Here is a 72,089-nt window from a genome sequence, read left to right as displayed (position 1 = left end):
CCCCCAGACCGGTTTCAGGAAATCCTTGGAACACCATCCTCCCTTTCCTTCTGGCTTCAGATCAGTGATCCATACAATCTCCTTTCTCACCTCGGGGCACATATGTGATGGCTAGAATGGAGATTCCCAGCAGGAACATAAAAATCATCCGGCTCACTCGGCCCAGGCAATTCATTGCCAAAAATCCAGTACAGTTGCCTGGAAGGTTGGCAAAGCCAAAGAGAATCTGGAACAGGAAAATAATGTCCCCCCACATGCTAGAGGTGGAGAGTCAGGCCGTAAGCGAGTATGAGAGTTGTGAGTCTGTGGTGAACAAAAGAGGAAAGACAGATGTCATAAGGTTTAGATTCTCTGTCCTAAAAATGATTATTTGAGCTAGGAAGCCAGGGTTGGTGTTAAAATACAAAGGCATGGTCTGATTTGTAGAATATTCGTGTTGACTATATCTTATTTTCTGTATTTTGGAAACTCTGGCATTTTGGGCCTTGATCCTGGAGAGACTGCCTCCCCCAGGGGTAGCTAATTCATAGAGAGAGCAAATGACTCCCCTGTAAGTCCACCTTTGATACACAAACCACCAACCCAGAGCCCATGCTCCAATCATCTCCTTTATCAAGCTCACACATCATGCCAATATTCCCTCTCCCCTAAACCACCCCAGGGCCAGGTTCTGGACAACTAGGGGCCACCGCTATGGCCCAGAGCCCACCAGAATTATTCAAACCATCCAATCCTAACCTTACTTGGGGACCTACCCTCTCCTGTTCCCACCAAAACTGCAATAAAGGTGCTAGGCCATGCTTTCTCCTCTCTGCCTCCTGAATGACCCTGGTGCTCTCCACATGGCCCTGTCTGGCATGTCATGCCTTCTTTTTCTAGGGACCTGTGAGCATAAGCTTCCTTCATGATAATCATTTCCAAGGGTGCATGTCTTGCCATACCTGATTAAAACATAATCTCTGGGTACATTTTAAACACAGTTTCTTCGCAAAGTAATGATTTAAAAGTTATCATAAAATAACGGTATGATCATGGAGGCTATAATTGTTAAGTTTATTGGGGGGGGTGGGGAGTTTTGTTGTGGAGGATACATAGTGGGACCTTCTAGAGTTTTAGAGTTTTTTCCTAAACTTTATCTGGGTGATGGTTATATATTCACATATAGAAATATTAATTGAGCCGCACTTTACTGTTTATAATTTTACCTCAGTTGAAATGAAAACAAATAAGTAAAGGAACTTAAAGCAAGTTCTGTCCATGATTGAAGATCTCAGTATCATCTCCAGTGATGAGCCTCGTAGGGCCATATGATAAAACCCCTCACTGTACAATTTGTTTTGTGTTGGTCTTTTCATAACCTGTTTGCTACCTCCCAACAACAATTATCTTTGTGGCTTCCTCAGATTTTATTTCAAATCTGTCTCTAGAGCGTGTTGTATCCTCTGAAATAAGAAACAGAAAAATATCTCCAATATTTTAACATTCCCCATGTACTGTGCGAAGCCTACCTCACAAAGGACAGGGCACAGATCCCTTTAGGCAGGTTGGGTATGTGGACCGAGTCACACACAGAAGGTTTTATCTGTCTTGCCTCCGGCTCCTCTTGCATCTCACAACCTTCAACAACAATAGCAAGAAATCGCTCAGTTTTCACAAAATGTAGGCATCGTGAGGTCCATAATGGAGGACAAGATAGATGGCTTATTTTTCTGTATACTGGAAAATACAGCCATTAAAGATGCATTGATAATGTAAAAGTGCTATGAAAGGTGAATTGGAGGGTTAGAGGGGACTGAGGGAAATTATGTAGTGACAATGACATTTTAATGCGAGACTCGATTGGGCCGCAGGGCCTCAGAAGGGGTGTGTTGGCTAGAGATTTAGATTAGGATGGGGACTAAATGAAGAGTAACTAGGATTATAGTCCAATGCTTCATTATATCAGATGGGCATGACAGTTCTGGCAACCGAGCTTGGTCCTCAGTCGGCTGCTCTTAGTTAAAAAAAATAAATAAATAGTTTATTTCAGGAAGGAGGATAATTTCCTGAGAGTCTATATTTTGGTTCTTGGGTTTACCTGTTTCAGAGAAATCTTGGCATGCTGTGCTCCACAAATGAGATGGCTAGAATTAAATCTGAGAATGAGATCAGGGGAGAGCTTGGTGTAGTATGATTTACACCCAGATTTTATAACCTGGCCTTATACAACGGCTCTGCAACATGCTAGGTATATACCTTGAGGAAAGTAACAGGACATCTCTAAGCCTCAACTTCCTCATCACTAAAAATATGAATAAGAAGGGATGCAAGAATGGTTTCATATCCCCAAATCAATCAGCGTGATACATCACTTTAACAAAGTGAAGGATAAAAACCATATGATCATCTCAGTAGATGCAGAAAAGGCATTTGACAAAATTCAACATTCATTCATGATAAAAACTCTCAGCAAACAAATCCACAGCTAACATCTGTTGCATTTCTGTATACTAATAATGAAGTAGCAGAAAGAGATATTTAAAAAACAATCCATTTACAATTGCACAAAAAGAATAAAATACCTTGGAACAAATTTAACAAAGGAAGTGAAAAACCTATACTCTGAAATCTATAGGACACTGATGAAAGAAATTGAGGAAGACACAAATGGAAAGATGTACCATGCTCATGGATTGGAAGAATTAATATTGTTAAAATGTCCATACTACCCAAAGCAATCTACAGATTCAATGCAATCCCTGTAAAAATACCAACCATTTTTCACAGAACTAGAACAAATAATCCTAAAATCTGTATGGAACCACAAAAGGCCTCGAATAGCCAAAGCAATCTTGAGAAAGAAGAACAAAACTGGAGGTAACACAATCTCAGATTTTAAGATATATTACAAAGATGTAGTAATCAAAACAGTATAGCACAAAAATAGACACATAGATCAAAAGAACAGAATAGAGAGCTAGAAATAAACCCATGCTTGTCTGGTGAATTAATCTATGACAGATGAAGCAAGAATATACAGTGGGGAAAAGAGTCTTTTCAATAAATGGTGTTGGGAAAATATATAAAGAACTCATACAACTTAACAAAAAAGCCCCCAAATAATCCAATTAAAAATGGACAGAAGACATGAACAGACATTTCTCCAAAGAAGACATCCAGATGGCCAACAGACACATGACAAGATGCTCAACACCACTCATCACCAGGGAAATGCAAATCAAAATCACAGTGAGATATCAGCTCACACCATTCAGAATGGCTAGTATCAAAAAGATAAGAAATAACAAGTGTTGGCGAGGCTGTAGAGAAAACAGAACCCCATGCAATCTCGATGGGAATGTAAATTGGTGTAACCACTGTGGGGGACAGTGTGTAGTTTCCTCAAAAAACTAAAAATAGAAATACTATATGATCCAGTAATTCCACTGCTGGGTATTTATCCAAAGAAAGCAAAAACACTAATTTGAAAAAATATATGCACTCCTATGCTCATTGAAGCATTATTTACTACAAGCAAGATATGGAAGCAGCCCAAGTGTCCATTGATACATGAATGGATAAAGAAGATGTGGTATATATGAATAATGGAATATTACATATTTCCAGAGATAGAACAAAACCTGCCACAGGTAGACACTCATTACATATACCATAAATGAAAGTGTGTGGATGAATGAACAAACAGGAAACCTCCTTGTGCTCTCTTCTACGCGGTCACTAATTCTTCCTTCTACTGGCTTTACTGTTCTGAAAAATGGCCGCCATAACATTAGTTGGAAAGGCATGGATTAGTTTTTATTACTTTTCCTTACACAGAGTGAGACCAATATATACTCTTTTTTTTTTTTTTAAGATTTTATTTATTTATTTGACAGAGAGATAGAGAGCACAAGTAGGCAGAGTGGCAGGCAAAGGGAGAGGGAGAAGCAGGCTTTCTGCTGAGCAGGGAGTCCGATGTGGGGCCGATCCCAGGACCCCAGGATCACGACCTGAGCCAAAAGCAGCCGCTTAAGCAACTGAGCCACCCAGGCGCCCGACCAATATATACTCTTTAGAACTGTTAATACTCAGTGCTTCCTGCCTCCATTGAGCAAAATATGTGTTCAATGCTTTTAGCAACAGCGTATTCCCTTCTAATGTTAACCCAAACAATGTTGATACCCTTTGAGAACCAGGAAAGTGAGCTCGGAAGACCTGTGATCTTACCTTCCATTCCCCTTATGGATACTAACTAATATAGATGTCAGGTTATGTCTTCCCCATATCCCTATCCAGCTCCCTTCCTCCTCACGCCATGGCATTCTTTCTTCCATTCCTGTGTGCAGCTTTCCTAAGTTTCTTTAAGCCCCCCTCAGGTTGGTTGGTGATAATCAGCCACCGAGCAGACTCTGTCACCCACCTGATCAAAGAAGACAGAGGTGCAGCCAATTCTCATGTGCCCATTTTTCACGTAGTCTTTGTCTTGAGATGTGGAGGTGCTCAGAACATACCACCCCAAATATACTGCTCTGGCCTACTGATTATTTTGAGCTGAAGGCACGTGAGAAACAGCAGATGCAGGAAGAGCTCCAACCTCCGTCTTTCTACCTGAAAGTAGGTCATGAAATTTCCCATGACAAAGATGTCCTTTCTGTGCCAGGAAGAGAAGAGATTCTTATCAGTAGAGACTGGGAGTTGATGCCAAAAAGGACCTGTACAAACTTAATGAAATAACTCGTAATAAAATAACTTTTCCCCTTAGTTTTCCCATATATTTTCTACTCACTGTCTCACAAATTACTGCCCCCAGGTCCAGCCCCTTTGTTTGTTTGGTTTTTTTTACTTTTTAAAAAAGATTTTATTTATTTGAGAGAGAGAGCGCCCGTATGCGTGTGTAGGAGGTAGTGGTGGGAGGGGCAAGGAGGAGAGAGAATGTCAAGGAGAGTGTCCGCTGAGCAAAGAGCTTGACACAGGGCTCGATCCCACGACCCCACGATCCCACGATCATGACCTGAGCTAAAATCGAGTTGGATGCTCAACCAACTGAGCCACCCAGGCACCCCACAAACTTACCATTTTGCATATGCACTTCTGGGGTGAATAGAAGAGTATGTGGCAGGTCAACAGTATTGCTAAAAACAACAAGACAAGTTAGGAAAAATACAAAAGGCAAGAGAACAATGGAAGCAACCAGAAACAGGGAGGCTGGGACTCTGGAGGGTAGAGATGGCAGGTAAGCTAAGGATTTGCAGCCACTTTGCCCCTGTGGGCATTTGCTGATTCTTGGGTTTGTGCAAGAAGTTGCTAAATCCAGGCTTCGCAACCAGGCGCCAAGAAACCAAGAGCCTGACCACCTCTGTGCACGAAGCTCACTTCCTTTCAAGTCGAAGGGGAAAAGAGTGAGCCTAGGATTTTGCCCAGTGACCAGCACACAGTGGGTCTTCAACTAGAGTTTGAATCCATGCCTCCCGGATGTGTTTGCAAAAGAGAGCCCCCCTCCCTACCCCCCATTTCTTTTAGTTCCTCTCAGTTCTAAACTTTGTAGCTTTTTCTGGAACAAGTACCGCATAATTTGGTTTTCTTCTCCCTCCCTCATTTTCTTCCTTCCTTCCTTCCTTTTTTTTCTTTTTTTCTTTTTTGGTTAAGTTAAAATGAATTAAAGATTCATGTTGTATAGAGGAGTATTTTGAGAATTTCACAACATCCCCAGGAGATAATTGGTGTCTCCCCAGGGAATCACCAGGCGCAGGCTGGGAATGATGGTGTAAATCACTTGAGTGCCAACAACAGCTTTAATTAAGTTTTTCCAGAATCAGATGCTTATTTCACTGAAAAGTGCTGGGCTTTGTTGACAAGTGACACATAACATTTCATTCTCCAGGGATTTTTTTTAACTTTTTTATTTTTTATTTTACTTTTTTGAATTTTATTATGTTATGTTAGTCACCATACAATACATCATTGGTTTTTGATGTGGTGATCCACGATCCATTGTTTTCGTATAACACCCAGTGCTCCATGCAGTACGTGCCCTCCTTAATACCCATCACCCGGCTAACCAATCCCTCCTCCCCCCTCCCCTCTAAAATCCTGTTTGTTTCTCAGGTCCATAGTCTCTCATGGTTCATCTCTCCCTCCAATCCCCCCCCCATTTTTCCCTTCCTTCTCCTAATGTCCTCCATGCTATTCCTTATGTTCCACAAATAAGTGAAACCATATGATAATTGACTTTCTCTGCTTGACTTATTTCGCTTAGCATAATCTCCTCCAGTCCCATCCATGTTCATGTAAAAGTTGGGTATTCATCCTTTCTGATGGCTGAGTAATATTCCATTGTATATATGGACCACATCCTCTTTATCCATTCATCTGTTGAAGGTCATCTCGGCTCTTTCCACAGTTTGGCTATTGCGGACATTGATGCTATGAACATTAGGGTGCATATGGCCCTTCTTTTCACTACATCTGTGTCTTTGGGGTAAATACCCAGGAATGCAATTGCTGGGTCATAGGGTAGCTCTATTTTTAAATTTTTGAGGAACCTCCACACTGTTTTCCAAAGTGGCTGTACCAACTTGCATTCCCACCAACAGTGTAAGAGGGCTCCCCTTTCTCCACAACCTCTCCAACATTTGTTGTTTCTTTCCCTGTCCATTTTTGCCATTCTAACTGGTGTAAGGTGGTATCTCAGTGTGGTTTTGATTTGGATTTCCCTGATGGCTAATGACGATGAACATTTTTTCATGTGTCTGTTAGCCATTTGTATGTCTTCTTCAGAGAAGTGTCTTTTCATATCTTCTGCCCACTTTTTGACTTGATTATTTGTTTTTTGGGTGTTGAGTTTGAGAAGTTCTTTATAGATCTTGGATACCAGCCCTTTATCTGTAGTGTCATTTGCAAATATCTTCTCCCATTCTGTGGGTTGTCTCTTTGTTTTGTTGACTGTTTCCTTTGCTGTGCGGAAGCTTTTTATCTTGATCACGTCCCAAAAGTTCATTTTTGCTTTTGTTTCACTAGCTTTTGGAGATGTATCTTGAAAGAAGTTGCTGTGGGCAATGTCAAAGAGGTTACTGCCTATGTTCTCTTCTAGGATTTTGATGGATTCCTGTCTCACATTGAGGTCTTTCATCCACTTTGAGTTTATCTTTGTGAATGATGTTAGAGAATGGTCGAGTTTCATTCTTCTGCATGTGGCTGTCCAATTTTCCCAGCACCATTTATTGAAGAGACTGTCTTTTTTCCATTGCATGTTTTTTCCTGCTTTGTCAAAGATTATTTGACCATCGAGTTGAGGGTCCATATCTGGGTTCTCTATTCTGTTCCATTGGTCTATATGTCTGCTTTTGCACCAGTACCATGCTGTCTTGGTGATCACAGCTTTGTAATATAGCTTGAAATCGGGCAACGTGATGCCCCCAGCTTTGTTTTTCTTTTTCAACATTTCCTTGGCGATTCAGGGTCTTTTCTGATTCCATACAAATTTTAGGATTCTTTGTTCCAGCACTTTGAAAAATGTCATTGGAATTTTGATCAGGATCAGCCCCTTTGTTTTGTCTCATCGCCACAATTTACTGTGTGTTTGTATGTGTGAGTGTGTAGTCAAAAGGTATATAAGCCTTTAGACCTATTGGCTTTTTTGAATCTTCATTTTCCTTTGTTTTTTCTTTCCTTTTTTCCTTTTCTCTTCTTCCTTTTTTTCTTTCTTGTTTTTCCCATTTTCCTTCTGAAGACTCCCGTGTACCTGTAAAAATATTACATAAATTTGTATGTATTTCTCCTGCTAATCTCTCTTATGTCAGTTTAATTCTCAGGCCATCCATGGAACCTAAAAGTGTAGAAGGAAGTTTTCTTCCCCAGCAGATAGATGCCTTTCCTCTCCCATCTAATAACCACCACTGTTCAGTTATACCGGAAAATATTTAATCTACTTCTTGTACCATAAGTAGGAAAATATGAGGATGATCCCTCCGTGCAGTGCATCTTCACTGCTTGGAATACAGACTTGGAGTTATATTGGCTCCCCTTTTCTTCAGAGGAGGTGCCAATTTTAGCAAAAATAAGTACAGTGTGCCTAGTTAAATTGTATTCAAATGAACAGTGAATAATTTTAGTTAAACTATGTTCTATGCAATACTTTGGGCATACTTATACTAAAATATTATTTGTTATATATCAGAAATTTGAATTTTTAATGGGACATCTTGTATTTTATCCAGGTAGCACATAAAAATACAGAACCTCAAACAAGTAGAAATGTCACACAAGCAAAGAAAATTTTTCAGAGTAACTATGTGCCATGAAACATTTGAGATATAATTATTATAAAAAAATTCATTGTTTGTCTGAAATTCAAATTTAATTTAGTGTCCAAAGATACTACCTGGCAACTCTGTCTGTTCAGCTTTTCAAATCACACAGATTAGTAAAGCACATGCTCAAGGCTTGACCAAGAACCAAACAGAATCCACATACCCTGATCCCATGCACTTTTCATTCCAAAATCCTCTAAGACTAAGAGAGAGCTTATTCCACATTTGCAACGACGTGGATGGAACTGGAGGGTATTATGCTGAGCGAAATAAGTCAAACAGAGAAAGACATGTATCATATGACCTTACTGATATGAGGAATTCTTAATCTCAGGAAACAAACTGAGGTTTGCTGGAGTGGTGTGGGGGTGGGAGGGATGGGGTGACTGGTTTTACCAGAACACTGGGGAGGGTATGTGTTCTGGTAAGCGCTGTGAATTGTGCAAGACTGTTGAATCTCAGATCTGTACCTCTGAAACAAATAATGCAATATATGTTAAGAAAGAAAAAAAGAAGAAGAAGAATGTAGCAGGAGGGGAAGAATGAAGGGGGGGAAATTGGAGGGGGAGAAGAACCATGAGAGACAATGGACTCTGAAAAACAAACTGAGAGTTCTAGAGGGGAGGGGGTTGGGAGGATGGGTTAGCCTGGTGATGGGTATTGAGGAGGGCACGTTCTGCATGGAGCACTGGGTGTTATGCACAAACAATGAATCATGGAACACTATATCTAAAACTAATGATGTAATGTATGGGGATTAACATAACAATAAAAAAATTTTAAAAAAAAAGAGAGAGCTTATTCCTTAAAGACAGAAAGATGACAAATAATGACACAGAAACAACCAGCTGGAAAGTACACCAGCCTCGAATGACAAAAGCCAGACCTCGTAAGATTAAATGTCTGAAAATACTGATACAGATTACCAGAGTCATTCCCAGGGCTTGGAATCGGGGCACTGTCCATTCTACAACTGAAATAAAACACAAACAGGATTTGAAGTTCAAACAAAGGCGGGATGTCAAAGTCAGAGTCAAGGCTTGGAAAGTGTACAAGGCCAAAAGTGTTGACTTACCGAGCATAACACTGTTTGCAAAGACGGTCATGATAGAAAGTCTAGCCAAGAACTGCAGTGAGCAGGAAATGAGGAAGGCAAGCTGGTGGAAACACTTGTTTTGTGTCCTAACATGTGATCTATGCTGGAGAGCATTCCATCTGTGCTTGAGAAGAATGTGTTTTCTGCTGCTGTTGTTGAGATGTTCTCCATATGTCTATAGAACACTTAGGTCCATTTAGTATAAAGTATACTCTAAGTTTATTATTTCCTTATTCATTTTCTATCTGGATGATCAATCCATTGTTGAAAATGGGGTATATAAGGGGTACCTGCGTGGCTCAGTCATTAAGCGTCTGCCTTTGGCTCAGGTCATGATCCCAGGGTCCTGGGATCGATCCTCACATCGGGCTCCCTGCTCAGCGGGGAAACCTGCTTCTCCCTCTCCCACTCCCCCTGCTTGCGTTCCCTCTCTTGCTGTGTCTCTCTCTGTCAAACAAATAAATAAAATCTTAAAAAAAAAAGAAAATGAGTGTATTTAAATCCCCTACTATTATTATATTGTTGTCTACTTCTCCCTTTATATCTGTTAGTATTTGCTTAAGATATTTAAGTACTATGATGATTGGTGCATATTTTTTTCCTAGTTTTATTGAGATATAATTGACATACAGCACTGTATAAGTTTAAGGTATATAGCTAAAGACTTGAATTACAAATATTGTGAAATGATTACCACAAAAATTTATTTAACAGCAATCATTTCATACAGATACAAAAAGAAAAAAAAAATTTTTCTTGTGATGAGAACTTTTAGGATCTATTTTCTTAGCAACTTTCAAATATATCATATAGCAATGTTAACCATAGTCATCCTGTTGTACATATTTATTCCTCAGTACTTATTTATCCTATAACTGGAAATTGTTTCGTTTGACCACCTCCATCCAATCCCTCTCACTGCTCCTCATCTGGTAACCACAAATTTGATTTCTTTTTCTATGAGTGTCTTTTTTTGTTTTGTTTTGTTTTGTTTAGCACCCACATTATGTGATATCATACAGTATTTGTCTTTCCCTGTCTGACTTATTTCACTCAACATAATGCTCTCAACGTCCATTTATGTTGTTACAAATGGCAGGGTTTCCTTCTTTTTTCTGGCTGAATGGTATTCCATTCAACTTGTTTAACCATTCATCCATCAATAGACACTTAGGTTGTTTCCATGTTTTGACTATTGTAAATAATGCTGCAATAAACATGGGGGTACAGATACCTCTTCAACATAGTGGTTTTGTTTCCTTCAGATATATACCCAGAAGTAGAATTTTTGGATCATGTGGTAGTTTTATTTTTAATTTTTTGAGGAATCTCTTTTGCCTCTCCATATAAACTTTAGAATTATTTGATATTTACAAAATAATTTGGATAGATTTTGATTTTGATGCATTGGATCTATAGATCAAGTTGGGAAGACTGACATCTTGAGAGTCCTTTTAAAATTGTGTAGGAATAGGGAAGGGCTTTTGTTACAGATATTATGCAGTCTCCAGTAAACAGTTTTTAGTCTGTGACAGTGAGCATGGCTCATTATTTCCTTCTCTTTACCCAATTATTTATTGTTTCTATGATCCTAAAGGAGTTTGGCAGATAATAATCTGGATGACATTGTATATGACTCAAGGTCAGTGTCTCAGATTAGGGTTCATAATAAAATTTTTAATCATCATCAAAAGGCTTGAATGCATTGCCAATGATTTCCTTTCTCCAAACTCTGATATGTAGCCTCTTTCCAGTCAAGAATATGTAGAGTGACCATAAAGTTTTCATCCTCAGTGGGATACTTTTGACATCAAAAGAGGGTGTTATTAATTATTAGGCAAATAATTAGGCAAATAGGATTACTGGTCACTCGGGAATAAAGGAATTTGGACTATTGCACTAGATATGCAGAGAAAGGATTCAAGGAACCGATGCTGAGTAGGTTTGTCTAGGCTCAGACTAGTGTTTAATTGGCACAAAACTGTGATCACTAAGGTAGTTGTCTGAGTCCCAGAAGCCCATGTCCACAGCCTGAGTCACCCTCACCAGTGTGTTTTAAAACTTGTTTCTACAAGGGCACCAGCATGGGTCTTGTCCCAGCAATGGAGTGAAGGTGGGGTCTGGCTTGTTTGAGAGATTTAAACCATGAAATTTTTAATTGCTTTGTTTATATCTAAACATTTAGATATTCAATAATTTAAAGAAATGAGAAAAGTATGAGACTGCACATCTTTCAATGTTGGATGAAAGGGATGTATTCTGCTGCTGTTGAGTGGCATGTTCTAGTCTACCAAGTCCATTTGTTGTAGAGTGTGGTTCAATTCCAATATTTTCTTGTTGATTTTCTGTCTGGCTGATCTATCCATTGCTGATAGTGGGTTATTGAAATCTTCTGTAGTTATTGTATTGTTGTCTGTTTCTCCCTTAAGATCTGTTATTAATTGCTTAATATATTTCAATGCTTAGGTGTTGAAGCATATATATTTATGATTATTATATCTTCTTGATGTATTGATCCCTTTGATATCATATAATAATTTTTTTTAGTCTTTTTTTACCTTTTTGGCTTGAAGTCTATTTTGTCTGATGTAAGTGTGGCTACACATGTCTTCTCATTTCCACTTGCTCGGAATATCATCTTCCACACTTTCATTCTCCTGCAGGCAGTATATATTAGGGTATTATTTTTTTAATCCATTCAGCCACTCTGTGCCTTTTGATTTGTGAGTTCAATCCATTTCATCTAGGGTAATTATCAATAGTTAAGAATTTACTATTGCCATTTCATCTTTTCCTTTCTGGTTATTTTGTTTCTCCCTTGTTTCTTTTTCTTGTTTTTGTCTACTTTAGTAAGTTGGTGGTTTTCCATGGTGATTTGCTCAGTCTCCCCTTCTATTTATGTTTTGTGTCTCTGCTCTAGATTTTTGCTTTGTGGTTACCACGAGGTCTACATAAAACATCTCATAAAATAATCCTTTTTCTGCTGATAGCAATTTATCTTCATTCACTTATCAAGTTTCCTTCCTTTTTTATATTTTTGATATCATGATCATGTCTTTTTTTTTTGAGGGGGTGAGGGGCAGAGGGAGAAAGGGAATCTTAAGCAGGTTCCATGCCCATCACGGAGCCCAACGCTGGGTTCAGTCTCATGACCCTAAGATCACCAACAGAGCCGAAACCAAGAGTCTGATGCTTAACCAACTGAGCCACCCAGGAGCCCCTCTTTTCCTCTTTGTATCCAAGGTTCCCAGCATACTGCTTGGTAACTGTTATATGCTGAATAAATGATTGCTGAATTAATTAAAGATTTTTAGCGCTCTTTATAATGACACCATCCAGTGTTTTAAGCAGTTCTATAGCATGTGTTATTTTATAATCCTGCCATCAATTAACAAATTTCTATTTACAGATCTTTGGTCTTTTGGAAATAAAAGTTGGTATTTTATTTTAGTTTGAATGTCTTTAAATTCCAGTGGTTTTGTACAGTTTTGCATTATTATAAGACTTTTTTCTTTTGAAAATTATATGTTCCTGCCTTTTGACTATTTAATATTGAATTATGTATTCTTTTTTTTTTTAAGATTTTATTTATTTATTTGACAGAGAGAGACAGTGAGAGAGGGAACACAAGCAGGCAGAGTGGGAGAGGGAGAAGCAGGCTCCCCGCTGAACAGAGTGCCCGATGCGGGGCTTGATCCCAGGACCCTGGGATCACGACCTGAGCCGAAGGCAGACGCTTAACGACTGAGCCACCCAGGCGCCCCTGAATTATGTATTCTTTTCATGAGTATTTATTAGATACACATATTAATATAGAGCCATTTTGAAAATTTTTAATTTGTCTTCTGCAATTTTTTTAGGGGAGGCAGAAGGAGAGGGAGAATCTTAAGTAGGCTCCACACCTAGCTTGGAGCCCAATGCAGGGCTCTATCTCACGACCCTGAGATCATGACCTGAGCTGAAATCAAGAGTCAGACACTTAACGGACTGAGTCACCCAGGTGCCCCTACGATTTATTTTTGACGAATCCTTATATTTTAAAATGTTGCATTATCCTTTTTAAATTTAGAACACAGAGACTTATAAAAAAAGAAAATAAAAATCTCATAAAGGTACACCACTAAAGGTTAACAGCTTTTATCATTTTTATGAATATTATTCTAGATTTCTCCTATTTCTCCTCTCTCTAGAGCTGGTCCAAGAGAGGTTTTAAATAAGTAGTCCAATCTACCTCTACTTACATAACTGGCATTTGCTTTACTATGCGGAACACTTTTGTAATCCCAAGATTTTGTAGCCAGGTTTTGTATTGAATAACATGGTTTAATTGTTCTATATATCTTTTTAATCACATGGAGTATTTTTTTGGTTTAGAGAATTAAGTTAAATTATTAGGCATTTATTTATAAAGTCAGTTAATGGTACTTATTATGTAATCATTTATTTCTACCAGTGATTTATGATGCCCTAATTATTAAACTTTAAGTGTCAAACATGCTACCATATCATTCTGGACTTCTTTGGATTTGTAAATGCATCTGCTATTCATGTTTTAAACCTATTGCCTCTCATTCCAGTATATGCTGCCCCAAAAACCTGCCCCACCCTCCCTCTATGAGCCTCATTTTTTTGAATAATTTTGTCTATCACTAATTTGTAGATACATTTGGAACTCTTTTTTGAGTTGTCCCAAAAGAATGGAGTTTTCCATTGTAATTACTCCATCAATTACTCTGCCAATTAATTGGGGCAGAATCAAAGTTTTTAAATACTGTTCTACCTTTCTATCCAGAAACATGCTAGAGATCTACAATTTTACAAATATTTTACTATGATTCCTTTTAAAATGTTATGACTTTTAATGTATAGAATTGTCAAATCACTACGTGGTGTAACTGAAACTAATATAACATTGTATATCAACGAGACTTCAGGAATAAAAAAATATTTTTTTCATTTATTTATTTAATTGACAGAGAGAGAGACACAGTGAGAGAGGGAACACAAGCAGGGGGAGTGGGAGAGGGAGAAGCAGGCTCCCTGCCGAGCAGGGAGCCCGATGCAGAGCTCAATTCCAGGACCCTGGGATCATGACCTGAGCTGAAGGCAGTCGCTTAACCAACTGAGCCACCCAGGTGCCCCAATAAAAAAATATTTTTAAGTATTATGACTTTTCTCAAACTTCTCATTATGATTAATTGTAGATATTTCATAGTTACTTAGTACTGCAATTGTAAATAGGATCCATGATTCCATTATATCTTTATTTTATTTATTTTACAGATCTTTCCAATATCTGGGGATGATCTTGATTTTCCTTCCTCTATCTTGCTCTTTGATTAGCAGGTAGTTCTTGGAACTCCTTAAAACTGTGTCACTTTCATGAAGGTATCTTCCTTCTTTGCTTTTCTTGGGGCTTCTCTCCTGGTAAAAATACAATGAGACCAAAAAACAAGCACAAAAATGAGAAGACGTCAAATCAACATGTATGTCCTGCATTCTTTAGAGCAAACGGATTCTTGACCCCTGCCCCAAGAATCTGAGTAAATTCTGGGAAGGCAGCTTCCATAGTTTCAACTCCCACTCTCACCTTTGGAGGCCAAGGGATCTGGATGCCCAAGGGATTTGGAAGAGACAAAGGCAGTATACAAAAGTTCAAAAATCCTTTCCAATTCTTGATCATTTAAAAATGTCTTTTTTTTTTCTTTTTGAGTAGACTCCATGCTCAGCATGGAGCCCAATGCGGGGCTTAAACTCATGACCCTGAGATCAAGACCTGAGCTGAGATGGTGAGTCGGATATTTAACTGACTAAACCACCCAGGCAGCCCCCCTTTTTCTTTCTTTCTTTCTTCCTTTTCTTCCTTCCTTCCTTCCTTCCTTCCTTTTTTTTTGGTAGGCTCCATGCCCAAAAAATACCTGTATTTTAAATTGGGTATTCTTCAGTATACGAAAAGGATAAGCAAACCCAAAAAGAAATAGGTATCACATGTGCTATATCTCAAAATATGTTTTTGAGAGCATCTGAAATTTTGTTTGTACATGTGTCTTGGTCATTTATGAAGCTACTATGATCTATAAATCAAGAAAATTCATGGTCTTACCATTTTTAAAAACTCAAAAATTAAGACATCTGTAAGAAAATTTCAAAGTTAGACATTACCACGTATATGAAAGAACAAAGAAAACAAACTCTTTCTAACACTCTTAATATACTAGAGAAATTGTTTTACTCAACTCTGTTTTCCATTTAACCTTACAGGTGAAAGACTTTGGTTGAACTTCATAACATAACAACTGTTAAAGTGAAAATGTCAAGTAAAAGGGAAGCCTTCCATCTGAAAAAAGCCTGAACAATTATGCCTTCAACTTTTAAAGGTTTTAAACCTGCCCAGAAATCCACCTCCGTATGTGAAGTTTCCCTCTGCCTCCTCTTCTGATTAAGCTTGTTATTTGTTTGAATGCACCAGCATTCAAGATAATAAAATTTCTTGTTCTGTGTAAAACAAACAAACAAACCTATATTTACTCCTCCTTTCCCTCTTTTCTCAACAGTTGCATTCCCAGCGGAAACCAGCCAGTCTGCATCTCACAGGCAGCCCAATGGGACTCTTCCCCTGAGATGCATGGTCATCTGTGGGAGGGGCTCCTGTTCTCTCCCTGATCCCGTTCAGATTCTTCAGTGACCAGGGCAGTCCTCAGACACTCTGGGGAGCTACTGCACTCCCCCAGCTGGGGGCTGCCAGGGTCTGAGGGATGAGAGTCTGGTGTCTGGATCTGTGTGTGTCTGTGAAATACCTTCAGGGTGTGTTTGTCACCCTTAGGCACCTAATTTTGGTCCCTGCACCACTAACTTACTAATGCAGGCTGGGCAGAGCCAGTCTGTGTGACCTGGGGAGCCGTGGGGGAGTCTGAGGTCAGTGTGAGGAGAGTTGAGGCTGTAGCTAAACCAAAGGCACTGACCGCATGGCATGTGTCTAGGTCTAAATCTTTCTCTGGGAGGCGCAGTTGGCTGGCTCGGTTGGTAGGGCAGGTGCCTTGGTCTTGGGGTCATGAGTTCAAGCCCCACATTGGGCATATAACTCACTTAAAAAAATTCAAAGAAGTGCCTGGGTGGCTCAGTCATTAAGCGTCTGCCTTCAGCTCGGGTCATGATCTTGGAGTCCTGGGATCGAGCTCCACGTCCGGCTCCCGGCTCGGCAGGGTGTCTGCTTCTCTCTCTCCCTCTGCCTCTCTTCCTGCTTGTGCTCTCTCTCTCTCTCTCTCAAATGAATAAATAAAACATTTTTTAAAAATTCATAAATCTTTCCCAGGGGACAGTGCTCCTGAATGGTGTCTTGCCTTCCTCATCACGGATCTAGAGCACACAGCTCCCTTAAGGGGCAGCCAGAGGGTTTACTCACTCTTTTTCCACATCCTGGATGGAGTCAGGCAGAGGCTGATTCCTGGTTTCAGGAAGGAGGAGAACAACAAGACCAGAGAGGATGGGGAAGACTCCATACATGATCCAGGGCAGGTGGGGAGAATACACGGTTAGGATCATCAAGAGGGGAGCCAGGGCCGCTCCAACATTACCAGCAATTCCCAGGATTCCTATGGTTGTTGCCCTTGGGATACAAACAGTACAAAAATAATTTGGTATAAATCCACGCAGGTAATTTGTGATTTATTATTTTGCTTCGATTATAGAAGATATCACAACAGTGTTTAGTTAGATACATGAAGGTTGACAATATACTCTTACATTTCAAATATGCTCTTTTATTTGCTGGCAATTTTTTTCAAGTGTGCAAGTGCACTAAGACATACTTTCATTATTTAAAAAATACTCTTATCCATAGCATCTACCATTGAGTGGTTCTATAGATTATATGAAGTGATATGTTAAAAAAAGAACACAGTGCTTTGCCAAAGTCAGATTTTAATAAATTTTGGCTGTAATTTTTGTTACTATTAATACTATTATAATTGATGCTTTTGATAACTCATCAGTGTTCTTCCCACTATGAATGTTAATTAGCTAGGAAAGGCCTATTTTGACCCTGCTAGAGCTCCCATGCAATTTGTACCTGATTATGGTGGGGATTAGTTCATTTCCATGGGCAGAAGAACACATGATTGCAGCAGAAGAAGCTCCTACTCCCAAAGTTGACAAAGTAACACGCAGGGTCTGCATTTCTGGAGAGGAAGACAGTGAGATTCACCATCCACCAAATTACAAGTGAAGAAGACACAGTTGGAGATGTTTGCATGTGTTAAATACATTGTAGAGAAAGTGCAGAGAGGCAGAGAATGTATAGTGACTAGCGGCTGAGCTTACTGTTACAGCTTAAACAGAATAAAAAACCCGAGTCATTTTATTACCTCTCCCTTACACATCAGAAATTTGCCAAAGACTGAGAGGGGAATGTGAGTTTGCTTTCATTTATTTTTTCCAGTGTCTCCTCTGCCTTTCATGTATAAAGTGAGACTCCGTATGAACAATTACCGAGGGATGTAAAACTCATCGATGTCCTTGAGAAGTTTAAAACCTGGATGCATACATGAAATTGACTTGGGGCTAGTACTGTGGCAGAGAGTAATAAAACCATTGTCTATGGATAAGTAGCTTGATCTACAGTAATATTTGAAGATTGAAGAATAAAGACCTGTATTACAGGAACAATTGTTGGACTTTGGAAACCTCTGAAAGGAAATCTCAGTCTGTTTTCTACTCAATAAAAAAAAAAAAAAATCTCACGAGAGCGTTACAACATTGGAATACGCTCCGCGGTAAAGAAACAAACATCATTGCTGACATCCAAGATGAGGGCAGAGCTACCAGTCTGGGATCCTGTAAGATACACAGCTATGCTGGGAGTTAGGCAAAGCCCAGGACTACCTCAGTTCTCCTATTCATTACATAGGATCATTTAATTTAGTAAAACTGATTCTAAGAGAGGCTTTAACTGCTTCACTCCTTGTTCCTATTGCATACTTCTCCGCTTGAAGACAAGGTATTTTTATTTTCTTGAAATCAAAAAGTCTTCCCTAAACCACAATTGCAATTATGGTGACCTAATACAAGACACACAAGTGGATATATGTAGACATCAGGGAGTAAATTGTCACTGAAGCTGTAGTAATAAGAAAGAAACCAGAGAGAGGAAATGAGGGTATTGTGTTCTCATATGAGATACAATTAATATATATTGGACAAAATACTGTCATTTACAGTTACAAGTGTGATTGGTCAAAGCCAAAAGGGCAAGTGATCAATTGCTCTCCTAGAGAAACTTTTAGAAAGATATGACACCAGATACTTCTCAGATGTGATGAGGATAGCCATGTCTGAACCAAATTTTACTGGGCTTTGACTCTTTCCCAGCTGTTTAATCGTAGAATCTGTCTTAAATCTTCAGATCAGTTTTGGGGAATCATTAGAACCATACTCTCCCTTCCCGTGTGTGAGCCCAGTCCCTGAGTCCCTGATATATTTCCTTTCTTCAACCTGTGCTCTTTTCTCACCTTCAGGCAGAAATGTGGTGGTCAGAATGGAGACTCCAAGTACAGACATGAAAATCATCTGGCTTACTCGACGGCCCATATGATTCAGTGCCAAAAGTGCAACGTAATTGGCGAGGAGGTTGACCATGCTAAAGAGAACCTGGGACAGGAAAACATTGTTCCCGATGTGCTGGAGGTGGAGAATCAGGCCAAAAAAGGGCATGTAGATTGCAAATCTGTGGTGAACAAAAGAAGAAAGAAAGATGTCATTACGTTTAGACCCTAGGTTCTACAAACAACAATCATAAATATTATCAGACAGGCAGCCAGTGGTTGGTGTTCCAGTACAAAAGGCATGGTCTGTTTTGTAGAATATTCTACATGGTGATGATTTAAAAACTGTCATAAAATATTGCATAATAATGGAGGTCATAATGGTTACTTTTTTGGTGCGTGGGGGTATTGTTCTTAAGAATACATAATGAGGGGGGCGCCTGGATGGCTCAGTCAGTTAAGCATCTGCCTTCGGCTCAGGTCATGATCCTGGAGTCCCAGGATTGAGCCCAGCATCAGGCTCCATACTCAGCAGGGAGTCTGCTTCTCCTTCTGCTCCTCACCCTGTTTGTGCTCTCTCTCTCTCTCTCTCAAATAAATAAATAAAATATTTTTAAAAAAAGAATACATAATGAGGTCCTCTAGGGTTTTAGAGTTTTTTCTATATCCTGATTTGGGTGACGGTTGCATATTTACATATGTAAATATTCATTTAGCTGTATACATTGGTACACTTAAAATTTTTTTTTTAATTTATTTACGTGATCTCTACACCCAGGGTGGGGCTCAAACTCACAACCCTAAGATCGAGAATCACATGCTCTTCTGACTGAGCCAGCCAGGCACCCCAAATGTTTGTAATTTTATCTCAATCGAAGTGGAAACAAACAAGTGAAGAAACTTAAAGCTAAAATCTCTACTGTGATTGAAGTTCACAGCCCCCATTTCCAGATGCTGAGCCTGGTAAGGTGACATAATAAACAAAACTCATTGCACAATTAGTTCTGGGTCAGTCTTTCTGTAACTAAAAAACGCAATTATCTTTCTGGCTTCCTCATGTTTTATCTCCAAATCTGTCCCTACAACATGTTGTATCCTTTGATAGGATTAGATTCATGTCTCCACTACTTTAATATTCTTTATGCATAGTGTGAAGCCTACCTCACAAAGGACAATAAACAGATCCTTCTGCGCAGGGTGGGTGTGTGGAACAAGTCAGTTATGGAAGGTTTTTTCTGTGCTGTCTCCAGCTCCTCCTGCATGGTGGATCTCAAAACCTTCAACAACAACCGCAACAAGAAACTGTTCAGTTGTCACACAATGTGAGCATTGGGAGGTCCTCCACAGGGGACAAGCTGGATCACTTGTTGTTATATTTAGTAGGAAATTGAGACAGCAAAAATGCACTGACATGTGAAAGGTGAATTAGGGAGTTAAAGGAGCCTTAGGAAAATTATGTAGCAACAAAGACTTATAAACACAAGATCTGAGTGGGCTGCAGGGCATCCAAAAGGGTGTGTATGTTAGATATTCAGATCAGGAAGAGAATCAAATGTGAATTACTTGGATTAAGGTCCAAAGCTCCATTTATGCTAGATGGACATGAAAGACCTAGAAGCTAAGCTTGGTTCCCAGCCAGCCATCCTTTGCAAAGAAACTGTTTATCTCAGGAAAAATGATATTTCCTGAGAGCCTTTATTTTGGTTCTTCATTCAGTCTCTTTGAGGGGAATCTTGGCATATTGTGCCTCCATGAAGGAGGTGCCTAGAATTAAATCTGAGGATGAAACCAGGGCAGGAACTTGATGTAGAATAATTTATACCCAAATTGGTTATAATCTGGGGTTACTTGATGGTCCTGCAACATGCTAGGTGTATACCTTGCAGAAGGTGATTAAGTATTTCTAAACCCCAATTTCCCTGTCATAGAAGAAGAAGAAGGAGAAGGAGAAGGAGAAGAAGGAAGAGGAGGAGGAGGAGATGGAGAGGGAGAAGAAATAGGTAGCGATAAATAATAGCACCTTTTTCATAAAGACTTTCTAGCCATACATGAGGTTGCAAATACATAGATGGAATTATATCCAGCACACCTTGGATACTTACTTATTAATTATTCCAATAATATTGACTTAATTCTCATCCCACCTCTGCAAGTGAAACAATATCATGAAGTCCATTGGAAAAATTCCATGAGGAAGGGACTTTAGAGAAATGTAAGGTCACCTAAGTGAGGACCTACCAGATCAAGAATATCCTTTTCAGTTGCAGAGCTAGCTCAAGCAGCAAAATCCTGGACTTAAGCTTTTGGAAGAGAAAAGTCAAGATAACATCTCCTTCCTGCAACTAACACCAGAAACCCATGACCACAGGCCATTGTATAGGCAGTATTCTAAGAATGGGCTCCAAGAATACCTTAAACTTGGACCAGATGAGGGCTGCCATGCCTGTGAGACTGGCCTCAAATCACATCCAATATCAGAGTAAAAGTTTGGGAAATGATGAGGTTATTTCACACTGGCCATTCATTTTTGGTGAGCAGAGATGTGAGTTGCATTTCCAGAAGAATTTAGGGAGGTGATGCCAGGTCATTTATGGGAACTCAAGGAGCTCCTCCTACCTGGTAAAATTCTTATTCACGGAAGAGGAGGCCTATATTCAAATGGGAGCCTGCTGGATCTTTGTTTTTTTAAATGCATCTTTTCCTCTGATTGTCCTTTGCTAATAGAAAAACAAAACAAAACAAAAACTATTTGTGCCAATCATAACACCATGTTGGGGTGAAAAACATGGAACAGCTGGTTGGTGTCCTGGAATTAGCATGTACAAATTCACAAAAGCCCTTTGTTAAATTTTTAGGTAGTTTGTTGCATTAGGTAGTTTAGGTAGCAGTTGCCATGATGTTGGTGGCTTTTATTGACAATGGTGGTGGTATTCATACTACAAAAATTGATAATCACCACAAATTTGAGATCTATGGCTTTTTTCACTTCTTGTAATGTTAGGTATTAAACATTTACCAGCACACCACTGGCATGGCCCCTCTGCCATCATTTGGACTGCTCTCAATTGCAAATTTAATCATATCCCTGCTTGATTTAAACATGGCTAGTTCTACCTTAACCTGTAAGGCCTATTTCAAATGTAACTACATTCAAGTAGCATTCAGTTCCTGCACATCTGCAATCCAGGCTATGTCTTCCTCTTGCCATTCACATTCCACCCTTGCTTTACTTCAAAGAGGCTTTATCAAGCCCACAACCTGGCCCGTCTGTTCATGAACCTGGAAGTGGACCCACCTGCAGACCCTGGCAAATGGTCCACACATCCATGGACCCAGACAGCAAGTCCACTGATGAACCCTGCTAAGTGGCCTACCCAGAATCTCCAGCCATGGTGACTGGTGAAGGGCATTTCCTGCCAAAAGCAGACTGTAAAGACTGGAAGAGGCGACTGCTTCTTCAAATGCACAAACACCCTGGGTGATGGGTATTAAGGAGGGCATGTGTTGTGAGGAGCACTGGGTGTTATATGCAACTGATGAATCATTGAACACTACATCAAAAACTAATGTTGGCTAATTGAAAAAAATGTACAAACACCATACAAGGCTCTAAGGAATTGTGGCAGGGCCGGGGGGGGGGGGGGGGAGAAAAAAATTGATAGAAGAGTTAGGTTTTTTTTAAAGGATGAACAAAATTGACAAAGTTTTAGCTATACTGGCCATGAAAAAAAGAGAAAGACTCAAATAAATAAAATCGGATATGAAAGAAAAGACATTACAACTGATGCCACAGAAATAAAAAAAGATCACAAAGGACTATAACAAACAATTATATGCCACCAAAGCGGACAACCTAGAAGAAATAGATAAATTCCTAGAAACATACACACTACCAAAACTGAATCAAGAAGAAATAGAAAACCTGAAGAAACCAATTACAAATAAGGAGATTGAAACAGTAATCAAAAGTATCCCAGAGGAGATATTTGCAAAAGACATATCTGATAAAGTGTTGGTATCCAATCTATAAAGAACTTATTAAACTCAACACCCAAAAAACAAATAATCCAGTTAAGAAATGGGCAGAAGATATGAGTAGACATTTTCCAAAGATGACATCCATATGGCTAACAGACACATGAAAATGTAAATTATTGAACACTACATCAGAAACTAATAATGTACTATATGTTGGCTAATTGAATTTAAATTAAAAAACATTACAGGCAGCTCCTCCCCCCAAAAAAGGAAAGGTGTTCAACATCACTCATCATCAAAGAAATACAAATCAAAACCACAATGAGATATCACCTCACACCAGTCAGAATGGCTAAAATTAATAACACAGAAAACAACAGGTGTTGGTGAGGATGTAGAGAAAGAGGAACTCTCTTACACTGTTGGTGGGAATGTAAACTGTTGCAGCCACTCTGGAGAACAGTATGGTTGTTCCTCAAAAAGCTAAAAATAGAACTACCCTATGATCCAGCAATTGCACTACTAGATATTTACCCAAAGGATACAAAAATACACATTCAAAGGAGTACATGCACCCTGATGTTCATAGCAGCATTACCAAAAATAGCCAAACTATGGAAAGAGCCCAAATGCCCATCAACTGATGAATGGATAAAGATGTGGTATATATATACAATTAAATACTACTCAGCCATCAAAAAGAATGAATTCTTGCCATTTGCAATGACGTGGATGGAGCTAGAGTGTATTATGTTAAGGAAAATAAGTCAGTCAGAGAAAGACAAATCCCATATGATTTCACTCATATGTGGAATTTAAGAAACAAAATGGATGAACATTTGGGAGGAGGAAAAGAGAGAGAGAGGGAAACAAATCATGAGAGACTTTTTTTTAATTTTTTATTTTTTAAAGATTTTATTTATTTATTTGACAGAGAGAGACACAGCGAGAGAGGGAACACAAGCAGGGGGAGTGGGAGAGGAAGCGGGCTTCCCCCCAAGCAGGGAGCCCAATGTGGGGCTCAATCCCAGGACTCTGGGACCATGACCTGAGCCGAAGGCAGACACTTAATGACTGAGCCACCCAGGCGCCCCAATCATGAGAGACTCTTAACTATAGAGAACAAACAGGGTTGATGGAAGGAGGTGGGTGGGAGATGGGATAGATGGGCGATAGGTATTAAGGAGGGCACGTGTTATGATGAGCACTGGGTGTTTTATGTAAATGGGGAACCACTGAACTCTTCTCCTGAAACCAATATTGAACTGTATGTCAACTAACTAGAATTTTTTAAAAAAGTAGCCCAGAAATAAAAGCCTAACACCAGATGGCTTCACAGGTGAATTCTACCAAACATTTAAATTATGAACACTGATCCTTCTCACTTTTCCAAAAAATAAATAGGAGACACTAACAAATTTGTTTTATGAGTGCAGTATGACTCTGATACCAAAGTCAGACAAAGACACCATAAGGAAAGAAAACTATAGGCCAATATCCCCGATGAACAAAGGTGAAAAAACCATCAAAAACATATTAGTAAACCAACTTCAAGAGCACACTGCACACCATGACTCAGCGGGATTTACTCCTGGGATGCAAGGATAATTCAACATAAGTAAATTTTTAAAAACGTGATACACCACATTAACAGAATGAAGGTTAGAAACCATATGATCATCTCAATAGATGTAAAAAAGAATCTGACACAATTCAACACACATCCATGATTTAAAAAACTCTCAAGAAATAAGGTATTGAAGGAACTTACCTTAAAGGTCATATATGAAAAGCCCACCACTAACATTATACTCAATGATGGAAAACTGAAAGCCTTTCCTCTAAGATCTGGAACTAGACAAGAATGCCACTTTAATTCAACATAGGATTCAGAAGTCCTAGCCAGAGCAATTAGATAAGAAAAAGAAACAAGGTATCCAAATCAGAAAGGAAGAAGTAAAATTATCTCTGTTGGCAGATGACATGATCTTTCATGTAAAAAACCCTAAAGACACCTCCAAAATTTTGTTAGAAACAATAAATGAATTCAGTAAAGTTTCAGGATATCAGATCAAAATATAAAAATCAGTTACATTTCTATATACCAGCAACAGACTATGTGAAAATGAAATTAAGAAAACAATCTTGTTCAGGGCACCTGGGTGGCTCAGTCAGTTAAGCATCCAACTCTTAATCTCAGCTTAGGTCTTGATCTCAGGGTCGTGAGTTCAGGCCCCACATTGGGCTCCACCCTGGGTATGGTACTTTAAAAAAATCCTGTTTACCCAACAGACACGTGAAAAAGTGCTCAACATCGCTTGGCATCAGGGAAATCCAAATCAAAACCTCAATGAGATACCACCTCACACCAGTCAGAATGGCTAAAATTAACAAGTCAGGAAATGACAGATGTTAGTGGGGATGAGGAGAAAGGGGAACCCTCCTACACTGTTGGTGGGAATGCAAGCTGGTGCCGCCACTCTGGAAAACAGTATGGAGGTTCCTCAAAAAGTTGAAAATAGAGCTACCCTATGACCCAGCAATTGTACTGCTGGGTATTTACCCCAAAGATACAAATGTAGGGATCCGAAAGGGTACGTGCACCCTGATGTTTATAGCAACAATGTCCACAATAGCCAAACTATGGAAAGAGCCAAGATGTCCAGCGACAGATGAATGGATAAAGAAGATGTGGTATATATATACAATGGAATATTATGCAGCCATCAAAAAACAGAAATCTTGCCATTTGCAACGACATGGCTGGAACTAGAGGGTGTTATGCTGAGCGAAATAAGTCAATCAGAGAAAGACATGTGTCATATGACCTCACTGATATGAGGAATTCTTAATCTCAGGAAACAAACTGAGGGTTGCTGGAGTGGTGGGGGGTGGGAGGGATGGGGTGACTGGGTGATAGACACAGGGGAGGGTCTGTGCTATGGTGAGCGCTGTGAATTGTGTAAGACTGTTGAATCACAGACCTGTACTTCTGAAACAAATAATACATTATATGTTAAAAAGAAGAAGAAGAAGATAGCAGGAAGGGAAAAATGAAGGGGGGGGAATCAGAGGGGGAGACGAACCATGAGAGACTATGGACTCTGAGAAACAAACTGAGGGTTCTAGAGGGGGCGGTTGGGGGGATGCGTTAGCCTGGTGATGGGTATGCTGCTCCTCCTCTCTCATGCTGCAGTGCTGCAGTGCTGCATGCAGCACTGGGTATTATACACAAACAATGAATCATGGAACACTACATCAAAACCTAATGATGTAATGTATGGTGATTAACATAATATAATAAAAAAAATCCTGTTTACAATAAATTGAACAGTAATAAAGTCCTTAGGAATAAACTTAGCCAAGGAATGAAAGACTTGTATACTAAAAATTATAAGCACTGAAGAAAGAAATTAAACACATGAAAAAATGGAAAGACATCCCATATTCATGGATTGAAAGAATTAATACTGTTAAAATACCCATAGTACCTAAAGTGATCTATAAATTTAATACAATCCCTATCAAAATCTTAAAGGCATTCATTACAGAAATAGAAAAAACAATCCTGAATTGATGGAAAGGATTTCAAATAGGCAGGATTCAGGAATCTCCAAAGCACTAGGGAGCAGGAAGTCCAGGAAGAGTCTTGTAGTAGGAATGGTCAGGTCTGGGTACTTGCCTCTTGGATAAATCAACTTTATCCAACTTTCACCTCTGTCCCTCAACTCACATGCTCAGAGCATCTATTGGCCTTGCTCTTAAGATATGCTTGCAAAAAAAAAAAAAAAAAGCTTGCCCCATGCCTAGGAAAAGACAGGGCACCTGATTGATGGTTCCACCGACTGTATCCAAGGGGAAAGAGGTAATTCCCTAAAAGAAAACTAGGTTGCAATTAGGAAGTACAAATAGATAATGGGCAGCTCAAAAACAACAATGGCTACTAGAGGTTGTCAGCACCAGATCACAAAAGGCTTAGGGGGTCATATTTAAGGACATTGACTTTTATCCTAAATGCAAGAGGGAACCTGTAGAGGCTGTTAAGCAGGAGCAAGGGTGGTGTACAGGATCAGGCTTATGTTTCTAAAGTATCCTCTGGCTGTTTTCTTTCTTTTTTTTCCCCTAAAGATTTAATTTATTTGAGAGAGAGAACATGCACAAGTGGGGGGAGGGGCAGAGGGAGAGAATCTCCAGCAGACTCCCCACTGAGCACAGAGCCTGATGGGGATTGAGCAGGGCTCAATCTCACCCTGCGATCATGACCTGAGCCAAAACCAAGAGTTGGATGCTTAACAGAATGAGCCACCCAGGTGGCCCACTCTGGCTGCTTTCTGAGCAAGGGATGAGAATGGAGCAACAGTGGAGGTGGTAGAGAAGCTAGGCCAGAAGGAAGAAAGATGTGGACTACAATGGTAGCAGTGGAGTTGAGAAATGGTTGGATGGATTCAAAATATATTGGAGAATATATATATTTTTTGTCTATGCATTAGTCTTATTCTTTATGCAGTCTTAATGGTTTTTTAATTTTAATTTCTATTTTCCTCACAAGTGAATATATGAATGTTGTAAACTGCATCAAATCCTTTGCAGAATGAAGTATCAAATAAATGTTTTTAAAAGAACAAAAAGAAGAAGAAAAAAACAATCCTGAGTTCCAGTCCAGGGTGGCAACATAGGAAGACCCTGAACCGACCTCCCCCATAGAACACACTGATCTACAACTCTTTATAGAACAATTCATCCTGAAGAAGAAGGAAGGCTGACTGCACAAGAAAGGATAGAAAGACCACACAGAGAATGGCAAGAGAGATGGAGACACGATAACAAAGGGAACCCCCACCTCAGAGGCTGCAAACTGCAGTGGGACTATGAGCAGACTTGTCTGCCCTGGGGCACAGAAAAAAAAAGCCAGTTTAAAAGAGCATGTGAAAGAGGAGGAGCAAGATGGCGGAGGAGTAGGAAACCTAAATTTCTTCTGGTCCTAGGAATTCAGCTAGATAGTTATCAAACCATTCTGAACACCTACAAACTCAACAGGAGATTGAAGAAAAGAATAGCAGCAACTCTCTGAACAGAAAAGCGACCACTTTCTGGAAGGTAGGATGTGCAGAGAAGTGAATCCGAGGCGATATTCGGGAAGATAGACCATGGGGGGAGGAAGCCTCCCATCATCCAGCTACCGGCAAATGATAGAGCAGCAGAACACAAAATCGGAACTTTTAGAAGTCGGCTCCGCTGAGGGATGTTGCTCCAGTGGCTAAGCAGGGGGTGGAACCCTCGCTGGGACAGTGTGGTCTCAGGACCCTCGGGGTCACAGGAAGACTGGGGTGCCTGAGTGTGGCAGAGCTCCCAGGTATCAGAGCAGGGAAGCCAGCTGCAGAGACGGAGCCGAGGAGTGGGCTCTCAGCTCGGGGTTGCCATAAACCGTGATCCGCGGCACAGTCGGGCCACTGCTCCTCCAGCAGGGACCCAACAAGCGGCAGATCCGGGGAGACTCCCCTTCCTCCACCGGGAGGAGCAGCGCAGGAGCGCACTGCAGGAATCTGCTGGGTTCGGAGACTCCACACAGGGTCGGGTGCCAGAGATAGAAACGCTTGGTCACAGGCCGGGTGAGCACAGAGTGTGGCCGGAGACCGGGCAGATGGGAGTGATTGACTACTTTTCTCTGGGGGCCACCGAGGACTGGGGACCCGAGTTCTCGGCTTCTCCAGGACCAGAGATTGGGAGGTTGCCATTCTGACTCTCGTCCTCCAAAGCTGTACAGAAAGCTTGCAGGGAACAAAAGCTACGGAGAGCAAACCTGAGCAGATTACCCAGCCTGGCCCCAGCAAGGGCGGGGCAATTCTGCCTCCGGGAAAGACATTTGCAAATCACTGCAACAGGCCCCTCCCCCAGAAATCAGCAAGGACATCCAGCCAAGACCAAGTTTACCGATCAATGAGAACAGCAAAACCGCAGCTCTAGGGGAATATAGCACATAGAATTCATGGCTTTTTTCCCCATGATTCTTTAGTCTTTCAAAGTTAATTTTTTAAATTTTCTTTATTTTTTCTTTTTCTATTTTTTTGTGAATTTTCCTTTTTCCCTTTTTCAACCAACATTCTATCATATTCTATCCCTTCGTAGAAGTTAACCTTATTTGTATATATATATATATACACACATAAGTTTTTCTCTCTGTAAAATTTTTTAAATTTTAAAATTTTAAATTTTAAAATTCTCTTTTTAAAATTTTGGGATACTGTTTCTTCTAACAGACCAAAATATACCCTAAATCTGTAGTGTATAACTTTGTTCTAGTCTCCTGCCTGTTCACATTCTCTCCCTTTTTTTTTTCTTCTTTCTTTTTTCAACCAACTTCTTATCAATTCCTTTTATAAAATCTTTTATAATTTTCATCTTTACAGTCATATTCCATCCCTTCATCATATTTACCCTTATTTTGTACATATATAAGTTTTTCTTTCTTTAAAAATTTGGGAGGCAGTTTCTTCTAACAGACCAAAATATGCCCAAAATCTAGTGTGTGGCTCTGATCTATTCACCAGCCTGATCATATTCTTTTTTTGCTTTCCCTTCCTTTTCCCCTCAGTTTCGGGTCTCTTCTGATTTGTTTAGTGTATATTTTTCTGGGGTCATTGTTACCCTGTTAGCATTTTGTTCTCTCATTCATCTATTCTCCTCTGGACAAAATGACAAGACAGAAAAACTCACCTCAAAAAAAAGAAGAGGCAGTACCGACTGCCAGAGACCTAATCAATATGGACATTAGTAAAATGTCGGAACTAGAGTTCAGAATGACAATTATAAAGATACCAGCTGGACTTGAAAAAAAGCATGGAAGATACTAGAGAATCCCTTTCTGGAGTAATAAAAGAACTAAAATCTAACCAAGTCAAAATCAAAAAGACTATTAATGAGGTGCAATAAAAAATGGAGGCTCTAACTGCTGGGATAAATGAGGCAGAAGAGGGAATCAGTGAGATAGAAGACCAAATGATGGAGAATAAAGAAGCTGAGAAAAAGAGAGATAAACAACTACTGGATCACGAGGACAGAATTCAAGAGATAAGTGATACCATAAGACAAAACAATATTAGAATAATTGGGATCCCAGAAGAAGAAGAAAGAGAGAGAGGGGCAGGACGTATATTGGAGCAAATTATAGCAGAGAACTTCCCTAATTTGGGGAAGGAAACAGGCATCAAAATCCAGGAGGCACAGAGAACCCCTCTCAAAATCAATAAAAATAGGTCAACACCCCGACATCTAATAGTAAAACTTACAAGTCTCAGAGACAAAGAGAAAATCCTGACAGCAGCTCGGGACAAGAGGTCTGTAACCTACAATGGTAGAAACAATAGATTGGCAGCAGACCTATCCACAGAGATCTGGCAGACCAGAGCACTAAATGAGAAATATATGCAGCCAAAAATACTATATCCAGCTAGGCTGTCATTGAAAATAAAAGGAGAGCTAAAAAGCTAACTAAAAGAATTTGCTAACATGAAACCAGACCTACAAGAAATATTGAAAGGGGTCCTCTAAGCAAAGAGAGAGCCCCAATCAAAAGACACAGGGTATCAGATTGGATAAAAAAACAAGACCCATTCATATGCTGCCTGCAAGAAACTCATTTTAGACCCAAAGACACCTCCAGATTGAAAGTGAGGGGGTGGAAAATCATTTACCATGCTAATGGACATCGAAAGAAAGCTGGGGTGGCAATCCTTATATCAGACAAATTAGATTTTAAACGAAAGACTATAATAAGAGATGAGGAAGGACACTATATCCTACTTAAAGGGTTTATCCAACAAGATCTAACAATTTTAAATATCTATGCCCCTAACATGAAAGCAGCCAATTATGTAAGCCAATTAATAACAAAATCAAAGAAACACATCAACAATAATACAATAATAGATGGGGACTGTAACACCCCCCTCACTGAAATGGACAGATCATCTAAGCAAAAGATCAACAAGGAAATAAAGGCTTTAAATGACACACTGGACCAGACGGACTTCAGATATATTCAAAACATTCCATCCCAAAGCAACAGAATACACATTCTTCTCTAGTGCCCATGGAACATTCTCCAGAATAGATCACATCCTAGGTCACAAATCAGGTCTCAACCAATACCAAAAGATTGGGATCATTCCCTGCATATTTTCAGCCCACAGTGCTTTGAAACTAGAACTTAATCACAACAGGAATGTCGGAAAGAACTCAAATACATGGAGGCTAAAGAGCATCCCACTAAAGAATGAATGGGTCAGCCAGGAAATTAAAGAAGAATTTTAAAAATTCATGGAAACAAATGAAAATGAAAACAACTGTTCAAAATCCTTGGGATGCAGCAAAGGCAGTCCTAAGAGGAAAGTATAGCAATACAAGCCTTTCTCAAGAAACAAGAAAGTTCTCAAATACACAACTTAACCCTACACCTAAAGGAGCTGGAGGAAGAACAGCAAATAAAGCCTAAACCCAGCAGGAGAAGAGAAATAATAAAGATCAGAGCAGAAATCAATGAAATAGACACCAAAAGAATAGTAGAATAGATCAACAAAACTAGGAGCTGGTTCTTTGAAAGAATTAATAAGATTAATAAACCCCTGGCCAGACTTATCAAAAAGAAAAGAGAAACGACCCAAATAAATAAAATCATGAATGAAAGAGGAGAGATCACAACCAACACCAAAGAAATACAATTATAAGAACATATTAAGAGCAAATATGTGCCAGCAAATTAGACAATCTGGAATGAATGGATGCATTCCTAGAGACCTATAAACTACCAAAACTGAACCAGGAAGAAATAGAAAACCTGAACAGACCCAGAACCAGTAAGGAAATTGAAGCAGTCATCAAAAATCTCCCAACAAACAAGAGCCCAGGGCCAGATGGCTTCCCAGGGGAATTCTACCAAACATTTAAAGAAGAATTAATTCCTATTCTTCTGAAACTGTTCCAAAAAATGGAAGCGGAAGGAAAACTTCCAAGCTCATTTTATAAGGCCAGCATTACCTTGATCCCAAAACCAGACATAAGACCCCACCAAAAAGGAGAATTACAGACCAATATCTCTGATGAACATGGGTGCAAAAATTCTCACCAAAATACTAGCCAATAAGATCCAACAGTGCATTAAAAGGATTATTCACCACGGCCAAGTGGGATTTATTCCTGGGCTGCAAGGTTGGTTCAACATCTGCAAATCAATCAATGTGATACAATACATTAATAAAAAAAAAGAACAAGAACCATATGATCCTCTCAATAGTTGCAGAAAAAGCATTTGACAAAGTACAACACCCATTCTTGATTAAAACTCTTCACAGTGTAGGGATAGAGGGTACATACCTCAATATCATAAAAGCCATCTATGAAAAACCCACAGTGAGTATCATTCTCAATGGGAAAAACTGAGAGCTTTTCCCCTAAGGTCAGGAACATGGCAGGGATGTCCACTATCACCACTGCTGTTCAACATAGTACTAGAAGTCCTAGCCACAGCAATCAGACAACAAAAAGAAATAAAAAGGATCTGAATTGGCAAAGAAGAAGTCAAACTCTCACTCTTTGCAGATGATACGATACTTTATGTGGAAAACCCCAAAGACTCCACCCCAAAACTGCTAGAACTCATACGGGAATTCAGTAAAGTGGCAGGATATAAAATCAATGCACAGAAATCAGTTGCATTTCTATACACCAACAATAAGACAGAAGAAAGAGAAATTAAGGAGTTGATCCCATTTACAATTACACCCAAAACCAAAAAATACCTAGGAATAAATCTAACCAAAGAGGCAAAGAATCTGTACTCAGAAAACTAGAGAATACTCATGAAAGAAATTGAAGAAGACACAAAGAAATGGAAAAACTTTCCATGCTCATGGATTGGAAGAACAAATATTGTGAAAATGTCTATGCTACCTAGAGCAATCTACACATTTAATGCAATCCCTATCAAAATACCATCAACTTTTTTCACAGAACTGGAACAAATAATCCTAAAATTTGTATGGAACCAAAAAAGACCCTGAATAGCCAGAGGAATGTTGAAAAAGAAAACCAATGCCGGTGGCATCACAATTCTGGACTTCAAACTCTATTACAAAGCTGTAATCATCAAGACAGTATGGTACTGGCACAAAAACAGACACATAGATCAGTGGAACAGAATAGAGAGCCCAGAAATGGACCTTCAACTCTATGGTCAACTAATCTTCGACAAAGCAGGAAAGAATGTCCAATGGAAAAAAGACAGTCGCTCCAACAAATGGTTTAGGGAAAATTGGGCAGCAACATGCAGAAGAATGAAACTGGACCATTTCCTTACACCACACACAAATATAGACTCAAAATGGATGAAAGACCTCAATGTGAGACAGGAATCCATCAAAATCCTAGAGGAGAACACAGGCAGCAACCTCTTCGACCTCAGCCACAGCAACTTCTTCCTAGACACATCGCCAAAGGCAAGGGAAGCAAGGGCAAAAATGAACTATTGGGACTTCATCAAGTTAAAAAGCTTTTGCACAGCAAAGGAAACAGTTGACAAAACCAAAAGGCAACCAACAGAATGGGAGAAGATATTTACAAATGACATATCAGATAAAGGGCTAGTATCCAAAATCTATAAAGAACTTATCAAACTCAACACCCAAAGAACAAATAATCCAATCAAGAAATGGGCAGAAGACATGAACAGACATTTCTGCAAAGAAGACGTCCAAATGGCCAACAGACACATGAAAACGTGCTCAACATCACTCAACATCAGGGAAATACAAAACAAAACCACAATGAGATATGACTTCGCACCAGTCAGGATGGCTAAAATTAACAAGTCAGGAAATGACAGATGTTGGGGAAGATGCGGAGAAAGGGGAATCCTCCTACACTGTTGGTGGAAATGCAAGCTAATACAGCCACTCTGGAAAACAGTATGGAGGTTCCTCAAAAAGTTGAAAATAGAGCTACCCTATGACCCAGCAATTGCACTACTGGGTATTTACCCCAAAGATACAAATATAGTGATTTGAAGGGGTACATGCACCCCAATGTTTATAGTAGCAATGTCCATAATAGCCAAACTATGGAAAGAGCCAAGATGTTCATCAACAGATGTGGTATATATACAATGGAATATTATGTGGTATATATACAATGGAATATTACGCAGCCATCAAAAAAAAACCCTAACTAAATCTTGCCATTTGCAATGACGTGGATAGAACTAGAGGGTATTATGCTAAGCAAAATAAGTCAATCAGGGAAAGATAAGTATCATATGATCTCATTGATATGAGGAATTTGAGAAACAAGACATAGGATCATAGGGGAAGGGAGGAAAAAATGAAACAAAATGAAACCAGAGAGGGAGACAAACCATAAGAGTCTCTTAATCTCAGGAAACAAACTGAGGGTTGCTGGAGTGGTGGGGGGTGGGAGGGATGGGGTGGCTGGGTGATGGATATTGGGGAGGGTATGTGCTATGGTGAGTGCTGTGAATTGTGTAAGACTGATGAATCACAGACCTGTACCTCTGAAACAAATAATACATTATATGTTAAAAAGAAGAAGAAGAAGAAAGAAGAAGAAGAAGAAGAAGAAGAAGAAGAAGAAGAAGAAGAAGAAGAAGAAGAAGAAGAAGAAGAAGAAGAAGAAGAAGGCAGTAGGAAGGGAAAAATGAAGGGGGGGTATCGGAGGGGGAGACAAACCATGAGAGACTGTGGACTCTGAGAAACAAACTGAGGGTTTTAGAGGGGATAGGAGTGGGGGAATGGGTTAGCCCAGTGATAGGTATTAAGGAAGGCACGTATTGCATGGAGAACTGGGTGTTATATGCAAATAATGAATCATGGAACACTACATCAAAACTAATGATGTAATGTATGGTGACTAACATAACATAATAAAATAAAATTAATTAAAAAAACATAAAAAAAGAGCATGTGAAATATAAAGGGTTAAGCCCTACAACTCTGCCAAATGGCAGGGGAGCTACTGGAACTCTCACCAGGTCAGAGGAGTTGGCAAGCAGCAGGGTTTACATTTCCTTACTACCTTGATAGTGCAGATGGGAGCAGGGTCCAGGCACCACAGCCAGTCTATTGCCTCAGTGAGCCCACACTAGCCCCAGTTATCCCACCAAGGTGGCCCAATGTGGTGCACACCGTGACATCCCTGGCCAATGCTCACTATAGCTCCAGCTCTCTCGCCTATATGACACAGGTGCAAAGCACCTTGGAACACTTCAGGCCAGCACCACTTTGTTTCCAGATGACTTGCCAGGGAATCCCTAGTGTAGAGCACCCCAGGACCTCCCAACCTGAACCCACCTTTGTCCCAGATGACTTGCCAGGGCATCTCCTGTGTGGAGTGCCCTGGGACACCTCCTCACCTGGACTGCACCCACCTCAGGTCCAACCACCCTGCCATAGGGTCCCCTGCACAGAGTGCCCTGGGACGCCCTAGCTTGCACCCACTTCAGCTTCAGCTGTCCTGCCAAGGTCCTCTCTGTGCAGAGAGAACTGAGAACACTCCAGCTTGTGCCCACTTAAGACTCAGCTGTCCTACTAGGGTGCCTTCTGCACAGAGAGCCCCAGGAACCCTAGGTTTGCACTCACTTCAGCTTCAGCTGTCCTGCCAGGGAGCCCTCTGCATGGAGAGCCCTGGGACCACCCTGGCCCATGCCCACTTCAGCTCTAGGCATCCCACCATGATAGCCCCAGCCCAGAGTGCCCTAGGACCCCTAGCCCACACCAGCCACAGGTCTAGCCAGCCAGCACAAGTCACCAGGCACACACAGTCTACACAGGGGATAACCATACACAGGACAATTCCTTCAAGTTTAGGAGAAGTAGCTGTTCCACCTAGTTCATAAAAACAAACACAAAAAGGCAATAAAAATGAGAAGACAGAGGAACATGCTCCAAATGAAAGAACAAGACAAAACCTCAGAAAAGGAGCTAAATGAAGTGGAAATAAACCATCTACCTGGTAAGTTCAAAGTAATGGTCATAAAGATGCCCATGAGACTGGAGAGAAGAGTGGATGAACTCAGTGAGAACTTCGACAAAGAGATAGAAAATATAAAAAAAGAACCAATCAGAGTTAAAGAATACAAGAACTGAAATTAAAAAGACACTAGAGGGAGGGGCGCCTGGGTGGCTCAGTCGTTAAGCGTCTGCCTTCGGCTCAGGTCATGATCCCAGGGTCCTGGGATCGAGCCCCGCATCGGGCTCCCTGCTCAGTGGAAAGCCTGCTTCTCCCTCTCCCACTCCCCCTGCTTGTGTTCTCTCTCTCTCGCTGTGTCTCTCTCTGTCAGATAAATAAATAAAATCTTTAAAAAAAAAAAAAAAGACACTAGAGGGAATAAACAATAGATTAGAGGATGCAGAAGAACACGTCAGTGATCTGGAAGACAGGGTAATGGAAAACACTCACGCTGAACAACAAAAATAAAAAAGAATTTTTAAAAATGAGGATAGGTTATGGCTCTCTTGAATAACATCAAGCGATTGAACATTCACATTATGGGGACCCCAGAAGAAGAAGAAGAGAGAGGAAGGGGCAGAAAACTTATTTGAAGAAATAATAGCTGAGAAATTCCCTATCCTGGGAAAGAAACACATATCCAAGTTTAGGAATCCAGAGAGCCCCAAATAAGATGAACCCAAGGAGTTCCACACCATGACACATAATAATTAAAATGCCAAAGATTAGAGATAAAGAGAGAATTTTAAAAGCAGCAAGAGGAGATTATGCTAAGTGAAATAAGCAGAGAAAGTCAATTATTGTGGTTTTCACTTATTTGTGGAATGTAAGGAATAACATGGAGGACATTAAGAGAAGGAAGGGAAAAATGAAGGGGGGCAGAAATCGGAGGGGAAAATGAACCATGAGAGGCTATGGACTCCGAGAAATAAACTAAGGGTTTTAGAGGGGAGGGGGGTGAAGGGATGGGTTAGCCCAGTGATGGGTATTAAGGAGGGCACGTATTGCATGGAGCACTGGGTGTTATATGCCAACAGTGAATCATGGAACACGACATCAAAAACTAATGATGTAATGTATGGTGACTAGCATAACTAATAAAATAAAATAAATTAAAAATAAATAAAAGCAGCAAGAGAGAAGCTACTAGTTACATACCAGGGAAACCCCATAAGACTAGAGCTGATTTTTCAGCAGAAACTTTGCAGGCCAGAGGGGAGGGACATGATAGAGTCAAAGTTTTGAAAGGAAAAACAACCCCTACAACCAAGAATACTCTACCCAGCAAGATTACCATTCAGAAGCGAAGAAAAGATAGTTTCCCAGACAAACAAAAGTTTTAAAAGTTCATCCGCACTAGGGGCACCTGGGTGGCACAGTCAGTTAAGAGTCTGACTCTTGGTTTCAGCTCAGGTCACGATCTCAGGGTTGTAAGATTGAGCCCTGTGTGAAGCTCTGTGCTTAGCGCAGAGTCTGCTTAAGATTCTCTCTCCCTCTCCTTCTGCCCCCTCCCCACACATGTGCATGCACTCTCTCTCTAAAATCAATCAATTAATCAATCAGTCTTAAAAAAAAGTTCATCACCATTAAACCGGCCTTGTGAGAAATGTTAAAGGGACTTCTTTAAGTGGAAAAGAAAAGGCCATAATTAGAGATGAGAAAATTCTGGAAGGAAAAAAATTTCATGAGTAAAAGCAAACATACAGTAAATGTAGTAGAGCAAGCACTTACAAAGCTAGTATGAAGATTAAAAGATAAAAATAATAAAATCAGTTATATGTAAAGAATTAGTTATGGGGGCTCACACAGTAATTAGATGTAAAATAGGGCAATATATACATAAAACGTGGAGAGGGGAAATAAAAAGGAAGTTCTTTTAGAATGCATTCAAACTTAAGTGATCATCAACTTAATATAGACTACTATATATTTAGGATGCTATATATGAACCTCATATAAACCTGTAATGGATACACAAAAAATAAAGAGAAAGAAGGCCAAGCACAACATTAAAGAAAGCCATCTATTACAAGGAAAGAGAACAAAAGAAGAAGAAAGGAACAGAGAAGGACTACAAAACAACCAGAAAACAATTAACAAAATGGTAATAAGAACATATATATCAATAATTACTTTAAATGTAAATGATCTAAATGCTCCAATCAAAAGACATAGGGTAACAGAATGGATTAAAAATAACAAGACCCATCCATATGCTGCTTACAAGAGACTCACTTCAGACCTAAAGAAACATACAGACTGAAAGTGAAAGGATAGAAAAAGATATTCCATGCAAATGGAAGCAAAAAAAAAAAAAAAAAAGCTGGGGTAGCAATACTTATATCAGACAAAACAGACTTTAAACTAAGACTGTAACAAGAGACAGAGAGGGCATTACCTAATGATAAAGGGAGAAGTTCAATAAGAGGATATAACACTGTTGGTGGGAATGTAAATTGGTGCAGAAAACACCATGGAGTTTCCTCACAAATTAAAAATAGAGGGGCACCTGGGTGGCTCAGTCACTTGAGCATCTGACTCTTGATTTCAGTTCAAGTCATGATTTCAGGGTCCTGGGATTAAACCCCACATTTGGCTCCATGTTCAGCAGGGAGTCTGCTTGAGGATTTCCCTCCCTCTGCCTCTGCTCCCACCCCCCACTTGTGCTCACGCTCTCTCTCTAAAATAAATAAATAAAATCTTTAAAAAATTAAAAATAGAAATACCATATGATCCAGTAATTCCACTACTAGATATTTACCCAAAGAAAACAAAAACACTAATTCAAAAAGATGTATGCACCCCTATGTTTATTGTAGCATTATTTACAATAGCCATGATATGGAAGCAACATAATGTCCACTGATAGATGAATGGATAAAAGATGTGGTATCTGTATAATATATATGTATGTATATGATGTATATTTATAACGGAATATTACTCAGCCATAAAAATAGAATGAGATTTTGCCATTTGTGACAATCTGGATGGACCTAGAGGATATTATGCTAAGTGAAATAAGTCAGACAAAGACAAATACCATACATTTTCACTTACATGTGGAATCTAAAAAGCAAAACAAAAAGGAGAAATAGATCCAATAAATACAGAAAATAAACTGATGGTTGTCAGAGGTATAGGCTTCCATTTATGGAATGAATAAGTCATGAATTAGAGAAGTACAGCATGAGGAATATAGTCAGTGGTGGTGTACTAGCATTGTATGGGGACAGTAGCTACACTTGTGAGCATAGCATAACGTATAGAGTTGTTGATTCACTATGTTGTATACCTGAAACTAATGTAATATTGTGTGTCAACTATTCCTCAATAAAAGAAAGAAAAAGCAAGCACTGATAAATTATTGACTACTACATCTGAAATTAATGATGTACTACATATTGGCTAATTGAATTAAAAAAAGAAAGAAAAAGCAATCCTAAAATTCATATGGAAACACAGAAGGCCCTTAACAATCAAAGAATTTTTGAACAGAAACAAAGCTGGAGGCATCACATCTTTTGATGTCAAAATATATTAGAAAGATACAGTATGGTACTAGTGTAAAAACAGACATACAGCCCAATGGAGCAGAATAACAATAAACTCAGCATACACAGTCACTTGATCTTGGACAGTGGTGCCAAGAATTCATATTAGTGGGGACAGGATAGTGTCTTCCATGAAGTTGTGGAAAACTGGATACTGACATGTAAAAGAATGAAACTGGAAACATCTTACGATGTACACAAAAATCAACTCACAAAGTGTTAAAGACTAAGATATAAGATCTGAAACAAAGAAGCAGAGAACAGAATGGTATTCGCCAGATGCTGGGGTGTGTGGGAAATGGGGTCATATTTGTCAAAGAGTACGAAGTTTCACTTATGTGAGGTCAATCAGTTCTAGGGATCCACTGTATAGCATAGTGTCTATAGTTACAATATTGTACTATATATTGAAAATTTGCTATTAGTAGGTCTTCTATTGAGTGTTATCACAAAAATAATGAATAAAAAGGGCAGGAGAAAGTTTTAGGAGATGATGGATATGTTTATTGCATGGGTTGTGGTACTGATGTTTGGATGTGTACTTATCAGATTCATCAACTTTTATATATTAAATATGTACAGCTCTTTGTTAATCATACCTCAATAAAGTTGGGGTTTTTTAGATTTTATTTAAATTCAAGTTAGTTAACATATATTGTATTATTAGTTTCAGGGGTAGAATTTTGTGATTCATCACTTGCATAAAGTTGTTTTAAGAAAAATCCTTCAGATGTGCCATTGAACCTGTTTCCAGAGATGTTTTATTGCTTCTCTTTGACTGTCTAGACCCTAATCCTCTCCTTTTCCAATTAAACGGGAAAGATGATGTTTCCTTGTCTCTATGAGAATCCTTTCCATCCCCCTTCATTGCAAACAGAAAAGTTAAAGTTAAGCCCCAAAGAATTATAAACAGGATCTTGAGATATTTGCACACATATGTTCACTGCAGCACTATTCACAATAGCCAAACCATGGAAACAAACTAAATGTCCATCAGTGGATGAATGGGTAAAGAGAATGTGGCATATACATACACAGAATATGATTCATCCATAAACAGAGGAAATCCTGCTAGATGCTACAACAGATGAATCTCAAGGACATTTTGTTAAATGAAATAAGGCAGTCACAGAAGGACAAATACCTCACAATTCCACTTATATGAAATATATAAAATATTAAAATAATAAAACAATAAATAGAATGGTGGTTACCAGGGACCAGGGAGAAGGAATATGGGAGATTGCTGTTCAACAGGTATCGAGTTTTAATCATGCAAGATGAAAAAGTTTTAGAATCATTGTACTTATAGTTAACAATACTGTATCATACAGTTAAAAATTTAAGAAGCTGGATTTCATGATATGTGTTAATTTTAAGATGTCTTGATTTTTCTCTTATTAATACTAAAGTTCCTTGAAACACGGAATTCTGACCCTTACTGCTATTCAGGATCAAGCATCATGACTAGCACATTATAATTTTTTGATAAATAATGTATATGTTCATGACATGATGAATGGTTTACTTAATGATCCACAGCAATATCTGCCTTCCAGACCCAGGGTGGGGGAAAAAAAAGACTTCTCTGAGGCATTTCCACTCAGCCATGCTCTTGGAACTTGTAATAAGTAGAATTTAAACTCCACAAAGCAGAGATTTGGACTATTGTGGCCAATGCCAAATCTCCTGGAGAGAGCAGAAGGGGCCCAGGGAAGCACGCAGTAAATACCGTTAATGAAAGAGTGTATGACCAACTTAACATGCTCTAGTCTGCATGGTCACTAAGCCTCTCTTCTACTGGTCTTACTATCCTCAAAAAAGGCCGTCAGAATATGAATGTAAAGAAATGGCTTCATCTGGGTTACTTTCTCTAACAAATACACAATCTTTATGATTGTAAACACTAAGAGCTCTCTGCTCCTGTTGAGTAAAAATATCTGTGTTCAGTTCCCAGCAACAGGATATTCTCTCTTTATATTAACTCAGACAATATGGATGGCCACTGAGACCAGGACAATGAGGTAAGAAGACCCGAAGCCAGACCCGTGTCCCCACCCTTTATTCACTTTATGGACACCAACCAGTGCCTATGTCAGGTCACTGGTTCCCTACATCCCATAACCCACTCCCATTCCTGTTCACCTCTATGGTGAGGGCTTCTCCAGCATTCTTCCTTCCATTCCTATGTGCAGCTTTTCTCAGTGCCTTTAAGCCCTCCTCGAATTTGTTGGTGATAACCAGCCACCGAGCAGACTCTACCAGCCACCTGATCAAAGAAGACAGAGGTGCAGCCAAGTCTCTCATGTGTCCATACTCTTTGTCCTGAAATGCCTCTCCCCTCCCATCTAATACCTACCTCTTGTTCTGTTATACCAGAAAACACAAACTTACATTCTCTTGTACCGTGACTAAAAAACTGGGAGGATGGCCTCTCCGTGCGGTACATTTTCACTACTGGCAATATAGAGCAGGAGTCATATTGCCCCCTCCCTCTTATTCTGGGGAATGTTTTCAGGTTTGGCAAATAAAAATAGTGTCTACTTAAATCTGAATTTAGATGAACAGTGAATATGAGTAATTGTTGAGTATAACCATCTCCCATGCGGTATTTTGGACCTACTTACGCTGAGAAGTATTTGTTGTTTGTTTGAAATTTTACTTGAATGAGACACCCTGTATTCTATCAGGCTAGTAAGTAAAAATAGAGAACTCTCAGATAAATAGAAATTTCATATAAACTATGAAAAATTTTTAGTGTAGCTATGCTCCATGCAATATTTGGAATATTATACAAAAAAAAATTGTTTACCTGAAATTCAAACTTAACTGAGTGTCCTTGATATTATCTGGTAACCCCACCTGTTCAGCTTCGTGAAGCGTACAAAGGACACTTATTAGGAGAGCATGTGCTCAAGTTCTTAACTAAGAACCAAACAGAATTCTTAGGACCTGATTCCATGTATCTTGCATCCCAGGATCCTCTAAGACAAAGGAAAAAAGAAAGCTTTTACCTTGAGAAAAGAAAGGAGACAAATAACGGTACAGAAACCACCAGCTGAAGGGTGTGCCAGTCTGGAATGGCAAAAGCCAGTCCTCCCAGGATCATCTGTCCTACACAAGCAGTACAGACTGCCACTGTTATTCCCATGGCTTGGCATCGGGGCACTGTCCATTCTACGCCTGGAAGAAAACACGAACAGGATTTTGACTTCAAAGTAGGAACCTCAAAGTCAAAGTCAAGGCTTGGAAAATGTCAAAGATGCAAAGTGTTTACTTACACAGCATAATAGTATTTGTCATGATGTTCGTGGTAGAGCAGCCAGCCAGGAAGCGTAGCACGCAGTAAATGACGAAGGTGGGAGCAAAGCCCACACAGGTGTCAGCAACGGCCAGCTGCAGGAGGCACCACCTGAGAATTAACTTCCTCCCAAACCTGAGGAACGGGAACCGGTTAGATGGGGGAATAAGAACAACCGGATGGGAAAATTAACAAAAGGAGGTACACTTTGAAATTTAGCGTGGGTTTTAGTAAGTGAAACTTTGCCCTTGAAACTTTTTTTTTTAATTTTTTATTGTTATGTTAATCCCCATACATTACATCATTAGTTTTAGATATAGTGTTCCATGATTCATTGTTTGTGCATAACACCCAGTGCTCCATGCAGAACGTGCCCTCCTCAATACCCATCACCAGGCTAACCCATCCTCCCACCCCCCTCCCCTCTAGAACCCTCAGTTTGTTTTTCAGAGTCCATCGTCTCTCATGGTTCTTCTCCCCCTCCGATTTCCCCCCCTTCATTCTTCCCCTCCTGCTACATTCTTCCTCTTCTTTTTTTCTTTCTTAACATATATTGCATTATTTGTTTCAGAGGTACAGATCTGAGATTCAACAGTCTTGCTGCCCTTGAAACTTTAAAGAATCAACAGCTAGTCAACAGGAGATCTTCCCAGAAGCAACCCACCTGTTTGTAAATAGAGACTGAGTATAACAAAACTTCTTCCCCAGTCTGTTACCAGATCTTTGAGACCAATTGAAGCCATATGAGACCAGTTGCAATACTGGAAATTTTAACACATCACACGTGTCCCTTGTACTAACACAAGCACTTAACACAGTGGTCTGTGCAGTGTCTAGAACACGAGGGAGCTGCTATGGACTGTGTCCCCTGCCCCCACCCCAATTCATATATTGAAGATCTAATACCCAGTGAAATGGTATTTGGAGATGGGCTTTGAGGGGGCTAATTAGGTTTCGATGAGGTCATGAGAATGGGGTCCTTATGATGGGGTTAGTGCCCTTATGAGAAGAGAGATTGCTCTCCTCTTCCTGCCATGTGAGGCTATAGCAAGAAGGCAGCTGCCTTGAAGTCAGGAAGACAGCTCTCACCAGTACCTAAATCTCTCTGCACCTAGATTTTGGACCTCCCAGCTTCCAGAACTTGAGAAAATAAATTTCTGTTGTTTAAGCCACCTGGTCTCTGGTGTTTTGTTGTGGTAGCCTGAGCTGACTAAGACAAGATCTAAATCTGTACTTGGGACTCTGGGACCACACAGGTCATGGATAAACTACATGAAAGGAATATCCAAGAAACAATACAGCAAAGTTGCTGATGGGTTGCATTAGAGGCCCTCTTTGCTATGTCTGGCTTTATAGGCCTTGAACAACATGTTTCCCTAAAATAATAAGTGAACAACTCAGAGAACTTAGAGTGAGTTCTCAGAGGAAAGGATTAGGTGAGATGAGCATAAAGAAACAGAGAAGAAGAAGGTATTTTTATTTTATTTTTTAAAAGATTTTATTTATGGGGCACCTGGGTGGCTCAGTCGGTGAAGCGTCTGCCTTCGGCTCAGGTCATGATCTCAGGGTCCTGGGATGGAGCCCCGCATTGGGCTCCCTGCTCAGCGGGAAGCCTGCTTCTCCCTCACCCACTCCCCCTGCTTGTGTTCCCTCTCTCGCTGTCTCTCTCTGTGTCAAATAAATAAATAAATAAAATCTTTTTAAAAAAATAAAAGATGGTATTTATTTGAGAGAGAGAGAGAGTGAGCACGAGAGAGAGAGAGTGGCAAGCAGAGGGGAAGGGAGAAGCAGACTCCCTGCTGAGCAGGGAGCCTGACATGGGGTTCAATCCCAGGACCCAGCCACCCAGGCGCCCCAGCGAGAAGGTATTTTTAAAAAGGAAGGAGAATTCTGTGTTTCACAGTTGTCTGGGAGAGAGGGCCTTTCTCTGGACAACATGGATGATTCTGTGCTGATTCTGTATGACCAGCAGTGGACAAACAGAGGGATTGGAAAAAAAACCTGCAATCCTTGCTATGCTTGCAGAATATTTCCATTATAACACAGTGTTAAATCTTTTATATTCTGAGTATTTATATTACATACATTTGTATTTCCATTTAAAATGGAATAAAATCTATGTAAAGAAACACTATGATTAATGAAATGATGTAATGACTATTATTGGAAAGTCTGGTCAGTCAAAATGAAAAGCAGCTGTATTAAAGATATATCAGGTAGTGATATCTAGGGGCGCCTGAGTGGCTCAGTCGGTTAAGTGTCTGCCTTTGGCTCAGGTCATGATCCCAGGGTCCTGGGATTGAGCCCCAAGTCGGGCTCCCTGCTCAGCAGGGAGTCTGCTTTTCCCTCTCCCCCTGCTCATGATATCTCTCAAATAAATAAACAAAATAAAAATCTTTAAAATGTAGTGATATTTAGAGCGGCAAGCATTTGGTAACAATCTGGTTGTCCATCACTGAAAAATGGATGAAGAGCATCGTCATGGATCTTCACTGAGGAGCACTATGCAGCAATTAGAAGAATGAACTAGAAGTACACGTAGGAATGTGTATAGACCTCAAAAAACATAGCATTGGGTGTACAAAAGAAAAAGAATGAGATAATAACACATTTACATACATATGTGAATTAAAATATATGTAAACCAAACAATGTCATTTATTTTGAAAAACATATGAATTTAAAGAAATATAGTTAATGCATTATAATGACCCCTATTGGGAAGAAGGAAATGGGATTGGGGCATAAGGAAAAAATGAAACATATACATAGATACATGAAAGGAATTCATGGCCAAACTAATGAGGACACTGTCTCATGAAATGAGTATAACTCAACCATCTGTGGTTGATATCAAAGGAAGAGAAATTTGTGCTGGCAAAATATAAAGATTATTGTTTTATTAATTATTAATTGTGCACTTTGGCTGTATGTTCACCATTGCTTTTTTTTTTTCCAGATGCAGAGGAAGATGACTCTTCCCAGCCTTATATTTAAGTTAGAGTCACACGTCTGCATTCTGACCATGGGTTGCAGACAGAAGTGACCAAGGCCACTTCCAGCCCTATCCATACAAGGTCCACTTGTGTCCTGCTCATTCTCTCTGACAACATGGCTGGAAACAAAAAACGTGCAGATGAAAAAGTCACACAATGGAAGATGCTGGTTCCCTGAGCCACTGCTCAGAGGATGGGGGCCATGTGACCCACACCACACTGTGAGGACAGTGAGAATCATGATTTTATTAAAATCCCAATTTTGATTCTAGGGTTCTTACTGTAACTAGCTACCTTGGCTAACACAGTAATGTTTGAATGATTGTATTTGATGAAGATAACTAGAGAAGCTTTGTAGGTTTTCTTTTTTGGTATAGGTTTCTCAAATTTATTTGAAAAAAATATTTGAGGGGCTCCTGGGTGACTCAGTTGGTTAAGTGTCCCACTCTTGGTTTTGGCTCAGGTCATGATCTCAGAGTTGTGAGACTGAGCCCCAAGTCAGGCTCTATGCTGGGTGTGGAGTCTGCTTAAGATTCTTTTTCTCCCTCTTCCTCTGCCCCTCCCCCCAAGACTGTCTAAAAAAAATTTTTTTTAATTGGAAAAGAAAACGTGATGTAGAACTGTAAACATACGCATAAAAAGAGGTTACAAAATTACATATACACTTTTACCAATTTTATTTAAAACATATATTTCTGATGTATGTGGCTCCCACTTCGGTGGACTTGTTCTTAGCTCTTTATTTTGAAAATTGTCAAATATGAAAGTTTAAATGAATACTGTAATGAACATTGCTATAAATCTCAAGCGGATTCACCACTAGATAGCATTTTGCTATATTTGCCTTATTTCTTTGCCTTTGTGAACACACACGCACACACCCCCCAAACACACACACCCCCACACAAACTCCTTTCTATTGAACCATCTGAATGGCAGTTACAGACGACATGACACATCACTCCTAATTTTTTTAGCATGCATGTATAAAAAATATAAGTAGTTTCTAGGGGTGCCTGGCTCACTCAGTTGGTTAAGTGTCTGACTCTTGATTTTGGCTCAGCTCATGATCTCAGGTTCTTGAGGTCAAGCCCCGTGGCAGTCTCCGTACTCAGCGGGGAATCTGCTTGAGATTCTCTCTTTCCCTCTCCTTCTGCCCTTTCCCCCCCTCTCAAATAAATAAATAAAACTTTAGGATCTCCTTGCTTGGCCATATATTCCCCTTTAATGGGAGGGTCATGGGAAGATGGCGGCTTGGGTATTTATTAGCTGAGTGTAATCTTGGCTAGGGGTTATATTTAGGACAGATGGTTTTCAAGCAGATCCATAGTCAGCATTATTTTCCTCTACTTGAAATCTCTTGCTGCATGACTAATAGGCACTTCCAGTTTATTACACCCAAAACAGAAGTCTTTACTTTCTCCTCTGTATGTGCTTCATCTCCTATTTTCCTTCATCTCACTAAATGGTATCAGCATGTATCCATTTGCTCTGGCTGAAGATACAGATTTGATCCTTGATCCTCTATTTGCCACACCAAAGCCTCCTTCTTAAAAATCTTTCTGTCAGCAGACTTCCAATTTCTCTACAACCTTGTGAATGCATGTTGTTTTCCATCTTGGTTTTTTGTTTTGTTTTGTTTTTTGTTTGTTTGTTTGTTGTTGTTGTTTTAAGATTTTATTTATTTATTTGAGACAGAGAAAGGGAGAGCACAGAGGGAGAGTGAGAAGCAGACTCCCCACTGAGCAGAGAGCCTGACACGGGGCTTGATCCCAGGACCCCAGGATCATGACCTGAGCTGAAGGCAGATGTTTAACCGACTGAGCCACCCAGGCGCCCCCATCTTGTTTTATTGTATTATAGCCATTCTGGTAGGTATGAAGTGTATTTCACTGTGGCTTTGACTTACATTGTTTTCAGTATCATGATGTTGAACACTTTATTCTTGTGCTCATGCACCATTTGTACATCTTTTTTAAAGAAATGTATATTCAAGTCTTTTGTTCATTTAAAAATTGGGTTTTTTGTCTTTTTGTTGTTGAGAGTGGGAGTTCTTCATATATGCTGAATATTAAACCCATTCCATTGGTCTATTTTCCTATTTTATGGCTTATATATAATTTACAAATATTTTCTCCCATTACATAGGTTATCATTTCACTTTCTTGATAATGTGCTTTGAGGTACAAAAGTTTTTAATTTTTGATGAAGACCAGTCTATCTATCAATTTTTTCATCACTCATGCTTCTGGTGACATATCAAAGAATTCATTGCCAAACCCGAAGTCATATAGATTCACCCCCCCCATTTTCTTTTAAGAGTTTTATTGTTTTAGGGGCACCTGGGTGGCTCAGTCGTTAAGTGTCTGTCTTAGGCTCAGGTCATGATCCTAGGGTCCTGGGATCGAGCCCCAGATCAGGCTCCCTGCTCGGTGGAGAGTCTGCTTCTCCCTCTCCCACTCCCCCTGCTTGTGTTCCCTCTCTCGCTGTGTCTCTCTCTGTCAAATAAATAAATAAAATCTTTTTTAAAAAAAGAGCTTTATGGTTTTAGCTCTTGTATTTAAATCATTAACCCATTTTTGTTAATATTTATTATGGCTTTAGGTAAGGATCCAACTTTATTATTTTGCATGTGGATATCCAGTTGTCATGGTGCCAGTTGTGAAAAGGGCTATATTTTACCAACTGAATGATCTTGGCACTCTTTTCAAAAAATGAATCAGCCACAGAGATATGGTTTTATTTTTATTTCTGTAAGTGGGTGGTTCTGTGTTATGGAACTGTTAGAAATGGACACTCTGACTTGAAACACTTTTATAAGCTACATTTATGCCGTCATCCCTTCAGAGTTCACAGTTTTGAGCTAACATAACAGATGACGTTGTGCTGGTAGGTGGTAAGGGGAACCCGAATTCTCCATATCCCTCAGAGGAGACATCCCTGGAGCTGGCAATTGGCTGTCTAATTCAGAAGTGATACTGTCAAGCACAGGATACTCCAATTTCTAACACCACAAATGGTGACGGCAGTTGTCATTAGATTAATTACATGGTTTAAAACGTACCTTCAAAGCGCTGTTTTTGCAAAAAAAAAAAAATCAAGGTCACTGGAAAAATGTTTTCTATACACCATCAAGACACATGGCTATGGACACAACAGGTGTAGTAGGAATGCTTACCCATCACACTTGGGAAACAGGGACATGGTGATCATGCTCTGGAAATCCATAAGCATTCAGTTCACAGCGTCCAGGAGGGACTGAACACGGCCCCCTGGCCAAAGTCTGCAACACTGTTTTACGTATTTGTGTCTTCAAATAGGCCGAATCTTATGTCATGAAACATCCTCTCTGTTCCCACAGGTAACTTTTCCCCATCTTCCTAAACCACGTGCTGTGTCACCTCCTCTCTAAACCCTGTTCTAAAATGTCCCCATGTCTGATGGAGATGCTGTTTCTGTGCCCTGTATATGGCACTCACAGCTGACAGAGCTTGCTATACTGACTGTGATCCCCCATGTGTTTCTAGATCCCTGGGGACCAAGGAAGCCCGGGACAGTGTAATTGACAATAAGTGTGTCTTACTGGAAGAATGATGTGTTGGTTCAACAAAATACCCCAGTGATCCAGAGACACTCACCTGTCTGATAAATGGCCAAATATTGTGCCTCCCACCAGCATTCCAGCCATGAATAAGAATTTGGCCATTGATTTCAGTGACTGAGATTCACATATCAGGTCCCACTGGAAGAGAAGGAAACCAGCAAAGGAGCGCAGCATAGTGGCTTATAAGCCGTCTGTGGAAACCTGATTGAAACAGCTTGAATGACACCAGTTTCTTTATATCGGGCCCCCTTCTTCCTCTACAGCTTCCTTTTTTTTTTTTTTTTTTTGCATTAGCTGACCTTTATCATTCAAGTATCAGGTTAAATACAACTTCCTCTAGGAAGACTCATCTAAACCTGTTGGCTATATTAATGCCTTATTTTATTTCATATGAAGTGATTCTCAACCTTGGCCACAGAATGCAATCATCTGAAAAGCTTTAAACATTTACTGATGGCAGAGTTTCACCGCAGATCTCTTATGGCTGCTCAGGGGTACAATCTGTGCTTGGAGGTTTTGATCAATATATCGATGTTTCTAATTCGCAAGCATAACATTTTCAACACATTACATAAAATACTTGCTTAGACTTTGGTCTTCCTAAGAATAAAAGCCATATAATTGCAAGGTCAAATCTACTTTTTAGTTCTTAGACTCATTAAATATGTAGATTAGTGGCATTTAATAAAGACATAAAGAATATTTGCTGAAATAATGAAGAATGAACACCTATACAGTGATTAAAGGCTTGAAGCATGTTCATTATTTGTGCTGCCTCTAAACCCCCAGAGTGTGTACTCACAAGAGGTAAATAGAGCCTCTTACCTTAGTCACGATGGTGGAAGGGAAGGAGCTTTGGTCGTACACCCAGCCGTCCACACAGGGCTCCACGTCTGACTCACTCGTGTTGGGGAAGGTCCCATTCAGGTGCAGGAGCTGCCACTGGGGATGGATGAAGCGACGACATTTCTCTGGCCTCATGTTTGAGTCCAGTGGGATGGAGATTCTCAGGAGGGCATCTTGGCTGAGGATCTCAGTGCCGTTAGCAGAGACAGTGTCATTGTCGAGGATGTGGACCCAGCAGCGGTGACCAGGGACGGCTGCCGTGAAGTTCTCCAACAAAATATGAGGGTACACCATGAGGTTGGAGAGACAAAGGAAAGCCATCTGAAGGATCTGGAATTTCCCCAGGCCTCCAACTTGATCCAGGAGGTCCTGAAAGGCCATCGATGCTGAACAAGTGATTGCCAGTGGAAGGCAAAATGACTTTATTTAGAAAAATTCAAAGGGAGAAAGGTCTCCATTCACTAAGTCACACCAAGCGTGTATTGATTCTGACTCCACTTTTTCCTCAGTGGGCCCCACTTCACCTCCACCAGGGCCACAGAAGCTGATTCTCCAAATTGTTTGAGGATCAGGTGGGTAGCCGTTTTCTTTAAAGTCCCAGAGAAGTATTTTGCTGAGATGCTTCCAGCAGTTGACAACCAGCACTGTTTAAAGGTGTACTTTGTGAAAATTCTTTTCGTCAGCAATGCCCTGAAGTGGCACTGGACTTTGATCCCCACATCTGTAAATAACATAAAATAAACCTGCTACATGAATCCCAGTTCTCTGCAGAATGTATCACTTGTGAGACTCAAAAGGAAACCGTTTTTTTATTTTCCTGTGAAAAGTACTGAAAGTTTAGTGCTTGGCTTGTGTAGTACTGAATTTTGATTAAAAGAGTTAATGAAAATAACTCTGAGTAAACGAAAGCAAGTGAAGTATGGTGCAATCCTTCCCTTGTGGAAAGTGACACTCTGCTTCACTTCAAATCATTCCACGAATTCACACTAAAAATAAGTTAACTCCAAATGTGGGCAGAGTGGGTAGTGACAGAGGGTAGAGGCTAAGCCAGTGGTAAGCTCCTAAAGAGGTTGACTTCCACAGGCTTACTGATTCCTTCAGATAACATTTGTGAGGACCGTTTCTGTGCTAGGAATACAGCAGTGGATAAGACAAGGTCTAAGGGTCTTATCCTGCAGTGGGTGACAGAGGAACAGAAATAATGACCCTCCGACATTATAAAAACTACACATGGCTAACGCACAGTGGGCTACGGAGGAATTGAGAAAATACGGGAACAGTCATGCTTCTTGGTATTTACCCAAATAAGATGGAAACTTATGTCCACTCAAAACCCTGCACATGGATGTGTGTAGCAGCTTTCTTCATCACTGCCAAAATCTGGACACAATCGAGGTGTCCTTCAGTGGGCGAAGGGATAAATAAACTGTGGTCCATCCAGACAAGGGGATATCACCCTAAAAAAGAAGAAAAGAAAAAAAAAGATCTATCAAGAGAGGAAAAGACATGGATGAGCCATCAATGTAAATTACTAAATCAAAGAAGCCAATCTGAAAAGGCTACATTCTGTTCCTCAAAGGCCGTTACACTGTCTTGGAGAATCTGCCAGTGTTTTCTTTCTGCTCTTCGTGTGGCATGACCCCTGTTGCCCCAGCTTCACGTTTGAGAATTCTGTTTTGCTGCCATTTCAAATCTACCATTGAGACATTTGGTGGGTTTAGCACTTCAGCAACTGTATGTCCCAAGTCACGAGTTCTCTCTATTGACATAACCTCTTAGACAAGTCATTGTTCTCATGCCTGTCCTTCGTTCTCAAACATATTTTGTGAACATATTTAATAGTGGCTTTGGAGTATTTTTTCTGCTAAGTCTAATATGTGGGAAAACTTGGAAACCATAATGATTACTTCATTTTAGAACATTTTCATCACCTCCCAAAAGAAACAGTTCCATTGACTATTAACACGCAATCCTGATTACCTGCACCCAAACTCTGGCAACAATGATACAATTTCTGCCTGGATGCATGTGTCTCTTTTTGAAAGAAATCAATCTCCTTAGGGCCTTTCCACTAATTTTGATGTGGTGTTTGTCCTTAATTTGGGAAGATCCTCAGCCACGGTTACTTTCAAGTTTCCACTGGTCCTTTCCCTCATTCTTCTCTCTTGACATTCCCATTACAAGAATATTATGCTGTTTGCTGCTGTCTCACAGTTACCTATTCTGTTACATTTTAAAATTCTCTTTTCACTTTGCATTTAAGTTTGGAAGGTTTCCACTAACCAGCCTTCAAGCTTATGGATTCTTTTTTTATTATTCAATTAATTAACTTATAGCATATTATTACTTTCAGAGGTAGAGTTCAGTGATTCATCAGTTGCATATAACACCCAGTGCTCATTCCATCATGTGCCCTCCTTAATGCCCATCTTTTTGTGAGGATACAAATGGCATCTTCCTTACCCTTTATAAGTCAGAGCAGAAACCTGAAGTCTTTTTCTCTAATTTTGTTAGACTGAGTTCCAAAAGCATAGTAAAACGAAAAACAAAAACTAGTCTGTGTGAAATTCAGAGTTGACAACTATAATGTATTATGTTCAACAATACAAATAGCATATTTGGTAATTTTGCAATTTATTTAAAGTAAATGCAATTGTTTGTTCAGTGGCATTAAAATAAATCTGACCCGAATGGCCCTACTTAGACCAAATATTTCTACTAGCTTTTTAGAGATGATTAACATCAGTGCTGTATGTATTTGAAAAGTCAAGTAGTTTGTAAGTTTGTATTATTAGATGATTCATTATTACCTCTAAGAATGCCTCCTGCAACATAAATTCCCAAATGCTTGTATTGGCATTCATAGTCTTCTATACAGAAACAATCCAGTTTCTCTACCACGTAAACATACAATTAAAGTCATCTTAATAGATAACTGAGAAAAATCCTGGTGCACTAGAAATTGATATATAGCTTCAGTTTGTAAGATTTAAATGCTTGCTTTTAGAAAATTAGCCAGAATACATAACATTCTGTGCAAAGAAAACCAGAAAAATTCTGGATGGTCATAATAGATCACACCACATAACTTAGAAAGAAATTGTGTTCTTTATTCAAAGTTACTTTCCACTTTTTTCATTCCTTTGACAACATTAATTTGTGAAACAAAGATTAGATTCTGTTCAGCTGCCACCAGTTATATTTACAAAATGTTTATTTTATAGCTGGAAGTTTATTTTATTTATTTATTGCTTATTTATTTTATAGCTAGGAGTTTGCGCTTTTTAAGGCAAGCTTGACTCTTCACAAATGTCTGTAACTGAGGCACAGAATAAGCCATTGCAACCCCACATTGACAGATTATCGGATAGAGGCAGTGTCCCTGGGGTGTAACATTGAACAATATACCTTCCTTTGACCAAGGGCAATTCCAAGGGCTAAATCCTGCCATGAGCCACCATCTGTCAAAACTCCCAGCGGTTGGGGATATCTCAGTGGTGTAACATAACTACCCACACAGTCCATCTCATGTGCTGGGTGAATGCATGTGATTTATGTAATAAATTCAATCACCACGGAATAACTCCTTTCAGGGAAAACCTACAAATGCAGTTGATCTCAGGTCTGTGAGTGTTATTCATTCTCTCTCTCTCTCTCTGCTATAACATATTCTAGGTACCCCTTATAGTCCTGATCTATGAGTCATACCAGGAGCAGTGGCCTAATCTTTGAAAGGTCAGACTTTCTACACACCATGCTCTTTCAAGGGGCTGGCAAGTTCCCATGTCCCTTTACCATCAAAGTTGGACAGGGAGGTACCACGAGTTGCCCCCCAGTGGAACAACTCTGGAGGAAAAGAATATGTAGGCATACTAGAAAGATCAGCTGTACCTCCTGCTGATGTTGAGGGTTTATTAATCCAGTCCAGTTGGTGACTCCTTTCCTTGACTTCTGGCCTCTTAGCCTAGGAAACGGATGTGACCGTGGGGTAGGCATAATTTAATATATGATGCTCTTCCTGTGTTTCCTGGTGAAAATGTTCCCGTTCTGGATACCAAGACTTCTATGCTCATATACATAGCCTGATTTGCAGGGACAAAGGGAACAAAATCCCTAAGTGGAGTACTAGGAGTTTGGTAAACAGGGTATTTCAACTTGTACCATTTTGTTCCCAGAACTATTTGTTCTATCTATGGGGAATGAAGGACCATAGAGTGGTCATTGATTTAGAGTATGTAATTCGATTTGGAAATAATTTCCAGGTTTTGCATACTATCATCTCCTAGCTGTCTCCTCAGTGCACTTTAAATTTAACAAAGCCATTCCATTGCTCTATGATCCTGGCAGCTTCCATGTGGTAGAGTGTGAATTTCAACCAGGGGATTAGAGATCTGGTGGTCATGAACCCATTGCCCTGCCTTTTTTTCACACCACATGTCTTCTTTGGCTCGATGAAGTGTATGAATAAGTTTATGTTGGTGAATCAAGTGCTTCTCTGTGCCTTTGAACAGTTATTCTAGCTGAGTCGTAAAGGCAAGAAAGAGAAATACTTAGCTAGAGTCTGGGTTGATTCCAGTCAAGATGAATCACTGCTCTTTGGTCTTGAAAGAGATCTGATATGACCAGTTTGGCATCCCTGTTCTAGTTGGTCTACTGGAGAAATGGCAACGTGCTGTTGACCTAGCATTGACATATTATTGACACAGCATTTTGACACTCAGCAGTGGAAGTAGCTAATTCAGACTTAGTCAGTGGGAGCCCATGTTGTTGGGTTTATGCATAGCTTCTATCCCTACTGTTCTTTGTCCTGGATATTGGTACAGATTTTGGTACTGTAATATGGAGTTCTACCTCTCAGTAACAAATACCTAAAAACATAGAAGTAGGTGGCCTTAAAACTTGGTAATGGGTAGAAGCTGGAAGGGTTTTGAAGTAAATGCTAGAAAATGCCCAGATTGTCCTGAAGAGACTGTTGGCAGAAATATGTATGTTAAAGGCAATTCTTTTGAGAGATCAGGAAGAAAAAAAGAGAGAGTTTTAGAGAAAGTTTTTTTGATCTTAGAGAAGGCATACACCATCATGAATAGAGTATTGGTAGACACGTGACTGTTAAAGATGCTTCTGGTGAGGTTTCAGATGGACAGACCATGTTACCAGAAATTGGAGGAGAAAAAAAACCTTGTTATAAAATAGTAATGAAGTTGGTTGCATTGTGTTCTAGTGTTTTGTGAAAAGTAGAACTAGTAAGTGATGAACTTGAATATTCAATGAGGAGGTTTCTAAGCAAAGCATTGAAAGTGCGACCTGGCTTCTCTTTGCTTCTTATAGTAAGATGGAAGAGGAGTGAGATACATAGAAGAAGTAGTAAGCAAATAGTAGCCAGAACTTGAATATTTGGAAAATTCTTAGCATAAACATATTGCAAAAAATGAGAAAGAATGTTCTGGAAAGAACATCAGGAGTGTGGCTGGGCCACCTCTTGCTAAAGTGATTTCAGGTGTGACCCATAAAATCAGTCCCCATCACTGCAGAAGTCAGGGGGGAGATGTGGTTAACAAGGAAAGATCTGGGTAGGACAGGTTGTCTAATGGCTCAGACTCCTGCGGATTGCTTGGGAGGCCAACACATTTTTAGAGAGTTTTATACTAGCAGAAACACTGCAAGCCTGGACTGAAGATATGAGAAAGAGGGAGAAAAGAAGGAATACTGTTAGACGCCTGGGATTCTACAGGACGGGTCAATAAAACTATCTGGCTGTGAACACGCGTTATCCTTAAAGGAAAGAAAAGAATGCCCTGAACTCAGTTCAGAGTTTGGTAGTGGTTGTGTCTTCTGCTTGCTAATGCCCACAGAGGGTGAATTCCCCCAGCAGGGAATAGACTTTGAGTGTATTTCACAACTCTAAGCACAGCCTACTATTAGGTAAATTAACTATGATTTTTCTCAAGGACCTGTTTTCACAAGGTCCTGAGTTCACAGCTGGGACATGTGAGTAGCAACCGGCCTCCAAGTGTGGGCTGCTGTATAAAGGTGCCAGGCAGTGCCCTTAGAAGGAGGAGGGGAAGACCCCTATTCCTTGACTGCTGTGTGGGTGAGCTACACCAGGACTCCGAGCTCTGACCAGTACAGTAGGAACACCCCGGCTTTGGAAGGCGTGGTCCCTCACAAAAGCAAGTGCAGACTGGCTCTGCAGTCCCTCTGTTGCTGTACACCCTGCTGCTGTCACACCTCAGTCCCCACCCCAGCCCTATGGGATATCAGGGATCCCACTTCCGGAGCATGGTGGCCCAAGATCTAATGGCCCGAGCTATGAATGGCTTGAACACCTGGTGCTGGTATCTAAAACACCCAAGGAAGTTACCATGCTCCCCACTAAATGTAAATCACCCACCCCTTTGTCGTGGTTATCACTGCAAAGGCTCCAAACCAATGGAAGACACTAGATGAGGCCCAACTCCTTCTCCATAAGATTGGTATGGTCCAATGGGTTTCTCATTTTTTTGAACATAGCCACCCAGATGACCTGGATTTCATATCAAATTCTAAAAAGGCCCCCAATCAACCCTAAATCCAGAGAATTCTTCTTACAGGGACCCTTCCGCCCCTGCAATTACAAGTCTGGACTCCTTTATTTCATGGGGCCTCCTATACTATTCAGAAGTCCTGGAGGGAATATACATATGTGGTCTGCCATGAAGGAGACACTCACACAGACTCCCAGAGTTAACAGTGCACACACAGGCAGCCCACAACCCCAGTGTCAGCCCTTGGGTTCCAGGCCTTGCAACGCTCCTTGTAGAATACCCTTCCCACTTCCTGGTCCCAGAGCCCCAAGCAACGCTTAAGATGATTCTAAACAGCAGAGTGCCTTACACTGGCAGCTCTGCCAACTGGTGTTTCTAATGACCTTATATCTGGATGGCCCTGGTGCAAACTCCTCTCCCTAAAACAAGCACTTACCTCACTACAGAGCCCAAAACTTCCCCCAACTGTGACTTAGCAGTCTCCCAGAGCATTACCCCTAGGGACTCAGTGGCTCCCTGGAGATTGTCCCACCTCCTAGGAACAAACACCCATTTACAACTCTGGTGGTCCTATTAGACATAGGAGCTCAAGTCATGATAATTCCAAATAACCCTTCTCAATTCCCCAAGGAAACTTCCTACAGTCTACAAGGCATGGCAGGTAAAACTGTAAAGGGGGTGAATATTAATCTAGACGTGTCTACTGGCACCATATTTCTAGAAGAGTTGCCAGTGGTGGTTCCCCCCAGCTCTCTTTCTTCCTATGAGAGGTACAAAGGCCCTCACTCAGTGACACATCTGGGAAGAAACTCAAATTCCTGGCCTTTCTCTTGGAAGCTGCCAAATGAGAACCTGCCCAGTTGTCAGGTCTAGTGAAAATACTAAACCAAAATATTGGCTGAAGCAAAGTACAGAAGGCCTTTGGCCCTTCATTAGAGATATGCTTGACCCCGGAGTCATTAGGCCTACCATCTCACCATTTAAAAGCCCTGGACACTGTTAAAACCAACCACCAATGAATAGAGACTAATGATTGACTATCCAAACTTAAATGCACAGGCTCCTGCCATTAAGACCCCATTCCCTGTATTGTAGAGGTAACAGATGGTATGCAAAGGCTCAGGGCCTCTCTCTGCTGTCCTAGCTGTCTCAGTGTGTTTTATTGGGTTCCAATTACCAAAGACTAACAGTCTCAATTTGCTTTCACTTTTGAGGCCACCCAGTATACCTTTCCTCAGCTGCCCACGGGGATCTGAACAGCTCCCCCGTCACACATAGCTTCTGCAGACAAGATCCAAATCCACTCAAACTAACCCATTGCCACCTTCAACATCATATAGATGACATTCTGCCACGGAGGTGTTCTGAAAACGCCACGCAGGAAGACTTACATCTGGTGACACAACATTTATAGCAGAGAGGACGTGCCATTGTCCTGGGTACGATCCAAGGACTGGCCACTTCTACTGGGTTTCTGTGCAGAGTGTGGTCAGCTGAGGGCCACAGAGTCACTCTCTCTGGAACACATCAACCCCGCACCATCAAGCCTCCTGTTTCGGCAGGCACAACACGTGTGAGGTGTGCCCTTTGGGGGGCAACACATTCCATACATATCCATTCTACTTAGGCCCATTGACGCCGTTGCAAGCAAATCAGCCTCTTTCCATCGGGGAGGACCTTACAGGAGGCCCTGCCAATAGTCCGTCTGAGCTCAGACTTTTGAGTTGAGTTACTAGAGACACCTGATTATACCTGGTGGAGTCGCTGGCTAAACATGGCTCCATCTGATTGCCCATGAGTTCTGGGCCAACTGTCCGCCCTAGACAGCAGCCTGGTATGCACCACGTGAGCACCAAATCTTGGCAGTCTACCGGGACCTTTTAAAGAGGCATTAATGTGCTCACAGTTCATATTGCTTCATGCACAAGGGCTATCCTGCTTTGGGTCAGAGATTCAACCCAGCAGAGCCTTGGCACGGCCCCTGAGGCCTCACTGGGCCCTTCAGGAAAGGGCTAAACCTCATGTTAAGGGCCTTTCCAAATTATAAGATGATGTGGCCTCCCCCATGCTGAGCCCCTTGCCCACTGGCACTGAGACGCAGCTAGCACCCTCCCCACTGCCAGCTCCTCTAGCGGTCTGGGGAGCCCACTGGAACCAACTATCTAAAGTGGAAAAGGAATTGGAGTTTTTCACTGAGAGCAACCTCCTTGTATGCAAGGCAGCCCGCTGGGAGACTGTAACATCTCATCCTGCTAGTGGCCTATCTCTAGTCGGGAGGGCTCTCCTGGCTCGGTCCAATCAGTAGCAATGTGCCTGGCTCCACACAGGCCACAAAAATGAGACTCCCAAGGACACTCCTTTTTTCTGACTTCTGGGCAGTAGCCAATGGGCTCATCGTCTGGCCTAGACAATGGCAAAAGGGCAGTTTCATGATTCAGGGAAAGCCTATCTGGGGTGCCTCATTTGGAGACAAATAGCCAACTCACACATGCTGATTATGGTCATTCATATGTGCACACACACACACGTACACACATGCACACACACGCACACACGCACACATATGCATACGCATGCCAACAGACGCGAGAAACATATTATGACTACATTGCAGATCCTTATCCAAAAGACATGCGTGTTTCAAGACCCCACATGAACAACCTCCCAGAGTACCAGACATTGCCCCAGACACGACTATTCCTTCTGAGATGGCATACCCACTAGTGGAGGGGACCCATATTACATCGGGCCACTGGGGAGTGACAGCCCTCACTGACTGGGTGTGCAGACACAGCCCGTATGGAGCCTTCACCTGGGTCCTAGCCAAAGTTGTGGTAGATAATTGCCTCCTTTGTTCCCAAACAAAACCCTGAAAGTCTCCCAGGTGGAGCCTTGGGCCCCAGGGTGATAGACACTGCTAGGGATGAAAATGTGTTTCATTGGGCCACTGCTGCCTCCTGCTGGAGCTATTAGGTATGTACCCACCATCACTGATACCTTCCCTGGACTCCTGCAGGCAGCTCTCTCTAGCATTCTGCCTCCTATCAGGTGATTTCCTTCTTAACCAGATATGTGTTCATCCCCTTCGACCCACCAGACATTATAGATTCAGATCAAGGTGCCCATTTCACCTCCCAAGTGTTCAATCATGGGCTCTAGAACATGGGATCTCATGGAATTTCCACCTATTTTAAGGGCTCCCCATGGCCAGACATAGAGAGACACAATGGCCTACTCAGAGACATGCTCCTCAAGCTTTTATGTTTTTTACTTTTTTAAAGATTTTGTTTATTTATTTGAAAGAGACAGCGTGTGAGCAGGGGGAGGGCAAAGGGAGAGGGAGAAGCAGACTCCCTGCTGAGCAGGGAGCCCAATGCGGGGCTCGATCCCAGGACCATGGGATCATGACCTGAGCCGAAGGCAGATGCTTAATGACTGAGCCACCCAGGCATCTTGCCTTAGTTGTTATCTTAAAGTCTATTTTTGTGAAATTTGTACAGCCATACTAGCTGTCTTATAGCTGTTGTTTGAATGGTATGTCTTTTTTGTATCCTGTTACTTCCCATTAATCTGTATCTTTGAATCAAAAGTATATTTTCTGAAGACAGCATGCTGCTGGGTATTGTTTTTATCCACTTGATTGCATTGTAAATGTTATCGATATGGTTGGAATCACATCAATTATTTTGCTTTTCTTTTTCTTTATGCCTCCTCACTATTTTGTTCCTCTGATCCTCTTTCAAAATCACCCTTTGTTTCAAGTGAATATTTCTAGGATATCATTAAATTCATGTAAGGATTTTTAACTATCGTTTTATCAGTGGTTGCTCAGAGGTCTCTCTAGAGCTTACAGTACATGTCGTAACCTATCAGAAACAATTTTATGTTTCTACTCCCTGGATTCCATTATGATATAGAAACTTCACTCTGCTGTAGCTCTATTTCTTCCCTTAACCATTTTTGTGCTATTATTATTAGGCACACTAATATGTTTTTTTTTAAGATTTAATTAATTAATTAATGATTTTTTTGAGGGGGAAGAGGGAGAGAATCTCAAGCAGGTTCCACGCCCAGTGCGAGCCCAAGCAGGGCTCAAGCTCACCACCCTGAGATCACGACCTGAGCCAGAATCACGAGTTAGACACCTAACTGACTGAGCCACCCAGGCACCCCTAGGCATACTAATATGTTAATAGAATATACTTTTCAGAGTCTAAAACATTTACTCCATACCTCTGAATATATTCGAACATATTTTCGTATTTATTGGTGTCTTGCATTTCTCTCAGTAATTGTTCAGTGATGTTCCTTGTGCACTTTCTTTAATTCAGTGTTTGTTATACTTGTTGCCTTGAAAGAGCTCATGATATTGGAATATTAGTAATAGTTTCTTATAGATGTTACAAATAGCTTTCTCATTAATTGTTGGCTTTTAATTGTTGCACTATTTTATTTCACAAAGTGTGTGTGTTTTTAAAAGTCATACAATTAAGAGAAATTTTTCAAGCAATGTAAAAATTACCCAAATATCCATGACATATAAATAAAAACTGGTATTTTTTATAGTTTTTAAAAAGTTTTTATTTAAATTCCAGTGAGTTAACATATAATGTAATATTAGTTTCAGGTGTACAGTATAGTGATTCAACATTTCCATATATCACTAGGTGCTCATCACAACAAGCGTCCTTCTTATGCTCCATCCCCTGTTTCACCCAAACCCCCAGACTCCCTTCCTTTCTGACAACCATCACATTTTTCTCTGTAATCAAGAGTCTGGGGGTGCCTGGGTGGCTCAGTCGGTTAGGCGTCTGCCTTCAGCTCAGGTCATGATCCCAGTGTCCTGGGATCGAGCCTCATGACAGGCTCTCTACTCAAAAGGAGCCTGCTTCTCCCTCTCTCTCTGCTGCTCCCGCCTGCTTGTGCTCTCTCTCTCTCAAATAAATAAATAAAATATTTTTAAAAAAAGAGTCTGTTTCTCAGTTTGCCTCTCTCTCCCCTTTTATGTCCTTTTGCTCGTTTGTTTTATTTCTTAAATTCCACATATGAGTGAAATCATATGGTATTTGTCTTCCCGTTTATTCTTCCTAATTAATTTCTAATTAAATGTTTTCTCTTCAGAAATATTTAAATGTTAATGTGAGCAATTTATCTTTACATCTTTGATTACTTAAATTGCATTTATGGTATGAAAACCCTTCACCTTCTGAAGATCTGATGTTTGTATTTTCATATAGTATTTTTTATGACTTGTTCTTCTTTAAAATCTTAGCTCTTAAATTAATTAGAATTTATTCTGGTGTAATATAAAGCTATAATATTATTTCCTCAAAAGACTTCAAAATAATGTTTTCTAGAACTATACTTTCTTTCCTCACTCTCTAACTTCACCGATATCATATCATAAATTTTTCTATATATGCCGGGGGGTCTTCCTGAACAAAATTGTTCTATAGATTTGCTAGAAATTATTTTGATTCTGAGACTTAGAGAGACTCCTCTTAGTATTCAGCAGAGGGCCCCTCACAAGTACTCAGTTAAGTATTTGTGCATGTGAGAAAAATATGTAAGGATGGAGAAAAATCTACGCTAGATGATTAGAGGTTATAGTCCCTGGATTTCATACCAACATGGGAATAATGCCTGCTCCTATCATCCAGAGTAAAAATACCTCATAATTCAAATAGGGTTTTGGTAGCATTCTCAGAACGCTTTGATTCAGTAGAGGAAAAAATGAACCCTAAGCTAACTGCTCCTCTTGTGTCACCTAAAGACGTTTAAAAGCAAGACCCAACAAGATCAGTGTTTTCAAGTAATTTAAGTATCACCCATACAGCTAAATAATATTTTTAGGAATACAAAAATATCCAGCACCCAGAAAGATAAAGTCAGAGTGCTTGGCTTCCAATCAAAAATTACCAGGCAAACACAGAAATAAGAAAATAAGATCCATGGTAAGGAAAAAAATCACTCAAGAAGAAATAGATAAATTGAATAGTCCTATATCTAGTACATAAAATAAGTTTATAGTTTAACATCCTCTTACAAAGAAAACTACAGGTATCTTCACTGAAAACTTTTACCAAATATTTAAAGAAGATTAATTCCACTTGTACACAAACTCCTTCAGGAGTAGAAAAGAAAAGAATGTTCCTCAACATTCTGTGTAGCCAGCACTATTCTGGTATCCAAAGTAGATGAAGATAGAAGAGTAAAGTACAGACCAATAACTCTCATTAACATGGATGCAAAATTCTTACTAACATCTTAGCAAATCAAATAAAATAGTTTTATTTTAAAGTTTACTACATCCTAACCAAGTAGGTATATCTTAGTGGTTAGCTTAACATTTAAAAATATATAAATGTAATTCACCACTTAATGAAACTAAGCAAGAAAAACCATATGTTCATCTCATCAATTTTTTTTATTTTTATTTTTTATTATTATGTTATGTTAATCACCATACATTACATCATTAGTTTTTGATGTAGTGTTCCATGATTCATTGTTTGCGTTTAACACCCAGTGCTCCATGCAGAACGTGCCCTCTTTAATACCCATCACCAGGCTAACCCATCCTCCCCCCCTCCCCTCTAGAACCCTCAGTTTGTTTTTCAGAGTCCATCATCTCTCATGGTTCATCTCCCCCTCCGATTTCCCCCCTTCATTTTTCCCCTCCTGCTATTTTCTGCTTCTTCTTCTTCTTCTTCTTTTTTAACATATAATGTATTAAATGTATTATTTGTTTCAGAGGTACAGATCTGTGATTCAACAATCTCATCTCAAAATCTACTGGAAAATGTGAAGATTTGTAGAACTGCAAAGTGAAGCTGGACAAAGGGTGCTTTTCTGGAGACCCAGGAATCTTTCTGAACAAAAACGTGAAAATCACTGGCACCCCCTCTTTGTTCTCCAGCCTATAATTTTGGAGTTGTATAGAGCTGCTAGAATCTTGATACCTCAGATGGAGAGGTTTTGAAGTATACGCCCACCAAATCACCCTGGAATCCTGCCAACTTAGAACTGAGCCTCCGAGTTAAAATCACACATACTTGTAGAACATCATCACGTAACATGCCAACTGCATTTGTGGACTGCCTGATATTTCTGGTTTTATGCTTTTTGTCTCATCAAATCTCTGTATCCACAGGAATAAGCCAAGTCCTTTGTAAGTTGTACATGCTTAACAAGTGTTTGCTGAACTAAAAATTGAATAAAACTCTTAATATAATGCTGATTATAATATAATGCATGCTTGATTTTTTTTATTATAGCATGCTTTCACCTTTATGAATGCCCACTGCAGCAAGCCCTCACCCGCAAAGAGAATAATTAGCACTTTAAAATCTGCTGTCATAGGGGCTGGGTGGCTGAGTCAGTTAAGGATTCCAGAGTCCTGGGATCAAGTATCACATTGGGCTCCCTGCTCAGCAGGGAGTCTGCATCTCCTTCTCCCTCTACTCCTGCTCGTTCTCTCTCTCTCTCTCTCTCTCTCTCTCTCAAATAAATAAAATTAAATTTAAAAAAAATCTGCTGTCATGAAAATGAAAGCTTATATCCAAAGTGGGTTTGTCTTAAATTACTATTATATTTGAACAGCTTTCCATATAAGCATCCATGTCATTTGGAATATAATTTTTTTAAAAGATTTTTATTTATTTACTGAGAGAGATAGTGATAGAGCATGAGAGCGGGGAGAGTCAGAGGGAGAAGCAGACTCCCCGCTGAGCAGGAAGCTCGATGCGGGGTTCGATCCCAGGACCCTGGGATCATGACCTGAGCCGAAGGCAGATGCTTAACCAACTGAGCCACCCAGGCGCCCCTCTTCTGCCCCTTTCTTAACTGGATTATTTGGTTTTGGGGTGTTCAGTTTGATAAGTTATTTATAGATTTGGGATCTAACCCTTTATCAGATATGTCATTTGCAAATATCTTCTCCCATTCCGTAGGCTGCCTTTTAGTTTTGTTGACTGTTTCCTTTGCTGTGCAGAAGTTTTTTTTATCTTGATGAACTCCCAATAGGTCATGTTTGCTTTTGTTTCCCTTGCCTATGAAGAAGTGTCACCATTTCCTCCACCTCCAGTGGCAGCTCCTTCATCTGAACGGGATCTTCACAAACATCAACAAGATGTTAAATAAGAAACTGAGCATGGGCTCAAGGATTTAGATTTTTGAAATTTACCTAGGAAATTGAAATATGCCAAAGTTAAGAATCACTGTGCTACATGACAATAGAATGTAAAATGATAGTGTAGCAGGGTTCCTAATATAATCTACAGAGACTGGGATGGCCTCCTGTAAAGACGTGTGTTTAAGCTGACACTTGAAATATATTTGTCAGTTATTGAAGTATTGAGAGTTGGTAGGGTAATAAGTAATGGAAATGTTACTCAGCTAAGAGAAGCAGGTCATTTGAAGGTTCATAGGTAGGAGACAACCTGGGCATTTGAAGAGCTGACAAAAGTCAGTATGTTTAGAGTGTGGGATGCAGAGAGTGTGACTGGAGCTGGAGCTAGGGAAAGAGAAAAGGTTGTGGTCCTACAACTGCCATAATAAAGTACTACAAACTTGGTGGCTTAAAAACCAGAGAAATTTATTCTCTCACAATTTTAGACACTGGAAGACCAAATCCAGGTGTCAGCAGGGCCATACTCCCTCTGAAGGCTCTAAGGGAAAATCCTCCATTGACCCTGGTTGTTGCTGACAATTCTTGGATTTGTTTGGCTTGTAGACCCATCAGTCTCTACCACCATCATCACATGGCATTTTCCCCATGTGCTTCTGTGCCCCAAATTTCTCTCTTCTCATAAGGAAACCAGTCATTGGATTAGGGTCTACCCTAATCCAGTATGACCTATCTCTATTTGATTACATTAACCAGAAGAAAACAAGAGAAAACCTCCTTGACAACAGCCTTTGGATATGATACCAAAAGCACAAGCAACAAAAGAAAAAAATCAACAAGTGGGATTCTATCAAACTATAAAGCTTCTGAACAGCAAAAGAAACAATCAACAAAATGAAAAGTCAACCTATAGGCTGGAAGAAATTTGAAAACCATACATCCAAGGGGTGAATATCCAAAATACGTAAGGAACTCATAAAATTCAAGTAACAAACAATGACGACAATCTGATTTAAAAATGGGCAGAGGACCCAAATAAACATTTTTCCAAAGAAAACAAGTATATGAAAAAAAAATGCTCAACGCCACTCATCATCAGGGAAACTCAAATCAAAGCCACAATGAGATATCGCTCCCACCTGCTGGGATGGCTATTTTCAAAAAGACAAGACGTAATAAATGCTGGTCAGGATGTGGAGAAAAGGGACGACTTATGCACTATTGGTGGGAATGTAAATTGGTGCTGCCACTATAGAAAAGAGTATGAGCATTCCTCAAGAAATGTAAAACAGGGGCGCCTGGGTGGCTCAGTCGGTTAAGTGTCTGCCTTCGGCTCAGGTCATGATCCCAGCGTCCTGGGATCGAGTCCCACATCAGGCTCCTTGCTTAGCGGGGAGCCTGCTTCTCCCTCTCCCTCTGCTACTCTCCCTGCTTGTGCTCTCTCTCTCTGTGTCAAATAAATAAAATCTTTTTTAAAAAAAATAAAAAAGAAATGTAAAACAGAAGTACTATATGATCCAGCAATCCCACTTCTGGGTATATAAGCAAAGGAAATTGAATCACTATCTTTAAGAGATATCTGTATTCTTTTTTTTTTTTTTTTTTTTTTTAAAGATTTTATTAATTTTTTGACAGAGAGAGACACAGCGAGAGAGGGAACACAAGCAGGGGGAGTGGGAGAGGGAGAAGCAGGCTTCCTGCAGAGCAGGGAGCCCGACGCGGGGCTCGATCCCAGAACCCTGGGATCATGACCTGAGCTGAAGGCAGACGCTTAACGACTGAGCCACCCAGGCGCCCCGATATCTGTATTCTAATGTTTATTGCAGCATTACTCACAATAGCCAACACATGGAAACAACCTAAGTGTTCACTGATGGATGAATGGATAAAAAAATATATAGTATATATGTATGTGTGTGATGGAATATTATTTAGCCATTAAAAAAAATAAAGAAATCCTGCCATTTATGACAAGAGGATGGACCTTGAGAACATTTTGCCAAGTGAAATAAGTCACAAAGAAAGATAAATACTGTATAACTTATGTGTGGAATCTAAAAACATTGAACTCCTAGAAATAGAGAGCAGAAGGTGATTGCCAGTAGCGGGGTTGGGGGGTGGTGGATGAAATTAGGAGATGTTTGTCAAAGGGTACAAACTTCCAGTTATAAAATAAATTCCAGGGATCTAAGGTACAGCATGGTGACTATAGTTAACAACTGTATTATATACTTCAAAATTGCTGTGAGAGAACAGCTTTAATGTTCTCATCAGAACAATAGTAATTACACAATAGTAATTATGTGAATATGTTAATTAATCTTATTGTGGTAAACATTTAACAACATGTACATATATCCAATCATAACATTGTACACCTTAAACTTACACAATGTCATATGTCAATTATATCTCAATAAAGCTGGTGGGGAGGATAAGATAGCAGGAGATAGGGAAATGATCCACCCTAAGTTATATGAGGGTGAGGAATAACATATCTGAAGAGCCTTCTACTCGGGGAGAGGCTGTTCATGCACCTGCCTGCTAGTTTATACACCCACACTCTGTGATCCAACCACCTCTGCCTCCTCAAGGGTTTCTCCCAGGTTTTATTAGAGTTTATTCATGAACCTCTCTCTCTTACTTCTCTGGCACCTCTAGGGCTGGGCTTGAGGAATGATACAATAGGACTTGCTAGTTCCAAATCTTACCTAAAACTGGAAACCTTGAGTTTCATTCTTCTGTATATAGCTGTCCAATTTTCCCAGCACCATTTATTGAAGAGACTGTCTTTTTTCCATTGGATATTTTTTTCCTGCTTTGTCGAAGATTAGTTGGTCATAGAGTTGAGGGTCATGGAAGGAGTCAAGATGTCCTTCAACAGATGAATGGTTAAAGAAGATGTGGTCCAGGGACGCCTGGGTGGCTCAGTCGGTTAAGCGGCTGCCTTTGGCCTGGGTCATGATCCCAGGGTCCTAAGATCGTGTCCCACATCGGGCTCCTTGCTCAGCAGGGAGCCTGCTTTTCCCTCTCTCTCCCTCTGCTTGTGCTCTCTCTGTCAAATAAATAAAATCTTAAAAAAAAGAAAAAAGAAGATGTGGTCCATTTATACAATGCAATATTACTCAGCCATCAGAAAGGTTGAATATTCAACATTTGCATTAACATGGATGGGACTGGAGGAGATTATGCTAAGTGAAATAAGTCAAACAGAGAAAGACAATTATCATATGGTTTCACTTATTTGTGGAACATAAGGAATAGCATGGAGGACATTAGGAGAAGGAAGGGGAAAATGAATGGGAGGAATCAGAGGGGGAGATGAACCATGAAAGACTATGGACTCTGGGAATCAAACTGAGGGTTTTAGAGGGGGACAGGGGATGGGTGAGCCCGGTGATGGGTATTAAAGAGGGCACGTATTGCATGGAGCACTGGGTGTTTTATGCAAACAGTGAATCATGGAACACTACATCAAAAACTAATGATGTACTAATGGTGACTAACATAACATAATAAAAATATTATAATAAAAAATAAAAATTAATTAATTAATTAATTAAAACCTGTTTTAATTTTCCTCTGTCTCAACTAACACACTAGCTTTAAAGTATTTGTCTTTTTTAAATGGAACAAAAAGAATTCTGCATGATAAACTAGAGCGGTTGGTCAAGATCAGATGAGTGTGCTCATGACTTAGTGGATTTCTCACTCAGCTGAATTGCCATTCATGGTGATGGTTTGGACTGTTTGGAATTTTAATTTGTTTATCCTTAACCATACATTGTCTAATTTATACACATAATTGACTGATGGTCAAGTACAGAAAGCGTTGGAGAAACTGATGTTGAAACACAAGTTAATAAGTAGCATGATAATGATAGTAATTTTGCAAATTCCTTTCAAGATTTTAACTAGATCTTCATGGAAATTATCTAAACAAAATTCTTACATAGCACATAGCCAGATGTCCCAAGTATTTTGAAAACCAATGCTAAGAAAGACAAATCTAAAATGATTACATCCAATTTGTCTTTTCATTGACTGAGAATTAATTCTACCCACACCTGCAATGAAGAGAAAATGGCATCTTGAAACTTTCTCTATTTACATCATCTAGAGAAAATTTTTTTTACTATTAATATCAGCCAAGTGATTTTTCTAGTGTTATGATGCAAAAATTCCAGACATCATTTTTGAAAGCTTTATGTCTAGTTTGGATGCCCCAAAACCTATTTAAATAAATGTATAAAATGAAATTAATTATAAATTATATAGGGGAAGGGAGGGAAAACTGAATGGGAAGAAATCAGAGAGGGAGACAAACCATGAGAGACTCTTGACTCCATGAAACAAACTGAGGGTTGTGGAAAGGGAGGTGGGTGGGGGGATGGGGTAACTGGGTGATGGGCATTAAGGAGAGGGCACGAGATCTGATGAGCACTGGGTGTTATACGGAACTAATGAATCATTGAACACTACATCAAAAACTTATGATGTATTATATGCTGGTTAATTGAATGTAAACAAAAATGCCCATTTTGCAACCTTAAAAAAATAAATAAATTATACTAATAACATCTATTACAACACCAAACTATTTTTCGTTTACTTATTGAAAAAATGCATTTGCTTGCACACACATACACATGTCTGGAAAAAAGGAAGAGACTCAAAGATGTCAAAGTCATTCATAGAAAGACATCCAGATCTTTACTTGAGAACTGCCAAGGAAAGCTGCCTCACTTACAGTACTTACTTTTCACAATTATGCTGTTTTAGAGTTTTCTTATCCCTGCAAATATTTTTAATCTTGTTTTTACTTTGTTAGATATAGTAAGGATAATTGTTCTTCTCGTGTGTCTGATAAGTTCCAACATCTGAATATTTTTGCAGATCTCATTTTGTTGAGAGAGGCTAAATTTCTTAAGCCAAACTCATTGTTAATAGGCTCCTATAATGTGATTTATGAATATATGTTTGTATGTGTAGTAATTATTTTTAATTGTAGTGAAATATGCATAACATAAAATTAACCATGTTAATCATTTAAAAGTGTACATTCAGTGGCACAAAGTACATTCACAGAGTTGTGTGACCATCATCACTATGTAGTGAGACTATGTCAACCTAAAAAGCTGTGAAGCAAAAGAAACAGTCAACAAAATGAAAAGGCAACCTACAGACTGAGAGAAAATATTTGCAAATCATATATCTGATAAGGGGTTAATTTCCAAAATATATAAGGAACTCATACAACTCAATAGCAAAAAGAAAAAAATCCAATTAAAAAAATAGGCAGAAGAACAAACAGACATTTTTCTAAAGAAGATATCCAGATGGCCAACAGTCACATGAAAAGATGTTCAACATCGCTCATCATCATGGAAATGCAATTCAAAACCACAATGAGCTGTCTCTTCACCCCTGTTAGAAAGGCTCTAATCAGAAGGCAAGAAGTAACTGTTGGCAAGGATATGGAGCAAAGGTAACTCTCGTGCACTCTTGGTAAGAATGTAACTTGGCACAGCCACTATAGAAGACAGAGTAAAGGTTTTTCAAAAAATTAAAAATGAAACTGCCATATAATCCAGCAATCCCAAAGGAAATGAAATCACAATCAGAAATTGAAGAGATATACGGACTCTCAGGTTCATTGCAGTGTTATTTACAATAGCAAGACACGGAAGCAACCTAAGTGTCTGTCGAATATTTTTGAACAACTGACCTCTTCAGGAGCATATCACAAAATATAAACGCTACATGAGTTCTTAAACTTAAAAAAGGAATATTCTTTCCAGCTTTATCACTAAAAGTAGCCCCACAACAATGGCACTTTTGCCCACTACAAACACTCATGCAAACTTCCTAACCCCAGATTTTAATCACGAATGCTGTTCTCCACTGAAAGGAACCACGGCTTATTGAAAAAAGTTCACATTAAGTTTGGAAACAGGAAAAATCCAGGATAAACACGCTGTTTCCAGAAAGCAATGATGTTGTCAAAGTACTAGGGCCATGTTTTATTTTATTTTATTTTGTTGTTGTTGTTGTTGTTTAGAGAGGGGAAGGGGTGAGGGGCAGAGGGAGTGCGAGAGAGAATCCCAAGCAGGCTTCACACCCAGCACAGAGCCCTACACGGGCCAGATCTCACAACCATGAGATCAATGACCTGAGCCAAAATCAAGAGTCAGATGCTTAATTGACTGGGCCACCCAGGCACCCCTAGGGCAATGTTTAAAGAATCAAGAAACCAGTTTATAAGGGCTCCCTTTTGCAGTGTTGAAGTAATTTTGGCTCAAGAAGTATAAGGAGGAAGAGTGGAAGGAGGGATGGGATGGAAAGAATAAAGGGAAAGGATGGTTAATTGAAAAAAGTTCTTTTGAATGTATGCATGTAAAATTCCAAGAATTAAAATAACATTCAAATAAATAAATATATAAATAAATAACAGTCAAAAGAGAAAGGTTAATATGAGGAGGCGGAGAGGTGAGGGGATTAAAATACCAAAAAAAAGGGCATGATTAGTTTTTGTTGATTTTAACAAGTAGAAGAGTATTTACATATTTGAGCCTTTTGTTTCTTCCAGTGTAAGTATATTTCTGTTTGTAAGTAATGAATATGCTTTTTTTCATCTGTGTAAACAGAGAAGGAAATAAGTCAAATAATCTGGAAAGAGTATGCAGTGTATGAAGACCAGGACGGTCTGATCGGCGTCAATGGTAAATCAGGTAGATTGGAGCTCCAACAGTGAATCCGTGCTAGCGGTCCCACAAAACAGCCAACTGCAAGGGGCGGGGTCAACAGTGTGTTCCAAAGTGATTAATCAGCCAAATGTAAAAAGAAGAGAGCTGACCACTCAGGCTTCATCACTCATGCCCTAGGAGATGACACTTCCATGTGTCTCCACTAACATATAATGAGATGCCAAGAGCACAAACAAAAAATTTAAATAATGGTAACTGACCTGTTCTGCATAATCATAATGACAGGAGGCCAGGCGAAGAAGATTCTAAAAGAACATCATGGGGAATGGGCGTGGGAGGATCCAGTTTGTAAAATCCAAAAATCTACCTGATGTAACAAACTAAATTAAACTACAAACAAAGAAGAAAGCTAAACCTGATAACTAGTGGCTTGAATCTGAATCACCCCAGGAGTCCCCTGCTCTAACTATAAATCAGTCCATTTGTAATCCATATTGCTTCTTTAACCTCAGCT

At 39.9% G+C, this 72,089-nt stretch overlaps 1 protein-coding gene across 1 annotated transcript; it reads right to left on the bottom strand.

The window, feature by feature from the left end:
- Window positions 1-14,615: 14,615 nt before the first annotated feature.
- LOC116638813 (solute carrier family 22 member 9-like) lies at window positions 14,616-50,830 on the bottom strand. The gene is made up of 10 exons (XM_032414933.1): window positions 50,196-50,830; window positions 49,405-49,508; window positions 42,751-42,905; window positions 42,484-42,652; window positions 41,615-41,738; window positions 20,085-20,200; window positions 18,891-19,105; window positions 17,453-17,561; window positions 16,787-16,990; window positions 14,616-14,808 (listed from the first exon to the last, which is right to left on the bottom strand). Exons 1-10 carry the CDS (start codon window positions 50,595-50,597, stop codon window positions 14,748-14,750), a joined length of 1,659 nt encoding a protein of 552 aa, XP_032270824.1. The 5' UTR covers window positions 50,598-50,830; the 3' UTR covers window positions 14,616-14,747.
- Window positions 50,831-72,089: the final 21,259 nt, after the last annotated feature.

This window comes from Phoca vitulina, unplaced genomic scaffold, assembly GCF_004348235.1.
Source record: "Phoca vitulina isolate PV1807 unplaced genomic scaffold, GSC_HSeal_1.0 scaffold16, whole genome shotgun sequence".
Lineage (NCBI taxonomy): Eukaryota > Metazoa > Chordata > Mammalia > Carnivora > Phocidae > Phoca > Phoca vitulina.
Note: the sequence above shows the minus strand (reverse complement) of the source record. Positions and strands in the feature narration are given on the sequence as shown.

Coding starts and splice junctions, on each gene's coding strand:
- LOC116638813 (XM_032414933.1), bottom strand. CDS start 50,597: ATGGCCTTTCAGGACCTCCTGGATCAAGTTGGAGGCCTGGGGAAATTC. Junction 49,509..50,195: donor CTTCCACCATCGTGACTAAG/GTAAGAGGCTCT, acceptor CTTCTCTTCCAG/TGGGACCTGATATGTGAATC. Junction 42,906..49,404: donor TTTGGCCATTTATCAGACAG/GTGAGTGTCTCT, acceptor CCCGTTCCTCAG/GTTTGGGAGGAAGTTAATTC.